Below are 72,089 nucleotides of genomic sequence, written 5' to 3'. Positions count from 1 at the left end.
AATAAAGCAGCATACTATGAAACATTTTTTAATTTCTATCAATTTGGCAAAAGACAATGTGTAGTGTTTGTTGGCTGAGTTAAAGGAAGGTTCAGACTCCTAATACCTGGATAGGAAATAAATAAATAATTGCCTTATATATACTAGAAGTGTCTTTAAAAGTCCAGGGAAATACTAAGTGCTAAATGGTAAAATATAATTCCAGATTGTCTAACTTCTGTTATGTAAGTAGTGTCACAGACTATGCTGCATACAGTCTGTACACATATCTTTTTTTTTTTACTAAGAAATGAGACAATACTGACTGTCTTTGTATGTTCTACAATATTTGACAATTTTAAGCTAAAATCAGTTGTCATTTCATAGTGCCTAAAGTCAGCATATATCATAATGCTCTCCTCTCTATTTCGCTATTTTTTCATTCTAAAACAAATATTTCTTAAAAGTTGTCAGACTCTGTTTTTGAACTGCTATTACAGTTTCCATGTGCCCATAGAGTGATTTTTATCTTCCTTTCACATGTTTGACTATAACAAGTTCTTCTTCAAACTTAAGGGTAGACCCATCGTCTTAGGTACTTTAATTTGCATATGGTCTTTTTCACACCAAGTTTTACATTTCTATGGAGTTGTTTGTGTCAAATTGTTTTTAACTCTTTACTATATTAAAACAGTTGATATATAACAATTTTCCTGGCCTTTAATGTTTCTATATATTTCATTCAAACTAAGTGATTTGGTTGAATATTTAATGTTACGTGTGGATTTACCTTTCTTGCTTGCAAAGTAATTTACATAAGAAATAGTATTAGTAAAATCAGCATTTCATTCCATGCATATGCTATTTTAAAACAAGCTTCTTACTTGATGGTCTGTACATTAGCAGTTAATTCTGATGTGCTATCCAAATAGTACTGAAAATAGTCTTGGGTATTTCACTGCCCCTATCCTCACCCCTCAATAGCTTCACCCTGATAGCTTAAGACAAGGATTTCTAGACTGGGCTTCAAGCATCCTTTTATGTGTGTGGCCTCTGAACAATGAGTATCATTGCTTCTTAAACATCATCTGTCAAGTCTTGCCAAAAGAGATGCAAAACGCTGACCAAGCTGAACAAACTCACATACCAATCGAACATTTTGTGCTGAATAAGAACTGGAGAATAAACTTTGGCTACAAATGCAATAATTCCTGCCAAACAGACCCAATTAACTATTGTTGCTCTGTGTGTTTGACATCTGGTCAAGACAATATCTGTTTGGTTCTGTCAGTGGTATATTTACTGTGACTGTACGCCATATTTGCTGTGCCAGAGAAATTTAGAGTCAGCATAAAAGAAAACTAATTGTATCATCATATTTTCATTAGTAAAATTATATATCTGTGATACGATTTATTTGAACTTATCAAATGCATTCAACTGTATTGAGTACTTAGATGCAACTTTCTGTAGTGTTATATCTTCTCTCCTTGTTTGTCTTCGATTCTTCATTAAGCTATCTTAACTTTTAATGTCACTTCTGCATCTTAATTTTCAATATTATGAAAGACCCACAAAGTGAGGACTCCCCCATGTTCTGACTCAGGAGAGGCAACACCCAAAATCACTCACAAGAAACAGTCTTGATGCAAACCACAAGAGGACTTTTTATTCCAGGCGCGTTCTGAGGCCCACAGTTCTACACCATGCAGGGATAGAGGACTGTGGACCCCGAGTAGCTGGGGAAGGGGTAATTTAAGGGGAAAAAACCCCACAATCCAAGGGAGTGGGGAGGGCATTATTGGAAAATACCAAAAATACCAGTTAAGAGACACAAGGAAGTGGAAAGTCACAAGGAAATATACCTGGTAATTGTGACGTTATTTCTCAAGACAGTTTCAATGAACCTCTAACAATAGCACATTTGCATAGTGGGTTCCAAGAATGATCAGGGTACCCTCCCTTTTTTTTTGAACAATCACTCCCTGAACCCAGGTATCTGTTTTATGATTAGCATGCCTTGGAGCATTGAGTCACAAAGGTCACATTCTTAAGCCTGGGCCTAAAGGCCTAGTCTTTTTGTTTTTATGTTACACTTCTTCATTTTTGAGCAACAAAATTGGCTATTGCCAGCTATAGATACTTTAATATTTGACTTCCTTATAGCAGCTACCATTGAGTATTTCCTTCCCATATATTTCTGTAATGTTTTTTACTCAAAAGTAAAAAGGATTTTCTCCTGTAGTTTCCATTTCCTTTCCTTTACAAGCAGCAACTGAAAGAAAGAAAACTAAATTCAAGACTTCAAAGTCCTAGCCAGAAAGTTTATTCAAGGTCCATGACTCATGAGGCTTGCTAGTTAGGAGGGTTTTTTGGGCTTAGAGCAAAGAACAAAGGCTGTAAAGTCATCCCAGAAACCAAATAGCCATAAAGATAGGGAAGACATACAAGAATGTCCGGACTGGCCCAGCGCCTCCCTATTTCCCACCCTTCTGACCTTAGTTAAATGTTAACCAGATGCTCTGCTCTTACCTCAATCTGCATGTACAGTCTGCTGATGTTTAAATGAACCAATCATGTGAAACCGCATAATTCCTCCCCTTAGCCCCAGACCCTTTTCTATAAAAATCCCTAGCTTTCAAGACTTGTGGTCAAATCCACTGTCTCCTCCATGAGATATGTTTTGACCCAGAGCTCCACCATTAAACTACCTCATGTATTTACATCAAGATGGTCTGTTCATGATTCTTTGGGTGCACACCAAATCGGGAATTGAGTGGGGGTTTCCCCAATAGGTTCTTTCACAACCATATGGAAACATTTACTTAAAAATCTGTACTATGTCAGTATCTTTTTGATTTGAGATAAATATTTCTTATATTTTCCTGAGAAAATTTATTTTTAAGTTTAGAAGATTGTTGTTTGAGAAACCTGATCTCAAACTTGCTATGTTTCCAAGCTGACCTTAATATCCTGATCCTTCTGTTTTTATCTCCTGATTTCTGAGGTGAGGGATGTGTGCCAGCTGTATGACTCTTTTTTGATTAATCACAAAGTATGTATGAACTTCAAGTCTTTCTCACAGCTCTTAATATGACTTTTATTCCCTTTTTGTTGTTGTTTATTTTTTGAGAATTTCAAAATTGAAAGTAATGTGTTTTGATCAAATAAAAAATTTAAAGCAATTCCATTGAATTAATAATTAAAATAGGATTCTAGATGTATAAATACTTTTCTAATATGTGAGAAATGGTACAATGTCGTTTATAATATAACTGAAATGCATGTCATTGTGTTATATTAAGTATTATATTGCAAGTTAAAACATATTTTTACCAATGACAAGCTTTGGCTTGGAACGGGGATCCTGTAGAAAGGTTGTTTGGGAGTGGCACAAAGAAAGACTCAAATCAATGCTGGGGTAGAAGCTGGCATTGTGTTCTGTTCCAGAATGTTCTCTAGAGATCTCCAGACAGCTTATCCAGATAGCTCAGCTCTAGCAAATCAAAGTCCAGTTGTTTATTTGCATATCAATTCAATCATCCACCCAAAGTTCCCTTTTGATAATCCATGAAATTTTATGACCTTAGTTGTTTGACTCTTAGAGAAGAACAACATGTACTTTTTTGTTTGTTTGTTGTTAACCTAGCAAATGAATTCAGAGATCTGCTTGCCTTTGCAAGCACAAATAATAAGCTAGCAGGGTGGTATCTCAGTCTGAGATCACCATTCTAACCACTCCTCAGCCAGACCTTGCTCTTCCTCAGGCTAACCTTGAACTCAGGAATCTGCCCGCTTTTTAAGCACAAACAATATACTTAGCTTCATGGGATCTGGCCCTGTAATCACCACTCGCTAAACCTCTTTATCTCCTTCTTTAATATCTTTCTTACAAGTTGGATCATAGTACACCTGCCTCCTTTCTTTTAAGTTCCTGAAGCCCCCCATAAAATTCACATTGCATCCTTATATTTTGCATAGTCGAGAAATCTTTTTTTTTTTTTTACATATTTTTAATCTTATGATTTTAGAGTTATTTTCTGCAGTCCTAAGAGCTGGCCTGAAAGTTACAGCATTTATGGCTTTTGCTAAGGACAGATACACACCCTCACCTCCTCAATTCATGCTGCTTTTAATTATCATGGAGTCATTAACATTGGCATAGAGAACATTCCCCAATAAACTTGGAACAAGAATATTCCCTGAAAGAGGAACATGAAATTAACTATGTACATTATTAACAAAGAAACCAACACTAGTAGAGGCCCATGCCCTGCTGGCTCTGCTCTAGGGGCAGGAGTCATACTACATCATCACGACCATGCAGGACTGAGCATATTTCTAATTTCAACATATTATAATTAATATTTAATGATATAGCTACTTTGTACTGTTCTTACTACTGGCTATTAAATTTTTCTTAATTATTAGTTTTATTGTTGCTTAATTGAAAATCATTATTTTCAGTGTTAAATGCCTTAATTTTTGCTTTTAAAGTTTTAAGTATCTAGTAATCTTTAACCTTATTTATTATTAAAATTTTAATTTTTACTTGTTAGATAATATGAATTATTGTTTTGAGATTATAATATAATTACATTTATCCCTTCCCCAGTCTCTTCTCAAACCTTCTCATATAACCCTCCCTCATCTGCTTCAAATTAAAATTCCTGCCCTTTTCCCCTAATTATTAGTGTATGCATATGTATATATGCATATAAATGATCTATCCAGTCCTAATACTGTCTTACTTGTTTGTATATTTTCAGGATTGATAATTTGTCAATGGATAAATAACTGGTGGGATCTTCCTTTAGGAAAACTATTGTTCTGTTCCAAGTTTTCATCAATTGCATATAGATTTTTGTGTAAGGTTGTGTCTGCCTGGGCTTTTCTAGCTCACTGTGTCATGTTCATTCTGCATCATGTAAGCCTCCAAAAGAGAGAAGCAACCAGCATTCTTACCCAGCTATGATGTTTATGAACCACATCAACAGCCAATTTGGCACAATAATGCTAAGGATGAACTGGTAGCATTCATAGTTTGGTAGTTCCCAACAGAGCTCAACAAAGAACATATGCATGATACTGGAAATGTGCTTAATTACCCAGTTCTAGTAAAGTTATTGTTACTGCAGAAGAATCTCCAACTATCAATCTATTAATCCGACATATCTGTAACAATAATTTACAGGTATTTGTAAATTAGAATACTAGTGTATTCATGTAACAACAATTTACAAGTATTTGTAAATTAGGATATTAGTGTATTCATCACCTCTCATTAATGAAATTTCTCTATGCAACAGATGGAGACAGTCATAGAAAACAAGTTAAAATGTGGATCTATGGAACCTAGTGCCAATAAATCTACAAAATGCTGCCATGGTTAGTGCTCATGGAACAATGCAAAGGAAGACACACACACACACACACACACACATATATATATATATATATGTATGTATATATATATATTCCATTATATATACATATATATAATTCCATATTATATATATATTGTAATGTATATTGAAATATATATTGTATATTACAATATATTATAACATATATTGTAATATACAATTGTAGTACATTGTAATATATATTGTAATTGTATATATATATATATATTCCATTATATATACATATATATACAATTCCATATTATATATATATATATATATATATATATATATATATACACAATTCCATTATATAGAGATATATACAATTCCATATATATATATATATATATATATATATACACACACACACACACAAAACTCCATTATATATAGATATATACAATTCCAATGCACACACACAAATATAGAGTTTGCTGTAATATTATGTCTTATAGTAATATAAGAAACTATACCTTAAAATTTAAATTGTAAATTTAAATTGATATATTGAAACTTAGCTCTGCTTTTTCCTTGTATTTTTGTTTTTGTTTTGTTTTGTTTTCAGTATAGCTTTTTCTATGTGGAACATATAATTATTTTTCAAAATTTTTAACATTACTTTTTTTGGTAAGGCTTGACATGAGGTACATGCATGCCTTAGGCTATATGTAGCATTTTAGGACAGATTCATGGAATCAATTCTTTCTTTCTTTTTTTTTAAATTTTTTAATTGGGTATATATTTCATATACATTTCCAATGCTATCCAAAAGTCCCCCACATGCTCCCCCACCCACTCCCCCAACCACCCACTCCCACTTCTTGGCCCTGTCCTTCCCCTGTACTGAGGCATATAAAGTTTGTATGACCAATGGGCCTCTCTTTCCACTGATGGCTGACTAGGCCATCTTCTGATACATATGCAGCTAGAGACACAAGCTCCAGGGGGTACTGGTTAGTTCATATTGTTGTTCTGTGAGGAGCCGCCCTCACATTCACCATTACAAGATGGTGCTGACATCCTGTGTTCTAAGTAGTAAACAAGTAATCTGAGCATGTGCCGGGGTAGTTTTCCACTCCATGTGCTCTGCCTTCCCTGTGACGACAACTTGGCGGATGGGCTGCAGCCAATCAGGGAGCGACACATCCGAGACTGAGGATAATTCTCCTTAAAAGGGACGGGGTTTTGCCATTCAGGGTCTTCACTCTGTAAGCTGATGCTCTCCCTCTCAAGACACATTAAAGCTTTACTGCAGAAGAATCCTGTGTGCCCTGTTAATCCTGCTGGCGGGAGGTAGCGCGGGACATCATCTGGTGCTGAAAACCCGGGATAGACTTCAACATCCTTAGCACCTAACAAGACCCCTTGGATACAAGGAGGATTCAGAACTGCAGGGAGGTAAGTTAGGAGAGGCATGTCTGTTTCTGAACGGTTCAGCCTGATCTTTGCTGTGATGTTTGTCGTCCTCGTCCTGATTCTCTTAGTCATCTGTTTCCACGGTGGTTTTTGTTGACCCAGTCGGTGTCTGTAAGTCCTAGGTATATGAGCGGCAACACCCTCTGGGACTCCACCATAAACCTCCTGTAGATAAAGGAATGGTGTGTGGGCCTCATTGTGTGTAAGTCGCTGCCCATAAGACAGACGCAGATAAGCCGCAGGCATGGTGTGTTTACTTTCATTTTCTCGGCGGTTGTAAGACTGACATAGATAAGCTGCAGTCGCTATGGGATCATCACAATCAGTCATTCCTACACTTGAGGCCGTTCTAGGGCGATGTGGCATAAAAATTGGAACCAAGATCCTAAGAAGTTTTGTGAAGGAAGTGGACAGAGTGGGGTTCCCTTACTATTGCATCATGGAACAAATTAGGGAAAGACCTTGATCGCCACCAAGCGGACAGAGACTTGAGACTGGGGACTAAGGTCTTGCGCGCGCTCAACTGGCCAGGAAGAACGACGCTGCTACAGGATCCTTCTGCACACATTTATTCAGTCCTGTTTCTTCTTTCTCCATATATCTCCCTTGTTTATATCTCCCTTGTTTATATCTCTCCCTTGTTTTTATATCTCCCCTGTTTTTATATCTCCCTTGTTTATATCTCCCTTGTTTATATATCGCCTTGTTTTTATATCTCCCTTGTTTTTATATCTCCCCCGAACCCTGGGCCTCTCACTCTTTTATACTCTCAGTTCCCATCCACGCACAGCAGGCCACGCCACCTCACCAGGCACGCAGCTTCAGCTAATCAGGGCAGCAGGGGCATATCTCCATCAAATTGGATTCACCTGTATCCTGGTACACCTGTGCAGCTCTCAAGATGTTTGTGTCTTATATGAGGAAGTCAGGTGCAAGTCATATGACTTAGCTGCAGTCCCTGGTGCCTTTGGGACTGCCGCCACACCCGCTCCCCACACTAAGGCCATATGGAAACTTGTTAAGAACTGCTTAGAGGATGAAAATTGTAAGGAGGCCGTGAGTGAGAGACAGGTCACTCTCGAGAGAGTTCAGGACAGCATGTCAGAAACCGAACGCAGTGAGAGGTTGGGCGCATGCAAGAAAAAGATTGTCCCAAGGAAGGAAAGGAAGGAGAAGCACCCTCCCAGTAAGGGAGCGTCAAACCCAAAGGAGCCTGATGTCCCTCTTGACCCAATAAAAAAAGGGGGGAGTGGACTTTATCCTTTGGAGGAGCTAGAAGCACTGAACCTCGACAGTTTGGACAGCTCCAGTCATGATACTTCTGATAAAGAAACTCTTGATTCAGAAGAGGAGGCTGAGTTAGATAAGGAATCGGCTAGGTAAGAAGAAGAAAGATATCACCCTGACTAGAGGAGAGTAAACAGAAGGCCGCACCTCACAACATAATAGTGGGAGATTTCAACACTTCACTCTCATGAATGGACAGTTCCTGGAAAGAGAAACTAAACCGAGACACATTGAAACTAATAGAAGTTATGATAAAAATGGATTTAGCAGATATCTAGAGAACATTATATCATAAAACAAAAGGGTATACCTTAGTTTCACCACATCATGGCACCTTCTCCAAAACTGACCATACATACAAATGTTCAAAAAACAGGCCTCAACAGATACAAAAATATTGAAATTGTACCATGCATCCTATCAGATCACCACAAACTAAGGCTTCAAAAACAACATAAATAATAGAAAGTCGACATTCACGTGGAAGCTGAAGAACACTCTATTCAATGATACCTTGGTCAAGGAAGAATTAAAAAATAGATTAAAGATATTTTAGAGTTTAATAAAAATTAAACCACATACCCAAACTTATAGAACACAAAGAAAGCATTCCTACAAGTAAAACTCATAGCTCTGAGTGTCTCCAAAAAGAAAATAAAGAGAGAATACACTAGCAGCTTGACAGTACACCTAAAAGTTCTAGAACAAAAGGAAGCAAATTAACCCAAGAGGAGTAGAAAGCAGGAAATAATTAAACTCAGGACTGAAATCAACCAAGTGGAAACAAAAAGAACTATTCAAATAATCAACCAAACCAGGAGCTGGTTCTTTGAGAAAATCAACAGGATAGATAAACCATTAGCCAGACTAAATATAAGGAACAAGGACAGTATCCTAATTTAAAAAAAATCAGAAATGAAAAGAGAGACATAACAACAGAAAATGAGGAAATCCAAAACATCATCAGATCCTACTACAAAAGGCTATAATCACCAATACTGGAAAACCTGGATGAAATGGACAAATTTCTAGACAGATACCAGGTACCAAAGTTAAATCAGGATCAGATTAATGACATAAACAATCCTATATCCACTAAAGAAATAGAAGCAGTCATTGATAGTCTCCCAACCAAAAAAAAGCCCAGGATGAGATAGGTTTCATGTAGAGTTCTATTAGACATTCAAAGAATACCTATTTCCAATTATTGTCAAGCTATTTCACAAAACAGAAATAGAAGGTACTCTACCCAATTCATTCTATGAAGCCACAATTACTCTGATATCTAAACCACACAAAGACCCAACAAAGAAAGAGAATTTCAGACCAATTTCCCTTATGAATATCAATGAAAAAATAGTCAATAAAATACTTGCTAACCGAATCCAAGAACACATCAAAACAATCATCCATCATGAGCAACTAGGCTTCATCCCAGCGATGCAGGGAAATTTTAATATACAGAAATACACCAACATAATCTACTATATAAACAAACTCAAAGACAAAAAACACATGATCATCTCATTAGATGCTGAGAAAGCATATGACAAAATCCAACACACATTCATGATAAAAGTCTTAGGAAAATCAATAATTCAAGGCCAATACCGAAACATAACAAAAAAATATAAAGCAAAACAGTTGCCAACATCAAACTAAATGGAGAAAAACTTGAAGCAATCCCACTAAATCAGGGACTAAATAAGGCTGCCCACTTTCTCACTACCTATTGAATATAGTACTCGAAATCCTAGGCAGAGCAATTAGACAACAAACGGAAATCAAGGGGATACAAATTGGAATGGAAGAAGTCAAAATAACACTATTTGCAGATGATATGATATTATATATGAGTGACCCTAAAACTTCCACCAGAGAACCCCTAAACCTGATAAACAACTTCAGTAAAGTAGCTGGATATAAAATTAACTCAAACAAGTCAATGGCCTTTCTCTACACAAAAGATAAGTTGGCTGACAAAGAAATTAAGGAAACAACACCTTCACATTAGTCACACATAATATTAAATACCTTGGTGTGACTCCAATTAAGGAAGTGAAAGGTATTTATGATAAGAACATCAAGTTTCTGAAAAAAGAAATCAAAGATCTCAGAAGATGGAAAGATCACCCATCCTCACGGCTTGACAGGAATCATGTAGTCATGATGGACTCCAAAAGCAATCTGCAGATTCAATGAAATCCCCATCAAAATTCTAACTCAAATCCTCACAGAGTTGGAAAGGGCAATTTGAAAATTCATCTGGAATAACAAAAAACCTAAGATAGCCAAAACTATTCAAATGATAAAGAATCCCTGATAGAATCACCAGGCCTGGCCTCAAGCTGTACTATAGAGCAATTGTCATAAAAACTGCATGGTACTTGTTCACCTAGAGACAGGTAGACCAATGGAATAGAATTGAAGACTCAGAAATGAACCAACACACCTATAGTCACTTGATCTTTGATAAGGGAGCCAAAATCATTCAGTGGAAAAAAGACAGCATTTTCAACAAATGGTGATGGCACAACTGGTGATTATCATGTAGAACAATGCAAATGGATCTATGCTTATCTCCTTATACAAAGCTCAAGTCTAAGTGGATTAAGGAACCCCACATTAAACCGGAGACACTGAAACTTATAGAGGAGAATGTAGGGAATAGCTTTGAAGATATGGGCACAGGTGAAAAATTCCTGAACAGAGAAGCAATGGCTTGTGCTGTAAAATCAAGAATCCACAAATGGGACCTCATAAAATTGCAAAGCTTCTGTAAGGCAAAAGACACTGTCAATAAGACAAAAAGGCCACCAACAGATTGGGGAAGCATCTTTACAAATCCTAAATCAGATAGGGGACTAATATCCAATATATATTTATAACTCAAGAAGATGGACTCCAGAAAATGAAATAACCCTATCAAAAATGGGGTACAGAACTAAACAAAGAGTTCTCAACTGAGGATTACTGAAGGGCTGAGAAGCACCTGAAAAAAATGTTCAACATCCTTAATCATCAGGGAAATGTACATCAAAACTATCCTGAGAGTCAGCCTCATACTAGTCAGAATGTCTAAGATAAAAAATTTAGGTGATAGTTGATGCTGGCGAGGATTTGGAGAAAGAGAAACACTTCTCTATTGTTGGTGGGATTGCAAGCTGGCACAACCACTCTGAAAATCAGTCTGGTGGTTCCTCAGAAATTTTGACATAGTACTACCAAAAGATCCAGCAATACATCTTCTGGACATATACCTAGAAGATGTTCCAACTTGTAATAAGGACACATGCTCCACTATGTTCATAGCAGCCTTATTTATAACAGCTAGAATTTGGAAAGAACCCAGATGTCCCTCAACAGAGGAATGGATACAGAAAATATGGTATATTTACAGCAACTAAAAACAATTAATTCATTAAATTCTTAGGCACATGAATGGATCTGGAGGATACTATCCTAAGTGAGGTAACTCAATCACAAAAAAAAAAAAAAAACAAAAAACAAAAAACAAAAAACCACATGATATGCACTCACTGATAAGCAGATATTAACCCAGAAACTTAGATTATCCAAGATACAATTTGCAAAACACATGAAACTCAAGAAGAAGGAAGATCAAAGTGTGGATACTTCATTCTATCTTAGAATGGGGAACAAAATACCCATGAAAGGAGTTACACAGACAACGTTCAGAGCTGAGATGGAAGGAAGGTCCATCCAGAGACTGCCCCACCAGGGGATCCATCCCATAATCAACTACCAAATGCAGACACTATTGCACATGCTATAAAGATTTTGCTTACAGGACCTTGATATAGCTCTCTCTTTGAGGCTATGCCAGTGACTGGCAAATATAGAAGTGGATGCTCACAATCAGCTATTGGATGGAACACAGGACCCCCAATGGAGGAGCTAGAGAAAGTACCCTAGGAGCTAAAGGTTTCTGCAACCCTATTGGAGGAATTACAATATGAACTAACCAGTACCCCCAGACCTGTGTCTCTAATTGCATATGTAGCAGAGGATGCCCTAGTTGGCCATCAATGGGAGGAGAGGCCCTTGGTGTTGAGAAGATCACATTCCTCAGTACAGGGGAATGCTAGGGCCAGGATGCAGGAGTCATTGTTTTGGGGAGCAGGGATATAGGGGGTTTTGTGGATAGCATTAGAAATGTAAATGAAGAAAATATATAATAAAATTTTTTTTAAAAATTAGATAATTCATTTTAATTTAGATTTTCTTATTTCTTCAAGGTTATGGTCAACTTGACAATATTTAATCATCTATTCTTAATCATCACTAATTCTTTTCCAAGATATTCCTGAACATTGTCAAACTTGTTTGAGTTAATATTTACTATTTCTAAAGGAGCTTGAATTCTATTACAATTTTGAAAAGACGGGAAGAAAATATAAAGAAAGTGAATTGAAAGTATCTTAGTTTATTTTTTATTGTTTTGATTGGAAACCATGACAACTTATAAAAGAAGGAGTAATTGTGCTTACAATTTCAGATTGCTAGAGTCCATTTGCAGAGCATGACACAGAGGCAGGAACATCTGGTAACTCACATCTTTCTCAAGTAAGGAGGTACATATTTTTTTTTTTTTTGAAATACAAAGTTGACTCTCTCCAGTGAGACATATTCTCTACCTAGAAGACATCAACATCTCATAATCCTTTAGAAAAAGTTCCATCAACTGAGAACCAAGAATCCAAATATAAGATCCTCCATAAAATGGCCTCCATCAGCTCTTATGAAGTGGCAGCTATGGTCATGTTCAAAGATGTGTCTCATCAAGGAAAAGGTTTGAAATTTCAGATGCTCAAGCCAGGCCCCGTGTCATTCTTACTTCCTGCTACCTGCTAATCCAGATGTAGAGCTCCCAGGTACCTACCTCTCCAATACCATATCTCCCTACTTCCATGGATCCTATCATGATGATAATGGACTTTACCTTGAATTATAAGCCTGCTCTGGTTAAATGTATTCCATTATAAGAATTTCTGTGGTCATGATGGTTCTTGTCAGCAAGAGAATCTTAACTAAGACAGAAGGCCACAAAAGTGAAGGGTAAATTGTGTATCTTTTTTTTTTTCCTGTTTACTGCAGAGTATGAAATTATACTACCTTCAGGTGAGGGTTCAGTGGTAAGGAAATAGGTAAAGATGACATCGATTTATGGATTATCCTACAGGGCCTGCAATTGGTAATGTGTCAAGTGCTTAGTATGATAATATATTTAATGTACACGTTGAGTGTATTCTTTTCACCATTACCAGCATTAATGCACATGATTCACTGATAATTTAAATAAGTCTTCTGACAAATATATATTCTAGAACAGTATGTCAACATGCCATAACCCAACTTTTAGCTAAGGTACCAGCCTTTCTTTTAAGCTGTTAGATTACCATTACAAAAAAGAAAAAATATCTATTGGTTTTAGGAACCCACTAAAAGATATTGCTCTTTTGAAATGCAGTGTTTTTATTATATAGGCTAAAGCCTGTCCTCTTTCAGGTATAATTGAGGTATATAGTAGTGAAGGGAGTGAAGGGTTTATTGTTATTTATTATGTATTATCCAAATTTTAACCATTAATCTTTGGGATTTTTAGGCTGCATGATTGCTTAGTCCTCTCTTTGTCATTAGCAGAATTTTTATGAGAAGACATAAACTAGATGAAGTTATTAAAATTCCATGGAAAATCTACAGGTAAACATGACAAAATATTCTTATGGAAACATCTATTCCTCACAAGTTCTCAGCCAGATTAAGTGGATAATTATCTAGTGGACTCATATTCCATGTATAAGCACACTGACTGCTTATATAATTTATTTGACATACAGCAATTCACCATCTGTTTGTTTTCAACATAAATTTATTTTTTCCTCATACATATTTTTTGGAAAATTTTGATCATACAGTATATTCTGATCATAGTTTCCCTCCACTGACTCATCGCTAATACTTTCCACTTGCCTCTCCACCTACTTGACAGCCTTTCATTCACTTTCTCTTCATAAAGGCAAATAACAACAAGAAGACAAACAAGTCAGAATTTAAAAATAGCAAAGGGAAAAAAGAATCACACATACCACATAAATATACACTAGAACTAATGCATATAAGCAAAACAACAAACAAAAAAATGTCCAAGCAAAGCAATATGAGACAAAATGTATACATGAATACTCTTGAGTTTGCTTTGTGTTAACCATCTACTGGTATGCATGGGACATATGCTTTAGTATGGCTAATTTACACACTGACGTTCCATTGGAAAAAAATATGTCTTTGCTTTGCATGTGGATATCAATTGCACATAGTTTCTTGGTTAGAGAACTCAGATGCACTTACTCCTCTAAGAACTAGGACCTCCATCTGGATTGAAACCGTGGGTGCTACCATAGTCTCTGAATTCATATGTGCATCAGTCCTATTGGATCTGAAAGGCATTGTTTCCATGGAATCATCTGTCCACTTTGACTCTTACAGTCTTTCTGCCTCTTAGTCCATATAGTATCATCACCCTTGAGAGAATCCGTTTGATGAAGACATCTCATTTAGTACTAAGTAAAGTGGAAACTTGACGGTTCTTTGGGAAGTCAGTTGTGTTGGATGGTATTTTGCTGTGGCAAACAGGCAAAGAAATATTTCACTGAAGCACAGGTGCAAGGATGTTCTGCTACAACAAGCACATGAAAGAACATATGATGAAGCATCCTTCCATAAGGACACACATATATTTGAGCTTTTACATTGGGTAGTTGAGCTCCACTTTTAGGGACTTCATAGAGAGAATGGCACCAATAACTTCTGGAGGGGTGCTGGTGCTTCTTAAAATTATGTAGTAGAGTAAAATAACCTGTAAAATTCTTAAAAAATAAAAAATATTAAATAATGATGTTAGTATTTTGCTCAATTGAAGTGTTTTTGTTTGAAACAAAATTACATGACTTACATTGGTACTCTCCTTGGAAACCCTATCTCTCAAGTTATTAGCCTATTATTCTTTGATTTTATATATATATATGTATGTATATGGGCATATATGTGTATATACAACCATCTGAGTCTATTTATTGTTTGTGTTTAAATGGTTTGAAGTTTGACCACTCTGCATTGTATAACCAAGAGGAGTCTCATCCCTGAGAGTGGTTAATTCTCCTTTGCTTAGTAGTTCGTGGTGGTTTGAGTAAGAATGGTTCCTTTAGGTTTGTATATTTGAAAGCTTAGAGAATGGCTCTATTTGAAAGAGCTATCAGGTGTGTCATTGTTGGAGGGTGTGTCTCACTTGAGTGAGCTTTGAGGTTTAAAAAGCTGAAGCCAAGCCAATGGCTGTCTTTCCCTACTCTATGGGTCCAGATGTAGAATACTTAGTTCTTTCTCTAATACAATGTTTGGCTGCATGATGCCATACTTCCAACAATGTTGACAATGGCCTAAATCTCTATCACTGTAAGCAAACCTCAATTAAATGCTTTCCTCTATAAAAGTTACTGTGGTCATGGTGTTTCATCCCAGCAGTAGAACACTGACTAAGACAGAGTTAATAGTTGCTTATAGATTTTGTCTACAATTTTTTTTATCTCCCATGTTGCCTTTCATTTTTATGTCAGAAATTTTTAGATTATGAAGGGAGTACGTGTCTACCAATACATGGAGATTTGGTTATAGTCCCTAAAATTTATTTTAATTTTTTTTTTATTTTAGTGTTAATACTTTAGGTGTAAATGATTCCATTTTTGCAAAGGATTATTTCTCGTGACTTTGCTGGCTTCACTAAACCCCTTCAACTGCCAGTGTGATTTAATACTAAAAATTTCAGGAAGCATTGTGCAACAAACTTAGCATTTCACTTACTTGTTCTTCATTTTGTAGGCTACCTCCATTAATGTATGTTGTCCTGTTGCCAAGATCAGGATCTTCATTCTGCCAGTCAGAAAAATAATCACCTGCTCTTTGGAGATGTGTGCAATTTATTCTGCAGCATCAATGAGTTATTGTTTATCAAAAATGGTAACTTTGTTTCCTAAGATAGTTTGATACAAATCAGAGAACTCTCCATTCATAGTCTTACAACATTTGTTCATTTATTGGCTCTTTTCAGGAGCATTGATTTCTACATTCTGTCTAGAGATTCATAGCTAAAATTTATGAAAATGATAGTTTTGTAGAAACTTAAGTCTTATTGAGTTCTAGGTCTTTCTGATTCTAAATTTTTCAATGGAATAGTATTACAGCTGGAATCTAGCAGTCTATTTTAGGCAAAAATAAAGTAGAAAAGCTATAGATGACTGAAATCTGAAGAAAATCTCAACTATACTCAAAAATGATATACTATAATTATTTTTAATAAAACCTACTCCTTTACCTAGGTGATTATTCTGTGTTATTTTTTATCACATGTATATCTTAAAGTATTAGTCAAATTTATTACCAAGTACATATAGAATTATGATTTAGTACTTTCATTTACCAAAAATTAGTACAACACTTTTTTATAGTGATTGAATAACTGGAAACACTCAAGAAATATTCTATTGTTAGAAATTTGTAGGTCTTGTTGACTTTATGGTATATGTGAAAGTGGACTATCATCAAAATGAGCTTAATACTCTAATGCTCAAAATGAAGTATGAACATTAGTGATACAGAATGAAAATATAGTTGGAAATGTGGTAAATATAGAATTATTCATTGAGAAACCTGCATAAGTGTACTTATTTTATGGTACCTCTCAAAACTAGTTTAAGTGCTGGACTGATGACTCAATTGTGAAGACACATACTGAGGAAACAGGAATGGCTCCCAACATCAACATCGTAAGTGACAACGATCCCAAACTTCAGTTCCACTCCAAGTATAGTTCCAATAGGTATAGCCTATTCTCTCTGACCTATTATGAGCAACCAACACCAATTTGTTGCATACACATATATGAAAAAAATATACTCTTACTTATAAAATAGCTGGGTATGGTGGTACACACTTGAAATTCTAAAATTTGGGAAGTATATTTCTATGAGATAAAGGTCAGTTTTAACTTTAAATCAGCCAAGGATACACAGCAAGAATCTGTCTCAATAAATAAATCAATAATCAATAAATCAATCAGTCAATAAATGTATATATTAAAGAAAAGTTAATTCAAATTTTAATCTAACATTGCATGTATTACTTTTATAAAACAACATCTAAATAGATTGGAATGGAGAAATTATATAAGAAAATGTTTAAAAGAAAGCAACTTATAGTTTGAATGAATAAAAATAATGATAATACTTACAGGAAAACAAATGCCAACAAATACAAAAATTTTTCTTTTTAAAAAAAATACAGTATTTGACCTTTGCTCACAGATCACAATACAATTGTATGGACTCCAAATATTCTTAAGTTGATTAAAACATCATCCTGTTGTCATTCCTCTAAGCATTGTATGTTCCATAAGTGTATAGTAACTGTAATGCCATTTTAATTACAATCTATGTAAAATCAAATGGAACATTTAAATATAGATAGATTAATACTAGCTATGCAGCACTATTTTGCATTGAAATTTAATAATGATTACATAGTCTTCCACTTTTCTTATGGCTTAAATAATAATCAGGATATTGAGAAAACATTGGTCATATCACCCTATATTTTTATTTTATTTGGAAAAAAATCCAAGTAACATCTTAAGATTACAAATAAAGAAAATGTTTCCATTTTAATTATAACTTGATAATTTCAAATAACATTTGCCCTTTCAAAATTAGAACTTATTGGGCAATGAAATATGTAATCTAACCTCATATATTATCACATACCAAGACTTACATATTAAAGCCAATAAATCAAATTGCTGTGGATTGGCCTCAGTCAGCCCCTCAACCCACAGGAGAATCAGGATCCCAGTACAGGTGGGCAGGGAGTCAGTGAAAAGTGACAAACAGATGCTAACACAAAGGAGTATTAATCTGAATGTAATTTCTCAACATGAGCATCAGACTTATATTAAGGTTATCCAAGTTATAATAAAGTTACCTGATGCAAAAGGATTTTAACAACAAAACAGAGGAATGCAGAAATAAAAGCTAACAGGAACCAACTGGGGTAAATATCAATGTTAACAACTGAGCTCAAAAGCAGCCCCACCTAAGGTCAGCTTATTCTTAGCAGCCAGGGGCAAGGGCTTCATGCCATTGCCATAGTTCCAATTATAGTCTATTGTATAGTTCACTTCCCCTTAGGCCATTGTAAATTCCTGTGTCCGGGAGTGACTTGGCTGTTGTTCTAAGTATACTTTGCAGACTAGCCCTGAGATTTCTAGTTCTATACAAGTAAATCGTAATATCTGATCTTTCTCTGTCTCTCTGTCAACACTTGAGGCTTTTAATCTGAATGAGTAACATTCTTACAAAGATTAAAGCCTAAGTTTGGCTCAATAATTTCCTGGGATATTAGAACACTGCTGGAGACTAATCTCACTTAGCTATATGTTAAAATCAATCCTTACAGGCACTTTTAATAAAACAATATTGAAGGAAAGCACACTGATCCATTCACTGACAAAAGCAAGGACAGATTGGGAACATTTCGTTTTACAGGATGCCAAGGTTCCAGGAGAATAAGTTTCTGTGAACTTTTTGACTCAGGACTGCATCCAAGCTTTTGGGCCTGTCAGGCAGTCACTACTGGAGTGGGTGTGGCATCAAAAAAATTAATGATCCACTTATGTGTTTGCAGCCCCCGGCCTAGTCTCACAAGAGACAGCTATATCAGGGTCCTTTCAGCAAACGCTTGCTAATGTATGCAATGGTGTCATCATTTGGAGGCTAATTATGGGATGGATCCCTGGATATGACAGTCTCTAGATGGTCCATCCTTTTGTCTCAGAACCAAACTTTTTCTTTGTAACTCGTTCCATGGGTGATTGTTTCCAATTCTAAGAAGGGGCAAAGTGTCCACATTTTGGTCTTCGTTCTTCTTAAGTTTCATGTGTTTTGCAAATTGTATCTTATATCTCGGGTATACTAAGTTTCTGGGCTAATATCAACTTATCAGTGAGTACATATCATTTGAGCTCTTTTGTGATTGTGTTACCTCACTCAGGATGATCACAGTCAGCTATTGGCTGGATCACAGGGTCCCCAATGGAGGAGCTAGAGAAAGTATCCAAGGAGCTAAAGAGATCTGCAACCCTGTTCGTGCAACAACACTATGAACTAACCAGTACCCTGGAGCTCTTGACTCTAGCTGCATACGTATCAAAAGATGGCCTAGTCAGCCATCATTGGAAAGAGAGGCCCATTGGACAGGCAAACTTTATATGCCCCAGTACAGGGGAATGCCAGGGCCAAAAAGTGGGAATGGGTGGGTAGGGGAGGGGGGGGGGAGGGAATGGGGGACTTTTGGGATAGCATTGGAAATGTAATTGAGGAAAATACGTAATAAAAATATTTTAAAAAATAATGATTTTTATATTTCTTATACTTAATTTTTTTAATTAGGTAATTTCCTCATTTACAAAGGTTCCCCATATGCACCACCCCAATCCCCTACCCACCCACTCCCCCTTTTTAGCCCTGGCATTCCCCTGTACTGGGGCATATAAAGTTTGCAAGTCCAATAGGCCTCTCTTTGCAGTGATGGCCGACTAGGCCATCTTTTGATACATATGCAGCTAAAGACAAGAGCTCCCAGGTACTGGTTAGTTCATATTGTTGTTCCACCTATAGGGTTGCAGTTCCCTTTAGCTCCTTGGGTAATTTCTCTAGCTCCTCCATTAGGGGCCGTGTGACCCATCCAATAGCTGACTGTGATCATCCACTTCTGTGTTTGCTAGGCCCCAGCATAGTCTCACAAGAGAGAGCTATAACTGGGTCCTTTCAGCAAAATCTTGCTAGTGTATGCAATGGTGTCAGCATTTGGAAGCTGATTATGGGATGGATCTCTGCATATGGCAATCACTAGATGGTCCATCCTTTCGTCACAGCTCCAAATTTTGTCTCTGTAACTCCTTCTATGGGTGTTTTGTTCCCATTTCTAAGAAAGGGTAAAGTGTCCACACTTTGGTCTTCGTTCTTCTTGAATTTCATGTGTTTGGCAAGTTGTATCTTATATCTTGGGTATCCTAAGTTTCTGGGCTATTTTCCACTTATCAGTGAGTACATATTGTGCGAGTTCCTTTGTGATTTGGTTACTTCACTCAGGATGATACCCTCCAGGTCCATCCATTTGCCTAAAAATTTCATAAATTCATTTTTTAATAGCTGAGTAGTATTCCATTGTGTAAATGTACCACATTTTCTGTATCCATTCCTCTGTTGAGGGGCATCTGGGTTCTTTCCAGCTTCTGGCTATTATAAACAAGGCTGCTATGAACATTGTGGAGCATGTGTTCTTCTTACCGGTTGGGATCTTCTGGATATATGCCCAGGAGAGGTATTGTGGGATCCTCTGGTAATACTATGTCCAATTTTCTGAAGAACCACCAGACTGATTTCCAGGTTGGTTGTACAAGCTTACAATCCCACCAACAATGGAGGAGTGTTCCCCTTTTGTTGAAAATGATGTCTTTTTTCCACTGGATGGTTTTAGCTCCCTTGTCAAAGATCAAGTGACCATAGGTGTGTGGGTTCATCTCTGGGTCTTCAATTCTGTTCCATTGGTCTACTTGTCTGTCACTATACCAGTACCATGTAGTTTTGATCACAATTGCTCTGTAGTACAGTTTTAGGTCAGGCATGGTGATTCCACCAGAGATTCTTTTATTCTTGAGAAGAGTTTTTGCTATCCTCGGTTTTTTGTTATTCCAGATGAATCTGCCGATTGCCCTTTCTAATTCTTTGAAGAATTGAGTTGGAATTTTGATGGGGATTGCATTGAATCTGTAGATTGCTTTTGGCAAGATAGCCATTTTTACAATGTTGATCCTGCCAATCCATGAGCATGGGAGATCTTTCCATCTTCTGAGATCTTCTTTAATTTCTTTCTTTAGAGACTTGAAGTTCTTATCATACAGATCTTTCACTTCCTTAGTTAGAGTCACGCCAAGATATTTTATATTATTTGTGACTATTGAGAAAGGTGTTGTTTCCCTAATTTCTTTCTCAGCCTGTTTATCCTTTGTATACAGAAAGGCAATTGACTTGTGTGAGTTAATTTTATATCCAGCTACTTCATTGAAGCTGTTTATCAGGCTTAGGAGTTCTCTGGTGTAATTTTTAGGGTCACTTATATATACTATCATATCATCTGCAAAAAGTGATATTTTGACTTCTTCCTTTCCAATTTGTATCCCCTTGATCTCCTTTTGTTGTCTAATTGCTCTGGCTAGGACTTCAAGTACAATGTTGAATAGGTAGGGCGAGAGTGGACAGCCTTGTTTAGTCCCTGATTTTAGTGGGATTGCTTCCAGCTTTTCACCATTTACTTTGATATTGGCTATTGTTTTGCTGTAGATTGCTTTTATCATGTTTAGGTATGGGCCTTGAATTCCTGATGTTTCCAAGACTTTTATCATGAATGGGTGTTGGATTTTGTCAAATCCTTTCTCAGCATCTAAGGAGATGATCATGTGGTTTTTGTCTTTGAGTTTGTTTATATACTATATTACGTTGATGGATTTCCGTATATTAAACCATCCCTGCATCCCTGGGATGAAACCTACTGGGTCAGGATGGATGATTGTTTTGATGTGTTCTTGGATTCGGTTAGCAAGAACTTTATTGAGGATTTTTGCATCGATATTCATAAGGGAAATTGGTCTGAAGTTCTCTATCTTTGTTGGGTCTTTTTGTGGTTTAGGTATCAAGTAATTGTGGCTTCATAGAATGAGTTGGGTAGAGTACCTTCCATTTCTATTTTGTGGAATAGTTTGTGAAGAACTGGAATTAGGTCTTCTTTGAAGGTCTGATAGAACTCTGCACTAAACCCATCAGGGCCCGGGCTTTTTTTGGCTAGGAGACTATTAATAACTGCTTCTATTTCTTTAGGGGATATGGGACTGTTTAGATGGTCAACTTGATCCTGATTCAACTTTGGTTCCTGGTATCTGTCCAGAAATTTGTCCATTTCGTCCAGGTTTTCCAGTTTTGTTGATTATAGCCTTTTGTAGAAGGATCTGATTTTGTTTTGGATTTCTTCAGGATCTGTTGTTAGGTCTCCCTTTTCATTTCTGATTTTGTTAATTAGGATTTTGTCCCTGTGCCCTCTAGTGAGTCTAGCTAAGGGTTTATCTATCGTGTTTATTTTCTCAAAGAACCAACTCCTCGTTTGGTTAATTCTTTGAATAGTTCTTCTTGTTTCCACTTGGTTGATTTCACCCCTGAGTTTGATTATTTCCTGCCTTCTACTCCTCTTGGGTGAATTTGCTTCCTTTTCTTCTAGAGGTTTTAGGTGTGTTGTCAAGCTGCTAGTATGTGCTGTCTCCCGTTTCTTCTTGGAGGCACTCAGCGCTATGAGTTTCCCTCTTAGGAATGCTTTCATTGTGTCACATAAGTTTGGGTATGTTGTGGCTTCATTTTCATTAAACTCCAAAAAGTCCTTAATTTCTTTCTTTATTCCTTCCTTAACCAAGGTATCATTGAGCAGAGTGTTGTTCAGATTCCACGTGAATGTTGGCTTTCTATTATTTATTTTGTTATTGAAGATCAGCCTTAGTCCATGGTGATCTGATAGGATGCATGGGACAATTTCAATATTTTTGCATATGTTGAGGCTTGTTTTGTGACCAATTATGTGGTCAATTTTAGAGAAGGTACCATGAGGTGCTGAGAAGAAGGTATATCCTTTGGTTTTAGGATAAAATGTTCTGTAGATATCTGTTAAGTCCATTTGTTTCATCACTTCTGTTAGTTTCACTGTGTCCCTGTTTAGTTTCTGTTTCCATGGTGAAAGTGGTGTGTTGAAGTCTCCCACTATTATTGTGTGAGGTGCAATGTGTGCTTTGAGCTTTACTAAAGATTCTTTAATGAATGTGGCTGCCCTTGTATTTGGAGCATAGATATTCAGAATTGAGAGTTCCTCTTGGAGAATTTTACCTTTGATGAGTATGAAGTGCCCCTCCTTGTCTTTTTTGATGACTTTGGGTTGGAAGTCAATCTTATCAGATATTAGGATGGCTACTCCAGCTTGTATCTTCATACCATTTGCTTGGAAAATTGTTTTCCAGCCTTTTATTCTGAGGTAGTGTCTATCTTTTTCTCTGAGATGAGTTTCCTGTAAGCAGCAAAATGTTGGGTCTTGTTTGTGTAGCCAGTTTGTTAGTCTATGTCTTTTTATTGGGGAGTTGACACCATTGATATTAAGAGATATTAAGGAAAGGTAATTGTTGCTTCCTGTTATTTTTGTTGTTAAAGTTGGCATTCTGTTCTTGTGGCTGTCTTCTTTTAGTTTTGTTGAGGGATGATCTTCTTGTTTTTTCTAGGGCGTGGTTCCTGTCCTTGTATTGGTTTTTTTCTGTTATTAACCTTTGAAGGGCTGGATTCGTGGAGAGATAATGTGTGAATTTGGTTTTGTCGTGGAATACTTTGGTTTCTCCATCTATGGTAATTGAGATTTTGGCTGGGTATAGTAGCCTGGGCTGGAATTTGTGTTCTCTTAGTGTCTGTATAACATCTGTCCAGGCTCTTCTGGCTTTCATAGTCTCTGGTGAAAAATCTGGTGTAATTCTGATAGGCTTGTCTTTATATGTTACTTGACCTTTTTCCCTTACTGCTTTTAGTATTCTATCTTTATTTAGTGCATTTGATGTTCTGATTATTATGTGTCGGGAGGAATTTCTTTTCTGGTCCAGTCTATTTGGAGTTCTGTAGGTTTCTTGTATGTTCGTGGGCATCTCTTTCTTTAGATTTGGGAAGTTTTCTTCAATAATTTCGTTGAAGATGTTTGCTGGTCCTTTGAGTTGAAAATCTTCATTCTCATCCTCCTATTATCTGTAGGTTTGGTCTTCTCATTGTGTCCTGGATTTCCTGGATGTTTTGAGTTAGGATCTTTTTGCATTTTCCATTTTCTTTGATTGTTGTGCCGATGTTCTCTATGGAATCTTCTGCACCTAAGATTCTCTCTTCCATCTCTTTATTCTGTTGCTGATGCTGGCATCTATGGTTCCAGATTTCTTTCCTAGGGTTTCTATCTCCAGCCTTGCCTCACTTTGGGTTTTCTTTATTGTATCTACTTCCCTTTTTAGGTCTAGTATGGTTTTGTTCATTTCTATCACCTATTTGGATGTGTTTTCCTCTTTTTCTATAAGGACTTCTACCTGTTTGGTTGTGTTTTCCTGTTTTTCTTTAAGGACTTGTAACTCTTTAGCAGTGTTCTCCTGTATTTCTTTAAGTGAGTTATTAAATTCCTTCTTTATGTCCTCTACCATCATCATGAGATATGCTTTTAAATCCAGGTCTACCTTTTCAGGTGTGTTAGGGTGCCCTGGACTGGGCGAAGTGGGCGTTCTGGGTTCTGATGATGGTGAGTGGTCCTGGTTTCTGTTAGTAGGATTCTTACGTTTACCTTTCGCCATCTGGTAATCTCTGGAGTTAGTTGTTATAGTTGTCTTTGTTTAGAGATTGTTCCTCTGTTGATTTTGTTACCCTCTATCAGCAGACATGGGGGACTAGCTCTCTCCTCTGAGTTTCAGTGGTCATAGCAGTCTCTGCAGGCAAGCTCTCCTCTTTCAGGGAAGGTGCACAGTTATCTGGTGTTTGGACCTCCTCCTGGCTGAAGATGAAGGCCCAAAAGAGGATCTTTCCCAGAAGCTGTGTTGCTTTGGCCAGGAAGGTGGCCAGTTGTCTGGAGCAGAAGATGGCGCCGCCTCAGAAGCTCTGTAGCTCTCGCCTGTGCCAGAAACGGCTGGCCTCTGTATTCCACACCCTCACCTGTGCAGCCTGCCCTCCGCGGAGTCCCAGAGCCACGGAGGCTCCTGCCAGGGCCTGAGGCACAAACCTCTTGGGCCGGGCGGACCCCTGTGCTCTCACCAGGAAGGTGGCCGGTTGTCTGGAGCCGAAGATGGCGCCGCCTCCCAGTGTTCTCCTCCTTATACTTAATTATAACCAAAACATTTGAAGAGGATTTCTTTTCTGAACTCACAAATTTGCCCTCTCTTCCAAACTTTCTGTTCCAGATGCCAGTATTTTCAAGTAATAGTTGTAAAATACCTTCAAAATAGTTACTGATCTCATAGATTATTCAGTTCAATATAAATCTAGAAATATTTCAAAATGATATGTCTTAATATAAAGTGTTTTCTGTTTTCTAACTCAGATTCCTGGAATGCATTTTTAATTATTATAATTAATTTATAATCATTTTAAGTTATTCTGACATATTTGGGACTCGATCGATGAAATATTTTTATTACCTTTTATTGAGGATATGACTAAGAATATCTTTAACAGGCTTAAGGCCATTTTCATGCTTTTCAAATGACCTTAAACAAAACATCTATTTAAGGGTTTTGTTTTGATACTTAATTTTTAGTGTATATGAAATAGATAATTTTGTTCTGACTAGGGTGCTTCAAAATTTAATATTGGGAGAAATAGGTAAAACAAAATTGGAGATATTTTTAAATTAAGCTGTCTAAGTAGAGGGCAGATGTTACTTAAGAAATCAAGCCCTGCAAAATTCTATGTCTACATGTCTCTGTCTAACATACAGCAGGTAATCTTGTCATCTGTCAGGTTCATGTTCTCAGAAGCTGGTTAAGTGAAATGTCATACTCCTGGAAAAACATATTCATGCTCAGTGTTCTGAACTGTGTTTGTAAATTATTGACCAGAAACATAATGTTCCTCTTCTTATAACTGGCTTTTGTTGTTAATTTCAAGACTACTAGACTCTGTCCTAGTCAGCATAGTTCATATATTTGTAGTTCTGTATAAATATATTCTTTATCACATATTATTAAAAGCAATTTTTAAGATAACTTAATCATAAAGCTTGATATTATATCTGCTTGACATTTCTACTTTTAAAAATATGGCCTCTTAGTATCTTTTTATTAACACTCATGGACTAGTGGCTTGTGGTATGTTGTAATTAATGCCTTTACATTTTAATATTAACTTTCCACATGCATTTGTCTTAAAATTTAACTCTCTGAAACACATTTTTTGAAGTCATGTTAATAATTAATTTTAAAACATTTAACTATTCTTCTTAGCAAATAGGATCATCAATGGCTTATTTATTATTGTCTTGAAGAAATAAAAATATTACTTTAGACACACAACATTTCTAATAACTAAATCTGTTTTTAGTTCTCATTTTAGATTTGGACAAGAGTGCAGTTTTCATGTACTTTAAAGAATTCTATTACCTCAGTTGTCAGTTTCTCACATTTTCTTTTTTTGTTTAATTTTATTTTATTAGATATTTTCTTCATTTACATTTCAAATGCTATCCTGAAAGTTCCCTATACACTCCCCCCACCTTGCACCCTACCCGCACACTCGTGCTTCTTGACTCTGGCATTCCCCTGTACTGAGGAATATAAAGTTTACAAGACCAAGAGGACTCTCTTCCCAATGATGGCCAACTAGGCCATCTTCTGATACATATGCAGCTAGAGAAATAAGCTCTGGGGGTACTGGTTAGTTCATATTGTTGTTCTACCTATAGGGTTGCAGACCCCCTCAGCTCCTTGGGTACTTTCTCTAGCTCCTACATTGGGGGCCCTGTGTTCCATCCTAGAGATGACTGTGAGCATCCACTTCTGTATTTGCCAGACACTGGCATAATCTTATACCAGACAGCTATATCAGGGTCCAGGCTTGCAAATTTTATGATGGCAGTATTTACTGCAGTTTATATGGTATAAATTCTTCAGTTGCTAAAGAAAAATTGCACTAAAGAAACTAAACACACAAGGGAGATTTTATTTAAGATGCTTGCAAGAGAGTACAAAGACAGAATTTAATTCCATTGCAACAAAATGATAGAAGGTTTTCAGCCTTAGGTCAAGGTAATGGAAAATTACTGGAGAAAAATGCGAATGAGTATACACAGTGTAAGAAGACAATGAGGATTTACTAATTGTCCCTAACATTTTACATAGACTGGGGAGTTGTAATACAGTCTCTACAGATGACTGTGTTTCAACAAGATGACCTCTGTGTCCTAGAAAAAGACATTTTGGGATTGCAGTTTTGGCACAAGGCTGGGAGATTTATATTTTGAAGATGCAGAGTTAGAATTTGAAATTGCAAAGTTTCTAAGGCAAATCTTCAAAGAAAAGAACGTTTGGATCTATATGCAGGAAAAGAATCACCTTGGGGTACAGTAAATCTGCAGGGATATATAAGAGTATGATCATAGTGTACACAGAAATAGTAAAAATTAATTTCTAAAAAGATATAAATAATTTACCTTAATCTTTACTCCAGTAAGCTCACAGCATACTATCCTGTCACCATGGCCTTAGCAGTAGCCCACAAATACTACACTATCTCTAGCCTTAGCTCAGCTAGATGTTAGAATTTGAAATGTACATGATGTCTTAGTTAGGGTTTTACTGCTGTGAGCAGACACTATGACCAAACCAAGTTTTATAATGGACAACATTTAATTGGGGCTGGCTTACAGGTTCAGAAGAGTAGTCCATTATCATCAAGGTGGGAATATCCCATCTGCCTACATTCAGCCAGGCAAGGTGAAGGAGGAGCTGAGAGTTCTATGTCTTCATCTGGAGACTGTTAGCAGAATACTGGCTTCCAGCAGCTAGGATAAGGGTCTTAAAGCCTACACTGACAGTGATACACCTACTCCAACAATACCACACCTACTTCAACAGGGATACATCTTCTAATATTGCCACCCCATGGGCCAAGCATATATGTGCATATGGCTTTTTCTACTTAACCTAGTCTGGTACACAATGTGTCACTGAGCAACTCCTCAGAAATTGGAGACTATAATTGCATTTTATGTTTCTTATTCATCCAACTGTCAACTGAACAAAAACAAACATATTGCTTTTGAAGATCTGTGGCAAGCAGTTCAAGTTGCAATCTGCAATATTACATAATTTTCCAATAATTCAAAAGCCGAGAATAGCCCAAGAAATGTTATCCTTGAGCTATTTATGTCTTTGGCAAAAAAAAAAAAAAAAAAAAAGTTCATGAAATACAATTACCTATTCTCTACATTTTTACATAGAAAATGAAGTCAGTTTCTAAATTAATGTCTCTAGGCAGTATATTCTAAATTACCTCAAGTGGGTCATTTTGGGATCTTAGAGAAGACTATTAAGCTCTGGGCTACCCAACCATAATTACATATTAGTCCTTACTTCTTTTCTTTTTAAGTATACATTTTATTCATTCGTTCCATCACCTGAGAACTACTATATTGTACAAATACATTGTTGTACAAAAAAAAAATCACGAACTGTTACAAAATAAAAAAGTACAAACTGCATTACTTAATAAATACACTAAAAGTAGTTAAAGTGGCAATAGTATCAGGCCTTACTTGAATCGAAGTCTGCTATTTGTTGATGGCAGAATGGTGATTCTATACTCTGGTGTTTATAGAGTAGATTGCCTGGTGGTCTTGATTGTGTTCTTTTTATTCATCAACTTAGGAAAGGCATTTATGAAATTTTGTGAGCATTTGCCTTTTGGAAGAATTTAAAATGACAGATTAAGACAATAGCCTCCTGCATTATACAGCTTTTTGGTTTCAACCACTACTTCTAGCAGGAGGCTATTGTCTTAACCTGTCATTTTAAATTCTTCCAAAAGGCAAAATAGACTTCACTTTATAGTATATAAAAATATAAACAGCCTGTATGGTTTCCTGGGTCAGTGTTTCCAACAACAACAACAACAAAAAAAACCTGTGTTGCCAGTCCTTAGTACTAATAGCAAAATATAAGTCTATGAGATGGATTCCATGAGAAACTCAGGCGATGCTCAAATCCCTCCTCCAGGGTACTGAGTTAGGAACTCTATGTTTAAACAACCAGTTTTATAAGGGAGAATGTTATGATATTTAACTATAACTATCTCAAAATCATTTTTAAAAACATACTTTGGAAAATACATGTAGCTATAAGTATGCAATGTTCTAATCTGCAATAATATTTTAAAGTAACATTTTAAAGTGCTGAAACTAATTGTACTTCTTTTGCCTTAAGGGTAGAGATCTAGCTTAAAAAAAAATTAACAGAAAAAAATATTAACAAGAAAATACTATGGGGGCATTTGTGTGTATGTGTGAGATATATATATATATATATGTATATATATATATATGTGTGTGTGTGTGTGTGTGTGTGTGTGTGTAGTGGATATTCCTGATTGTCATTTTGACTATATTTGGAGTGAACCACAGTCCAGAAATAGAAGGCTTGCCAGTGAACCAGATTTTGAGGCTAGAAGACACATGTTTCTGACCTGGATCTCGGCATGGAGATCTGGAAGCATAGTGGCCATAAAAAGCTTAGGCCCAGGCAAAGGAGTACACATCTTTAAACTCAGGAGACTGAGACAAATAGATTTCTAAGTTAAAGTCAGCCTGGGACAAAGCAAGTCCCAGATCCAGTTTGCTGGTACGCACCTTTAATCTGGGCCACACCTTCTACTGGAAACATATATAAGGACATTGGAAGAAGGAAAATTGGCTCTTCATTGCCTATGTGCCTTGTGGGACTGAGCAACTGCTAGATCCTTGGACTCTCACTCACAGCTGCTGCTGACCATTGTTGGAGAGTTGGACTATAGACTGTAAGTGATCAACAAATTGCCTTACTATATAGAGACTACCCATAAGTTCTTTGATTCTAGATAAAACATTACTGATACAGTGTGCATGTATGGATGTGAATGAAATGGATTCTAGAGGTAAATTTTATATGTCTTCCTCCATTACTCTTAGTTTTTGAGACAGATTCTCTCACTAAACACAAAGCTTACTGGTTCGGGTAAGCTCGCCAGGCCAAGGATTTATCTGTCTCTTCATCTTTAATTTGAGATAAAAAATGTATACTGCCTTGCTTAGTTTTTGTTTGCATACTAGAGATATAAAATCAAATCCCTCTGCTTTTCCTACAAGTACTGTATCAATTAAGCCACTTCTCTAGCCCACCCAATTAAATATTAACCACAACCATGGTGAAGTGAAGCAAATATATATGTATGCATTATGAACATGTATATGTGAGCATAGATAAAGTTTAGGAAACACATATATTATAAATGATTTATGGTTTTTATAGATGAAACTTTACTCTGTGGTACTCTAGAAGGATGGTTTGCTACTTAATTTAGAAATGCAAATTATTGACGTTTCTTCTCTAGGGGATTATAAGAATGACCATAGATTTGCCATTCCTATTCCCTTACCACTGAGATGGACAAAATTATTTATGCTTTCCTGCAATTATTTGGCCAAGAGTGGAGCACTATAAAATGTAAAATGGCCCCAAATGTAAGACAGACACTTATTGAGAGTGATCATTTTAATGCTTATTTTCTCTTCACTTTCTATAGCTTTGCTTCAATTTAGCCAAGATAGTGGGGACTACAAATAATTGACTCTTCATTGATAGTGTCTACATGGTGTTGTATGGCAGTTGGTCTGGGGACTTTAGGACCAGGAACCTCTTTTTCTGCTGCATTATTCTCATTCTTGGTGTGCTGGCAGATGTGTGTAGATGGTAGATTCTTGAAGATGATGGACTTCAACCGCATGTGCTGAAACACAACTGCTGCTTCAGAAAGTTGTTCTAGCTATATCTGTTTCAAAGACTTTCCCTGAAGTTTTGTGACATCTAGTTACAGACATTCCTATCTAAGCCAGAGGGAATATTTCTTTTGGTGTTCCATCAGAAGAACTAAAACTAGTGCCAGCCTGACCATTCATTTCTATAAAAGGTTGTATTTTGAGTAGAACCTTGCCATTTAGCTCTACAGATTCAAGCTATTTGAATCATTTATGGATTACCCTTTCTGTCTTGTCTTTCTGAAGTTTGAGCACTAATCTGTTTCTCTCGAGGTACTTTTTTCTCACCAACTTTTCATTATTGACATTGATAGAGAAAGTTTAAATAGAAATGTGATCAGGAAATGGTGATAGAAGCTGTAGACTGTCAACAGTGGCAAAAGCAGCAGAACCTAAAATATCCTTGTAAGCATAGTTAAGTGTAGCAATAGCTGTGCTACCAGCACCAGCAGCTAAAGAGTTATAGGTAGTAGTAATACACAAAAATGATGGCAGACAGAGAAACGAAATCATACTGCCTTTGATCTAGAAAAGACTTAAGGTCCAAGGATCTATATGTACACCTTACACCTAGGAGTTAATGCTGTGGATAGCCCTGGGGTTGCTTGTATTTTGATGTTAATTCTGCTCTCCTGGGAGGGGTTGTGAATGAGGAATGAGTCATGTACTTAGGTGAGTTCTTGTGAACCATGCCCTAATGAATAAAGGAGTCAATCACTGGGCGAGTAGATGGAACTTCCAGGTTGAACAGAGGAAGAGAGGAGAGGAAGAAGGAGAGAGTTAGGTCCTTTTGGATGGGGATAGCGTGAGGACAAGATGTAGCTACAAGTATCTCCAGGTTTCAATGGCAGATCCATCAGGATTTGTCACCTGAAGATTTAGATTTAGTAAGGTTTAAAAGATTAGGATTTTAATTGCTGCTCTCAATGATTGAGTTACTGTAGTTTCTGAAATAAGTTTGTGTTGTATTTTCCTTCACACGGTGGCTCATCCAGGCTCAAGAGAGAAAGCTACAGCAGCAAAATGTGGGTTTGCCTGAGGTGCACCACAAAGGCCATGGGGGATATGAAGCATGGGGTGACATGCCAGTGGGAACCTAGTGGGCTGGGTGGAGAGATTTTGGAGCTCTGAGTCAGTCTCCATGAGATAAAAACAAGTCCGACATCGCCTGCCAAAGCATGGCCAGCCAGGCCACTGGGACAGAAAGTTGCAAAGGACAAATCAGCAACCTACAGTTTGGAAAAATCTTCAATAACCCCATATCTGATAGAGGGCTAATATCCAAAATACATAAAGAACTCAGGAAGCTAGCCTCCAAAAAAAAATACCAAGCAACCCAATCAAAAATGGTATATAAATATAAACAAAGAATTCACAATAGAGGCATCTCACTTTGCTGAGAAACACTTAAAGAAATGTTCAAAGTCCTTAGTCATCAGGGAAATGAAAATCAAAACAACCCTAAGATTCTACCTTACACCAATCAGAATGGCTAAAATCAAAACTCAGGTGACAGCAGATGTTAGCAAGGATGTTTACAATGAGGAATACTCATCCACTGCTGATGGAATTGTAAAATGGTAGAGCCAATCTGGAAATCAATCTGGACATTCCTAAGAAAAATGAAAATAGATCTACCTAATGGCCCAGCTATACCAATTTTTGGCATATACTCAAAAGATATACCACCATACCATAGGGGCATATGTTCCACTATGTTCATAGTGGTATGATATGTGATATCTAGAAGCTAGAAATAACCAAGATGTCCCACAATGGAAGAATGGATACAGATAATATAGTTCTATTTACAATATGGAATACTATTCAGCTATTGAGAATGAGAACATCATGAGTTCTGCAGACAAATGGATAGAACTAAAAAATAGAGTCCTGAGTGCGCTAACTCAGACCAAAAGGACACACATGGCATATACTCACTAATAAGTGGATATTAGGCAAAAACTACAGAATACCCAGGATACAACTCGCAGACCTCAAGACGGTTAACAAGATGAAAGGTTCAAGTGAGGATGCCTCAATCCCATTTGGGAGGGATAAGAAAAAAATCACAGTAGGGAGAGGGAGGGGGGTAAATGGATGGAGGAGGGGACATGGAAGGAAAAAGAAGATTATGATCAGGTATGGAGGGGGGCAGGAGAGAATCCCTGAGAGCCAACAGAGTGACTGGAAATATGCAACCTTGGGGGGTAGTAGATAGGGGACCCTCTATAATGTACCAGAGACCTTGGAGTCGAAAGTCTCTCAGGACTCAAAGGGAGGGATTTTAGGTGAAAATCCCAACAGTGGGGAGAGGGAACTTGTAGAGTCCACCTCCAAGAGGAAGACGGATCTAGAGAATGGATGGGATTGCCATGCCACAGTCAAAAACTCAGAACCAGAGTTGATCCTGTCTAAAGGAACTACAGGGGCAAAAATGGAGCCGACTGAGAGAAAGGAGGTTCAGTGACAGGCACACATTGAAATTCTGCTTAAGGCTGTCCTCCAAGAGGTCCCAAAAAGGCAGCTGCCTGAGACAGATGCAGATATTTACACCGAACCACTGGACTGAAGTTGGGGACTCCTGTGGTTGAATTAGGGAAAGGCTGGAAGAAGTTGAGGAGGAGCATGACAGGATAGGAAGACCAACAGTCTCAACTGACTTGGACCCACAAGCCACTAACCAGGCATCATATACTAGCTGTTCTGTGACCCCTGACACATTAGAAACAATACATAATGGATTTAAAAACAATACATAAGTGAATGGATTAAGTATTTATATCTGATGGTGTTTTGTGTGTGCTTCTCTCTCTCAATTTCTCTCTCTCTCTCAATCTCTCTCTCTCTCTCTCTCTCTCTCTCTCTCTCTCTCTCTCTCTCTCTGTGTATGTGTGTGTGTGTGTATGTAACGTTCCTTGTTGCTATAACCAAATACCTGCCACTTAAGGCAACAGCAAAGTGCAGCAGGGATGTCTCTATCCCAGAACAAGACACAGAATGTGGACAGGAAGTAGAGCTACCAATATTCAATGCATATTCTGAATAACACTCCTCCCCCTAAAGTACTCCACTTTCACAAAACCAATCTACCAGAACATGACCAAATTTTCAAACACATTCCTCTATGGGGCCTATTCCTGTTCAAACAACAATATGAACTATGATTGGAATGTTGAGAATACCCTTGAAGAACACACTTTAGAGTGCAAATTACTTATAAAAGTTGAGATAAGAAAATAACTAAGTTGCAGAGCACACTTAATGGTAAACATTGGACATCTGGGAAGATGATAGATTTTTATGGACTGGAAAAAGTTCAATCTAGAGCACTTCCAGCAGACAAAATGACTTATATACTGATCTAGATGTTCAAAACGAAAGCTTACTGTTCTTAGCTACAGTTAGTTTTACCAATATTATGGATATCTGATGGCACAGATTTTAGACAACTAGACATCACAGTTATAATAAAGAGACTTATAAGGTACCCTAAGAATTTTGGACCTTTTAAAATTAAAAAGGCATAATTATTGAATGATGTGTATATCACATTAAAATTAAAAATCTAGAAGAGAACAGCTACATGTTTTGAACAATGAACAACTAAATGTTCATACCTGTTTCATAGATACCATAAGTTCATTGTGGTAGGATGAACAATGTAGTCTCAGAGATAATTAATCTTCATCCACCCAGTTGCTATGCCTGCCAGTTAAAACGCCTTGCATATGTTGCTGAATATTTTATAGTTAAGAGATGATTCTAGATGTGTCTTTTTGGCCAGATTGCAAGGTTCCTTGCAGCAAGAAGGAAAGAAGATCTAAGTTGCAAAAGCAGAACTGTGTTAAGAGAATCTGTGATACATGGTTGCAGTATAACCAGAGGAGTGTACTTTAAAGCTGACAAAGAGAAATAAATTCTACACTAAAGTTTCTAAAAGAAAAGCTGAAATGTTAGACTCTTTAAATTCTTGTCTTCTAGGACTTTGCAACAGTAAATTGACTCTGTTTAAATTCATTAAATTAGTAGATGTTTTGTTATAACACCATAACAACACCAGCAAAATAGCTTCACCAGTGATAAACTTAGAATTTGAAAAAAGATTTTGGAGCACAGCAGATCCTTCTCTTGATCCTTTTTTCAGTTAGATTTAAATAAGTTATTGATACCACATAATATTTAAAGTTCATTCAACTATAAAATGTATGAGTATATGAATAATTAAGTCTGAAGACATCATTATAATATAGCAAATGACAGGATTTTAAACTATACTGTGTAACTGCAGCTTAAGTATAACCAGTTTAAAATGACTAAATAAACTATTATTTCCAAAAAAGAAAAAAGAAAAAGAAAAAAGACAAAAGAAAAATGTCCTTCTATATTATGTAAGGGTTCTGAATTTGGCAACTGGTTAACATATCCTCTTAAAATATGTAATTATACATACACAAAAATGCTGAAAGCCAGAAGCTACTGAGACTGTGAACCAATCAGTATACATTTCAGATAACAGATTGTGAAATCATGGATAGAATCAAAAGTTTTCTGAAGTACTTCAATGCCTCATACACAGCCCCTTAAAGGGAAACAAACAATGTGAAAAACAACACTTTGAATTGAATTATTGAAGAAAAATTGAAACAAAGGATGTTTTGTGTTGTAAAAATATACATTCTATTACATGCTGAAAATAATTTTGTAGAGCATAGAACCATTAAAAAACAATTGCTTTATTAAATATTTAAGTTACACCTTAAAATAATTCAAAATATTCATACGACTATAACAATAATACAATCATTAGAATTACTGACATTCAAGGGGATAGTTATGTATTAAAGAACATGACTGTATATGTCACGTATGGCTGTTAGCACAAAATACATAGAAAATACTGTAATCCTGACAAAGCATAAGCCTTGATGTGAACTTAAAATGATTTTACAAGAAATATCATGTTCTAAATATTAAAGTTTTAAATACCAGCTAAATAAAAAAAATATCTTTACAGACAAGATCAAGGTACAAATGTTGAAATAAAAGGTTTATCCTGTATTATGTAGGCATCTTCTAAATGGTGTTTGTAAATAAATAAATCTGTCTTTATGAGTGAAACAAACTCAGTTATTTTGTACTCTAAAAACATATTTACAGTTTAAATAGGTAATCAGTATGTAGTGTGTAAATTATTATATTTAAAATTATTGTAATTTAAAATATCAACTTGTAAGATTGAGATAAGGAAAACATTGTACTTATGACCAATAACATTTTATAAACTAACTGAAACCTTCCCTCATTTCTGATAGACAATAGATGTTTCAAAATGTGGTTTTATAATTTTTATAAGATTATAATCGACTTCATTATATGCACAATAAGTCCACCTTCTAATTAAAAATATTCATGAGTGAATTTTTAACAACTCTATTTATAAGAGATTTCACTAGAAACTACTCTATGTTATCTCTCCTGCGAATGGAGAGATGCCTCTGCAGTTAAGAGCAATTGCTTCTCCTGCAAGAGCTCTCTTCTACTCCCAACACCCATATGGCAACTAAGAACTTTCTGTCACTCCAGTTTGAAGAGATCTGATTCCTCTTGTAGTATCCAGAAACACCACATACACACACAATGCCCAGATACATGTGTGGGCAAAACCACCAAAACACATATAATAAAGCATGAAAAACAAAATTTGTTAATCAGAGAGAATGAATTATGATATAATTCTATGCCATACACACACACACACACACACACACACACATATATATATATATATAAACATTATACACACACACACACACATATATACATATATATATATATGTATGTATATATATATATATATATATATATATATATAAACACACATATATTATACACACACACACATGCACTCATACAAAATTACAGATAACTATATCATGAGTGAACTATAGGTACATGGGATTCAAAATGCCTGTCTACAAAGGGCACATAAAATATATACTATTTATACAACCTTAAAACAGAACTTAAATAGAACAGAGAACATTGTCCTAGGAGAACACGTCTCTCATATGTTAATGAAATTATTAAATTCAACATTCTGTTAACTTAGAATTCGTATCCGTAATTTATGCTACAATATAATTTTGGGTCATTAATATAAACTTTATTTCTGTCTGTAAAGATTTACAACATAGTTTCAACAAAATATATATGTTAGAATGTTGATATATGCAGGTGATATTGATAATGGATCTAGAATTCAAAATTGAGATTCCCAACAGCTAGAGATGTACTTATCCAATGTTGTGAGCTGCTTGATACAGGTGCTCTGAACAGAAATTGGTACCCTAAATTAGCAAAATGAATGAGTCACTAATGGGTCTTCTCCCTAGCCCTGCTTTAAAAAGTAAGTTAGTTAATTTAGTTTTACATTTTTATTCAGTGCATGTGGGTTGTGCTTATGTGGAAGTCAGAGGAAAATTTGTGATTCCATTCTAGCGTATAGATTGTAGTGTCCAGGGATCAAGTGCAGTACTCCAGGACTAGCAGCAAGCACCTTTAATCACTGTGCCTTCCTTCCAACCCCATTTTATATTTAAATCACTAAAGAGTATGTACCAAAAATTAAACTATTTAAAGTTATATTAATGGTAACTACAGACAAGAGCAGTTCTACTTGGATAAAGCATAGCTCTCATTATTTACATGGTGTCCTGAAAATAATTTTAATTATGAACAAAGAAACAATTATACTTCAGTGAATTTCTAATTTTGCTTTCTGCAGTGGTTTGAATAAGAATGACACCTGTGGACTCATGTATTCCAGTGCTTGGTCATAAGGGAATGGCACTACTTGAGAGAAATTAGATGTGGCCTTGTACTAGTAGGTGAGGCCTTGTTGGAGGAAATGTGACCTTGTTGGTGAAAGACTGTCAGATCAGTGCCAATGTCTTATTCTTCCTGCTCCCTGTGAATTCAGTAATAGAATCCTCAGTGACTTCACCAGCACCTGTGTGTCTGCATGCCACCATGCTAACCCCCATAACGACAGTGGACTGTAAGCAAATCCCTCTTGAATGTTTTTCTTCACAGAGATAGAACACTGAAGAGAACACTTCCTCTGGTATTCTATCTGAAAACTTCTGCACTTCTCTTCCGGCCTTGCTCACAATTGTTAGCAACATGGATTGGACTTTAATCTACTTTTTTAATTTGTCTGAATTATCATACCACTCCTGGATCGTATCACGTGGCTCAAATTCACTGCAACTGCAGGAAGATGCCCTTGTGCAAGGTTCCATATTCTCATTTCAATTTAAGACCTAATTTTATAAGCTTTACCATCTAAAAATTTTGCTTTATAGTCTAAGTGTTTCAGGAAACTAGATATTATTATTTTATAGATTCATTTACAATGAAAAGGGATTTTTTTTCTTGTAAAAGCCTTCCATATTTCTGATGAATAGTCAAATTATACATGCCAGTCTTGGAAGGCAGCAAATGAGAACAATATTGAATGAATATGTGATTAGAGAAATATAAAATTAGCACTTTAATTTATTTGAGCTATAATGAGTAATATGTGGCTGGCTTTTTTTCCCATTTTAAATTCAGTGGCTCTTAACTTAATAAAATGAAATAAAAGCTGTATTTTTTTTTTATCTGCCATCAGGGTCTTTCTGTTATAGTCTATCAGTGAAGCACTAATGCTCTGACTCTGTGTAATGGCTTTCAGTACTCTTACTTTTAAAGCACCAATTGGTGATAATACTCTATCATAGCAGATCATGAAAACCAATTATTAAAGAAAAGAATTCACCATGCAAAATGCATAACTGGAGGTACTGGAAAAATAAAGAGAATTTTTTAAAAATGTAAATATTTTCATATTTTATTTGTCCAATGACATCTCTACAGTGAATATAAGTTAAAGTCTTTCTTCTACATCAATGCTAGGTTGTTTGGGTGGTTCAGTCAAAGAAGCAAGGCCTCTAGCTGGCTCACAATAGAACCAGATACTTCTTGGCCCAGACTTTGGAACTTTCCCAGTTCTGAGTTCATTAGTATTATCTTCAAAAACCTTGGGTGTCAGATCCTCATAGTAGTTGCCATTTATTTGAATCATTGCTGCATTTACAGATCCTTAAGTATTCACCTTCCATAACAGTGAATAGTTTTTCAGGTGTAGTGCATCTACCCTTTGTTCTAAGCATTCTCTGAAGGGTCTCCAGTATGCTTTCAGAATCTCAAACATGCAAAGATACTAGTACATACCTGAAACTGGCTTTTGATTATACATTGCATAAAAAGTTTTTACTTTACAGACTCTCATTGGAGGTAGTTCTAAAACTTCTGCCACCTTGTTCACAGCTGAGAGGAATAACCATCTATTCTGCCTTTGTGCTAGATCCAGGACAGGCAGCACAACAACTGCTTTATGCCCATCTGGGTAGTTTTTTTATTACTGCCTCCATTATCTTATACTTTCCTGGTGTAGAATAAAATGGAGTATCTAGGTAATTCTCAGGAGGATCTCAATGCACAAATAAGGCGACTCCAGCGTCATTTTTCACTGTTGTCTTATGTAAATGCCTCACATGTCTTCAGAACATGACTGACCACAATATTCTCCTATCCTGGGTCCTCAAGGCTGGTTCTGAATGTAAAGAAGATATTTTATAGTGAAGTAGTGTCTGGCTAGATCAATAGACAAGTAAATTTATTACATAATTTCAATTACAGTTTTTACAAACTTTACAAGAGAAGCCATAAACCGTTTTCAAAATACATTCTGAAATACTTAAACACCTATATAATTTTTCTTCTAACAAGTTTTGAAGATTGTATTGCTTGTATAATATTAGTCTATATGAACGAGTTTTTTAAAAGTATTTCTCTAATTATATTACAAAACAACTATTTCTGTTGTTTTTCAAAAAATATTATTGATTTTGTATTCTAAGTTAAAAGTATCTTATTATTTAAAATAAGAGTATAATTTTCTAAAAATGCTATTATTCAATTAGATGAATTTTGAGCTTAGCTAAATTGTATATATACAAATTAATCTTAACATAACTATATTTCCATTTATGATGTTAATAAACGTGGTACTTTTAAGCAAATACAATGTTAAATAAATTTAGTTTTTAGAACATATGAATATTATTAATGTTGTCAAGAATCCCAGTATGTTATATATTATGTTTATTGTAAGTTTTATCAAGAATTAGCATAAAAACTAACATTCATTGAATAGCCATTTAATGCACTATGCAATTTTAACATAAAGTATATGAGACTAATAGTAGTATTTTAAAAATAGATTGATCATTTACTTTCTGTAATCCTTATTTTAATGAAAGTGAACTAGATAGTCACATCTATCATTTACAGGGTCATGTTTCTTTAGAAAGTCCTAGAATATTCTTTGGCTTTCATATGTAGAAAATCAAGTGTTACCTCATCTCTTCATAATTTTATTGAAATTACTATACATATAAAATACTGGAGAGTTTAAATGTCCCCAATCCTGCATGGATTATATGCTTTAGAAACATTTTCCATAAATTGTCAATGTTGTACTTAAAAATAATCAGCTTACTACCTAAAAGTGATACAACACTTGTCTTCCATGGTACCCCTATAAAGGCTTCATAACTTGGGTTGAACACATTTCAAAGGTAAGTACTAAGTAATCAACTCCTTTCATTATCCTGGAATATATTCTTCTCATTTGAACATGGTATACTATTTATTTAAAATGTTTCTGGTAGGTTTTCAAGGTTATTTTCACTGGGGGCATTGTGATGTGATTTGTAACTTTTACTAGAGGTATAGTATCTTTCTGCTCTTCTTTTCTTTCTTTCTGTGCTTTGAATTCCACATCTGGAGTTAGTTGTAGAGTGCAATTTGAAACGGGAAACCAATCATTTATGCATTGTGGCTTGGTCCACACCTGGATCTTAAAGAAATTCAGGCCCAGTGTCAGGGTCTGGTGACTCCTTATCTGTCAGTACTCAGAGCTAAAGGATGACAAAGGAAGTTTCGGATGTGTGCCAAGGGTCTAGGAACCACCAATTGTCAGTGTCCCAAGCATATGGGTAGCAAAAGTTGGGTGGGATGTTTGTGGTTTACTTGTTGTTGCCAAGAATTGGGTGATATGCAGAAGATTAGACTATGTGTTTGGGATCTGTGCTCCAAGCTTTTTATCTAAGCATCTGAATCAGGTAATGTTTAAGCAAACTGTATTAATATCATATATTTTTAATTATTCTAGTGGTTATGTGACTAAGTTCAAATGATGTTTTTAACAGTGCTGTCCATAAATAAATATTTCATTAACCCTTAGATTGTTAACAAATAGTTCAGTATTTCTACCTGTTTTCTATCCTTCTTGGAGGTAAGTGATCAAAAATATCTATTAAATATAATTAACATAAGCATATACTTTTTAATTAAAGATGATTACTAAGTATGATACACAGATTCATGTATAAGTCCCAGTGACCACAGTACTACATATCAGTGTCCCATCCTTTATATAGGAGTATAGGCTGAACGTAATAATTTGTTTCTAATGAGCAAAACACGACAAAATGATTGGGTTGCAAAACACTGGGAATTCCACTCCCTTTGGCTGTTACTGAGGCCTTCTTACTTGCTCAGCTCTATGAAATGAACGTCCATGTTGTGATGGTTTGTACATGCTCATCTCAGGGGGTGGCACTATTAGAAGTAGGTGTGGTCATTTTGGATTAGCTGTGTCACTGTGGGTATAGGCTTTAAGACCCTTATCCTAGATGCCTGTAAGTCAATATTCTGCAAGTAGCCTTCAGATGAAGTTGTAGAACTCTCAGTTCCTCCTAAACCATGACTGCCCAGACACCACCATGCTCACTTCTTGATGTAATGTACTAAGTCTCTGAAACTGTAAGCAGCGCCAATTAAATGTTGTCCTTATAAGACTTACCTTGGTCATGTTATCTGTTCATAGAAGTGAAAGTCTAACAAAGACCCGCTTTTTAAGATGTTCTGTGGCAAGTCTGACACACAGAAAACAGGCAGAAGCAACCAGTCAGTGTGTAATTAGTGAGTCAGACTAACAATTTGAAAAAAGTCAGAGGCTACCATGAAAGGGCTATCAAAAAGAAGGATCTTTATAATTAAAATATTAGATTAACAACAGGCTCTGTGAGGGCCAAAAGTAGAACACTCAGAAAAGATACTGAACTCAGAGCTTTGGTCCATTTGCTTTGGGACATGACAGCAATTATGAGCTTAAGTCACTAAAATTAAGGATAATTTTTTTAATGCATGAGAATAAGTAACTAATACACTAGGGATTGTCATAGGAGTTATAAATTGGAAAGGGCATAAATTCATATTTATAAGTATTAAAATATGCTTCATGTACTTAGTGTGTTTATAAACAAACTCAACTCATTTTTAATGTTTTTTCTTTATTTTTGATAATTTCATATAGGAATACAATAAAGTATGATCACATCTACTTTTCATTTCCCAGTATTTCCAAATACCCATATGTACTCATCAATTCAACCCCATCTACTTCATACGTTCGTTTGTTTGAAAGCCCAATAAGTTGAATTATTGCCACTTAAATGCATATAGATGTGTTGCCATTCACTGGGTCGAGTCAACTTACGAGGGGTCACATTTTCTAAAAAGAATCATGACCACTCTTTCAGCAGCTATCCTATGACAAAAGTTACTCAATAAAGGGTGAGGGCTACAAATCATCAATCCCTTGTATGCTAGGAACTTTGGCATGTTTGATACTGGTCAGATATTCTGCTGGCAACAACTCTCACTATGGGTTCATGGTTATGATGATTATATCCAAAAGACAGTAATTTACATACCACTCCCATCCTTGTCTTATATCACTCTGTCTCTTTGGTGATATTCCCTTAGCTTCAGTGGTTAAAAGATAAATATAGATGTCCGATTTAGCTCTAAGCATTAGTCTATTTTTTTCCATTACCTTATATTTTATTTTTTCAAACAGAATTTTTTCTTTTTTTTATTAGATTTTTTTCATTTATATTTCAAATGCTATCCTGAAGGTCCCAAATACCCTCCCCCCGCATACCCTCCCCCTGCCTTGCTCCCCTACCCACACACTCCCACTTCTTTGCCCTGGTGTTCCCCTGCACTGGGACATATAAAGATTGCAAGAAAAGGGGTCTCTCTTCCTAATGATGGCTGACTAGGCCATCTTTAGATACATATGCAGCCAGAGACATGAGCTCTGGGGGTAGTGGTTAGTTCATATTGTTCTTCCACCTATAGGGTTGCAGACCCCTTCAGCTCCTTGGGTACTTAGTCTAGCGCCTCCATTGGAGCCCTCTGTTCTATCCAATGGATGACTGTGAGCATCCGGTTCTGTATTTGCCAGGCACTGACATACCCTCAAAATAGATAGCTTTATCTGGCTCCTTCCAGCATAATCTTTCTGGAATATGCAATAGTGTCTGCGTTTGATGGCTTATTATGGGAAGGATCCCTGGGTGGGCAGTCTCTGGATGGTCCATCATTTGGTATCTGTTCCAAACGTTGTCTCTTTAACTCCTTCCATAGGTATTTTGTTCCCTATTCTAAGGAGAAACTAAGTATCCACACGTTGATCTTCCTTCTTCTTGATTTTCTTGTGTTTGGCAAATTGTATCTTGGGTATTCTAAGTTTCTGGGCTATTATCCAGTTATCAGTGAGTGCATATCAAGTGAGTTATTTTTTGTGATTGGGTTACCTCACTCAGGATGATATTCTCCAGATACATCCACTAGCATAAGAATTTAATAGAATCATTGTTTTTAATAGTTGAGTAGTACTCCATTGTATAAATGTACCACATTTTCTGTATCCATTCTTCTGTTGGGGGACATCTGGGTTCTTTCCATCTTCTGGCAATTATAAATGAGGCTGCTATGAACATATTAGAGAATGTGTCATTACCAGTTGAAACACTTTCTGGGTTTAGGTCCAGGAAAGGTATTACAGGATCTTCCACTAGTACTATGTCCAAATTTGACGAACCACCAGACTGATTTCCAGGGTGGTTGTACCAGCTTGCAATCCGACCAACAATGGAGGAGTGTTCCTCTTTCTCCATATCCTTGTCAGCATCTGCTGTTACATGAATTTTTGATCTTAGCTATTCTGACTGCTGTGAGGCAGAATCTCAGGGTTGTTTTAATTTGCATTTCCCTGATGATTTAGGTATCATTGAGTAGAGGGTTGTTCAGTTTCCATGTGAATGTTCGCTTTCTATTATTTATGCTGTTATTGAAGATCAGCCTCAGTATATGGTGATGTTATAGGACGCATGAGATAATGTATATATATTTGTATCTGTTGAGGTCTGTTTTGTGACTGATTATATGGTCAGTTTTGTTGGAGGTACCATGGCATGCTGAGAAGAAGGTGTATCCTCTTGTTTTACAATAAAATGCTTTGTATATATCTGCTAAATCCATTTCTTTCTTTCTTTTTTTGATAATATTGATATTAAATGTTTGGCTTTTTTTTTAAATTAGGTATTTTCCTCGTTTACATTTACAATGATATCCCAAAAGTCCCCCATACTCACCCCCCCATTCCCCTACCCACCCACTCCCCCCTGTTTGGCCCTGGTATTCCCCCTATACTGGGGCATATAAAGTTTGCAAGTCCAATGGGACTCTTTGCAGTGATGGCTGACTAGGCCATCTTTTGATACATATGCAGCTAGAGACAAGAGCTCCGGGGTACTGGTTAGTTCTTATTGTTGTTCCACCTATAGGGTTGCTGTTCCCTTTAACTCCTTGGGTACTTTCTCTAGCTCCTCCATTGGGGGCCGTGTGACCCATCTAATAGCTGACTGTGGTCATCCACTTCTGTGTTTGCTAGGTCCCAGCATAGTCTCACAAGAGACATCTATATCTGGGTCCTTTCAGCAAAATCTTGCTAGTGTATGCAATGGTGTCAGCGTTTGGAGGCTGATTATGGGATGGATCCCTGGATATGGCAATCACTAGATGGTCCATCATTTAGTCACAGCTTCAAATTTTGTCTCTGTAACTCCGTCCATGGGTGTTTTGTGCCCATTTATAAGAAGGGGCAAAGTGTCCACATTTTGGTCTTCGTTCTTCTTAAGTTTCATGCATTTAGCAAATTGTATCTTATATCTTGGGTATCCTAAGTTTCTGGGCTAATATCCACTTATCAGTGAGTACATATTGTGCAAGTTCTTTTGTGATTGAGTTACCTCACTCAGGATGATGCCCTCCAGGTCCATCCATTTGCCTAGGAATTTCATAAATTTATTATTTTTAATAGCTGAGTAGTACTCCATTGTGTAAATGTACCACATTTTCTATATCCATTCCTCTGTTGAGGGGCATCTGGGTTCTTTCCAGCTTCTGGCTATTATAAATAAGGCTGCTATGAACATACTGGAGCATGTGTCCTTCTTACTGGTTGGGATATCTTCTGGATATATGCCCAGGAGAGGTATTGCGGGATCCTCTGGTAGTACTATGTCCAATTTTCTGAGGAACTGCCAGACTGATTTCCAGAGTGGTTGTACAAGCTTGCAATCCCACCAACAATGGAGGAGTGTGCCTCATTCTCCACATCCTCGCCAGCATCTGCTGTCACCTGAATTTTTGATCTTAGCCATTCTGAATGGAATGAAGTGGAATCTCAGGGTTGTTTTTTTTTTTTTTTTTTTTTTTTTTTTTTTTTTTTTTGCATTTCCCTGATGATTAACGATGTTGAACATTTTTTCAGGTGCTTCTCTACCATTCGGTATTCCTCAGGTGAGAATTCTTTGTTCAGCTCTGAGCCCCATTTTTTAATGGGGTTATTTGATTTTCTGGAGTTCACCTTTTTGAGTTCTTCATATATATTGAATATTAGTCCCCTATCCGATTTGGGATAGGTAAAGATCCTTTCCCAATCTGTTGGTGGTTTTTTTGCCTTATTGACGGTGTCTTTTGCTTTGCAGAAGCTTTGCAATTTTAAGAGGTCCCATTTATCGATTCTCGATCTTACAGCACAAGCCATTGCTGTTCTATTCAGGAATTTTCCCCCTGTACCCATATCTTTGAGGCTTTTCCCTACTTTTTCCTCTATAAGATTCAGTGTCTCTGGTTTTATGTGGAGTTTCTTAATCCACTTAGATTTCACCTTAGTACAAGGAGATAAAAATGGATCAATTCGCATTCTTCCACATGATAACCACCAGTTGTGTCAGCACCAGTTGTTGAAAATGCTGCTTTTTCCACTGGATGGTTTTAGCTCCCTTGTCAAAGATCAAGTGACCATAGGTGTGTGGGTTCATCTCTGGGTCTTCAATTCTGTTCCATTGGTCAACTTGTCTGTCACTATACCAGTACCATGCAGTTTTTATCACAATTGCTCTGTAGTACAGCTTTAGGTCCGGCATGGTGATTCCACCAGAGGACCTTTTATCCTTGAGAAGAGTTTTTGCTATCTTAGGTTTTTTGTTATTCCAGATGAATCTGCTGATTGCCCTTTCTAATTTGTTGAAGAATTGAGTTGGAATTTTGATGGGGATTGCATTGAATCTGTAGATTGCTTTTGGCAAGATAGCCATTTTAACTATATTGATCCTGCCAATCCATGAGCATGGGAGATCTTTCCATCTTCTGAAATCTTCTTTAATTTCTTTCTTCAGAGACTTGAAGTTCTTATCATACAGATCTTTCACTTCCTTAGTTATAGTCATGCCAAAGTATTTTATATTATTTGTGACTATTGAGAATGGTGTTGTTTCCCTAATTTCTTTCTCAGCCTGTTTATCTTTTGTGTACAGAAAGGCCATTGACTTGTTTGAGATAATTTTATATTTAGCTACTTCATTGAAGCTGTTTATCAGGCTTAGGAGTTCTCTGGTGTAATTTTTAGGGTCACTTATATATACTATCATATCATCTGCAAAAAGTGATATTTTGACTTCTTCCTTTCCAATTTGTATCCCCTTGATCTTCTTGTGTTGTCGAATTGCTCTGGCTAATACTTCAAGTACTATGTTGAAAAGGTAGGGAGAAAGTGGGCAGCATTGTCTAGTCCCTGATTTTAGTGGGATTGCTTCCAGCTTCTCTCCATTTACTTTGATGTTGGCTACTGGTGTGCTCTAGATTGCTTTTATCATGTTTAGTTATGGGCCTTGAATTCCTGATCTTTCCAAGACTTTTATCATGAATGGGTGTTGGATTTTGTCAAATGCTTTCTCAGCATCTAACAAGATGATCATGTGGTTTTTGTCTTTGAGTTTGTTTATATACTATATTACGTTGATGGATTTCCATATATTGAACCATCCCTGCATCCCTGGGATGAAACCTACTTGGTCAGGATTGATGATTGTTTTGATGTGTTCTTGGATTCGGTTAGCAAGAACTTTATTGAGGATTTTTGCATCGATATTAATAAGGGAAATTGGTTTGAAGTTCTCTATCTTTGTTGGCTCATTTTGTGGTTTAGGTATCAGAGTAATTGTGGCTTCATAGAATGAGTTGGGTAGAGTACCTTCTGTTTCTATTTTGTGGAATAGTTTGTGAAGAACTGGGATTAGATCTTCTTTGAAGGTCTGATAGAACTCTGCACTAAACCCATCTGGTCCTGGGCTTTTTTTGGTTGGGAGACTATTCATGACTGCTTCTATTTCTTTAGGGGATATAGGACTCTTTAGATCATTAACCTGATCTTCATTTAACATTGGTACCTGGTATCTGTCTAGAAACTTGTCCATTTCATCCAGGTTTTCCAGTTTTGTTGAGTATAGCCTTTTGTAGAAGGATCTGATGGTGTTTTGGATTTCTTCAGAATCTGTTGTTATGTTTCCCTTTTCATTTCTGATTTTGTTAATTAGGATGCTTTCCCTGCACCCTCTAGTGATCTGGCTAATGGTTTATCTATCTTGTTGATTTTCTCAAAGAACCAGCTCCTTGTTTGGTTTATTCTTTGAATAGTTCTTGTTTCCACTTGGTTGATTTCACCCCTGAGTTTGTTTATTTCCTGCCTTCTACTCCTCTTGGGTGAATTTACTTCCTTTGTTCTAGAGCTTTTAGGTGTGTAGTCAAGCTGCTAATGTGTGCTCTCTCTAGTTTCTTTTTGGAAGCACTCAGAGCTATGAGTTTTTCTCTTAGAAATGCTTTCATTGTGCCCCCATCAGTTTGGGTATGTTGTGGCTTCATTTTCATTAAACTATAAAATGTCTGTAATTTCTTTCTTTATCCCTTCCTTTATCAAGGTATCATTGAGTAGAGTGTTGTTCAGTTTCCACGTGAATGTTGGCTTTCTATTATTTATTTTGTTATTGAAGATCAGCCTTAGTCCATGGTGATCTGATAGGATGCATGTATATGTTGAGGCTTGTTTTGTGACCAATTATGTGGTCAATTTTGGAAAAGGTACCATGAGGTGCTTAGAAAAAAGTATATCCTTTTGTTTTAGGATAAAATGTTATGTAGATATCTGTTAAGTCCATTTGTCTCATCACTTCTGTTAGTTTCAGTGTGTCCCTGTTTAGTTTCTGTTTCAATGATCTGTCCATTGGTGAAAGTGGTGTGTTGAAGTCTCCCACTATTATTGTGTGAGGTGCAATGTGTGCTTTGAGCTTTACTAAAGTTTCTTTAATGAATGTGGCTGCCCTTTTATTTGGAGCATTGAGAGTTCCTCTTGGAGGATTTTACCTTTGATGAGTACGAAGTGCCCCTCCTTGTCTTTTCTGATTACTTTGGGTTGGAAGTCGATTTTGTTAGATATTAGAATGGCTACTCCAGCTTGTTTCTTCATATCATTTGCTTGGAAAATTGTTTTCTAGCCTTTCATTCTGAGATATTGTCTATCTTTTTCTCTGAGATGAGTTTCCTGTAAGTAGCAAAATGTTGGGCCTTGTTTGCGTAGCCAGTTTGTTAGTCTATGTCTTTTAATTGGGGAGTTGAGACCATTGACATTAAGAGATATTAAGGAAAAGTAATTGTTGCTTCCTGTTATTTTTGTTGTTAAATTTGGCATTCTGTTCTTGTGGCAGTCTTCTTTTAGGTTTGTTGAGGGATTACCTTCTTGCTTTTTCTAGGGCGTGGTTCCCGTCCTTGTATTGTTTTGTTTTTGTTTTTTTTTTTTTTTGTTGTGTTTTTTTTTATTTTTTTATTTTTTTTATCCTTTGAAGGGCTGGATTCGTGGAGAGATAATGCGTGAATTTGGTTTTGTAGTGGAATACTTTGGTTTCTCCATCTATGGTAATTGAGAGTTTGGCTGGGTATAGCAGCCTGGGCTGGAATTTGTGATCTCTTTGTGTCTGTATAACATCTGTCCAGGCTCTTCTGGCTTTCATAGTCTCTGGTGAAAAATCTGGTGTAATTCTGATAGGCTTGCCTTTATATGTTATTTGACCTTTTTCCCTTTCTGCTTTTAGTATTCTATCTTTATTTAGTGCATTTGTTGTTCTGATTATTATGTGTCTGGAGGAATTTCTTTTCTGGTCCAGTCTATTTGGAGTTCTGTAGGCTTCTTGTATGTTCATGGGCATCTCTTTCTTTAGATTTGGGAAGTTTTCTTCAATAATTTTGTTGAAGATGTTTGCTGGTCCTTTGAGTTGAAAATCTTCATTCTCATCCACTCCTATTATCCGTAGGTTTGGTCTTCTCAATGTGTCCTGGATTTGCTGGATGTTTTGAGTTAGGATCCTTTTGCATTTTGTGTTGTGTCGATGTTCTCTATGGAATCATCTGCACCTGAGATTCTCTCTTCCATCTCTTGTATTCTGTTGTATTCTATGATTCTCTCTTCCATCTCTTGTATTCTGTTGTATTCTATGGTTCCAGATTTCTTTCCTAGGGTTTCTATCTCCAGTGTTGTCTCGCTTTGGGTTTTCTTTATTGTGTCTACTTCCCTTTTTAGGTCTTGGATGGTTTTATTCAATTCCATCTCCTGTTTGTTCGTGTTTTCTTGCAATTCTTTAAGGGATTTTTGTGCTTCCTCTTTAATGTCTTCTACCTGTTTAATTGTCTTTTCCTGCAATTCTTTAAGGGATTTTTGTGCTTCCTCTTTAATGTCTTCTACCTGTTTAGCATTTTTCTCCAGTATTTCTTTAAGTGCGTTATTTAAGTCCTTCTTGATGTCCTCTACCATCATTATGAGATATGCTTTTAAATCCAGGTCTAGCTTTTCGTGTGTGTTGGGGTGCTCTGGACTGGGCTAAGTGGGAGTGCTCAGTTCTGATGATTGTGAGTGGTCCTGGTTTCTGTTAGTAAGATTCTTACGTTTACCTTTCGCCATTTGGTAATCTCTGGAGTTAGTTGTTATAGTTGTCTCTGTTTAGAGATTGTTCCTCTGGTGAGTTTGTTACCCTCTATCTGCAGACCTGGGAGACTAGCTCTCTCCTCTGAGTTTCAGTGGTCAGAGCAGTCTCTGCAGGCAAGCTCTCCTCTTTCAGGGAAGGTGCACAGTTATCTGGCATTTGGACCTCCTCCCGGCCGAAGATGAAGGCCCAAAACAGGATCTTTCCCAGTAGCTGTGTTGCTTTGGCCTGTCACAGAAGCCGTTGTTTCAGTAGTCCACACTCTCACCTGTGTAGACTACTTTCCGCGGAGTCCTGAAACCAAGATGCCTCCCGCGGATCCTGAGGCAAAGGCCTCCCAGGCTGGGTGGACACCTGTCCTCTGGCCAGGAAGGTGGGCAGATGTCTGGAGCCTGAAAACGGCGCTGCCTCAGAAGCTCTGCTGCTCTCACGTGTCCCAGAAGCTGCTAGCCTCTGTATTCCACACTCTCACCTGTGCAGACTGTCCTCAGAGGAGCCTGGAACCAAGGTGGCTCCTGCGGAACCTGAGACAGAAGCCTCTGGGGCCGTGCAGACACCTGTCCTCTGCCCTGAAGGTGGCCGGTTGTCTGGAGCTGAAAATGGTGTCGCCTCAGTAGCTCTGCTGCTCTCGCGTGTCCCAGAAGCTGCTAGCCTCTGTAGTCCACACTCTCACCTGTGCAGACTGTCCTCAGAGGAGCCTGGAACCAAGGTGGCTCCTGCGGAACCTGAGACAGAAGCCTCTGGGGCCGTGCAGACACCTGTCCTCTGTCCTGAAGGTGGCCGGTTGTCTGGAGCTGAAAATGGTGCCGCCTCAGTAGCTCTGTGGCTCTCACCTGTCCCAGAAGCTGCTAGCCTCTGTAGTCCACACTCTCACCTGTGCAGACTGCCCTCCATGGAGTCCCGGAACCAAGCAATCCATTTGTTTCTTAACTTCTATTAGTTTCAATGTTTCTCTGTTTAGTTTAATATTCTATATTTATTTGGTGTATTTGTTGTTCTGATTATTATGTGTTGGAAGGAATTTCCTTTCTGCTCCAGTCTATTTGGAGTTCTGTGGGCTTTTTGTGTGTTCATGGTCCTCTCTTTCTTTAGGTTAGGGACGTTTTCTTCTATAATTTTGTTGAAGATATTTACTGGCCCTTTAATTTGAAAATCTTCATTCTCATCTACTCTTATTATCTGTAGGTTTGGTCTTCTCATTGTGTCTTGGTTTTCCTGGTTGTTTTGAGTTAGGATCTTTTTGCATTTTGCATTTTGCATTTTCTTTGATTGTTGTGTTCCTATTCTCTTTGGAATCTTCTGTATCTGAGATTTTCTCTACCATCTCTTGTATTCTGTTGCTGAAGCTTGCATCTATGGTTCCTGATTTCTTTCCTAGGGTTTCTATCTCCAGATTTGTCTCTTTGGGTTTTCTTTATTGTTTCTACTTCCACTTTTAGGTCTTGGATGGTTTTGTTCAATTCCTTCACTCTTTTGGTTTTGTTTTCCTGTAATTCTTTAAGGGTTTTTTTGTGTTTCCTCTTTAAGGGCTTCTACCTGTTTTGCTGTTTTCTCCTCTATTTTTTTAAGTGAGTTATTAATTTCCTTCTTAAAATCCTCTACCAGCATCATGAGATACGATTTAAATCTTAATCTTGATTTTCAGGTTTGTTGGTGTATCCAGGACTCACTGATGTGGGAGTTCTGGGTTTCGATCATGCTGCGTGGTCTTGGTTTTTGTTAATAAGAATCATATGTTTGCCTTTTGTTATCTGGTAATCTATGGTGTTAGTCGTTATAGCTGTCTCTGGGTGGAGCTTCTTCATCCTGTGATTCTGTTAGCCTCTGTCAGCCTTCCTGGGAGTCAAACACTCTCCTGAGTCTCAGTGGTCAGAGTACTCTCTGCTGGTCACCTCTCCTCTGAAGGGGAAGGATCGAAGAGGACTGGCGCTCAGATCTGCCTCCTGGCTGAAGATGAAGGCCCATACTGAGGCCTGTCACAGAAGCTATGCTGCTTCTGCAGTCTGTCTGCTCTCCTGCACAGACTGGTCTCTGAGTGAACCAGGATACAAGATGCCTCTCTCACCTGCTCTGGTGGCCAGAGCCCTCTCTTGATTCTACGCCTCTCCTGGTGAGGAAGGAGCTCAGGTGTCTGGAGGTTAGGTCTGCTTTGTGGCTGAAGATCTAGTCTCTAATTTTCAACACTTCGATAAGTTTTTTTTTTTTTTTAATCTCTCTACTAACTACTGCCCACTACGACGAAAAAAAATTAACCAGTGTGGTTAGCAAATTATGACTATAGTTATAAAATTAAATTTATACAAGGTATGGAAACCATATTAGTTTGTCAAAATAGCAATACTAGTGTATATTCTAGGGCCTTATGACCTCCATAGCCACTGAGATTTTTCTAGAATTGCAGTATTAAACATGAGATCCCTCTCTGTGGAGCAGGCATCAGTAGCAATCAGTATTGCAGTGCAATACTGATATTACACAAGTGCTAGCATCTTGCTAGCCAGATTTCTACTGCAGCATACAGTGTTTAGCATTGGATAAGACCACTGAGGTCTTTTCTCATATACTGGTCTGCATAACATGTTCTGGTGCTATGAAAATTAACAAAAAAATAATAAAATTAAAATTAAAAAAAGAGGACGGTTCCTAGTTACTTTGAGATTGATTCTTCACAGTCTTCAACAATAGTCTGTGATTTCTTCAGCTACGTGGTTTTGCAAATTTATATTGGGTGAATGAGAGAAATACCAATATCATAGGCTGTACTGTAAAATTTTTCCATGGCTGCTGTCTTAATCAGAGTTTCTATTCCTGCACAAACATCATGACCAAGAAGCAGTTGGAAAGGAAAGGTTTATTCGGCTTACACTTCCACATTGCTGTTCATCACTGAAAGAAGTCAGGACTGGAACTCAAGTAGGTCAGAGAGCAGGAGCTGATGCAGAGGCCATGGAGGGATGTTCTTTAATGGCTTGCTTCCTCTGGCTTGTTCAGCCTGCTCTCATATAGAACCCAAGTCTACCAGTCCAGAGATGGTCCCACCCACAAGGGGCCTTTCCCCCTTGATTACTAATTGAGAAAATGCCTTACAGCTGGATCTCATGGAGGCATTTCCTCAACTGAAGCTCCTTTCTCTGTGAAAACTCCAGCTGTGTCAAGTTAACATATAACTAGCCCATACAGTTGTTTTCCACTGAGTTAAATTTTATGATGATGATGATGTCTTTTTTTTAATTAGGTATTTTCCTCATTTACCTTTTCAATTCTGATGATGTCTTTTTTTACAGTCCAGTCATTTTCCCCCTCTCAGACTACCCTCCAACTACTCCTCATCCCATTCCTCCTCCCCTGTCTTCAAGAGGATGTGCACACCCCAACCTTACCCTCCCAGACCTCCCCCACTTCCTGGGACTACATCTCTCAAGGATTAGGTGTGTCTTTTCTCACTGAAGCCAGACCAGGAAGTCCTCTGTTGTATATGTGTTGCAGGCTATTGTATGCTGCTTGGTTGGTGTCTCAGTTTCTGAGATATCTTGGGAATCCAGGTTAGTTAAGACTTCTGCTCTTCCTATGAGGTTGCCCTCCTCCTCAGCTTCTTCCAGCCTTTCCTTAATTCAACCACAATGATCCCCAACTTCTGTCAATTTTTTGGATGTAAGTATCTCCATCTGACCCTTTCAGGTGCTTGTTGGGCCTATCTGAGGTCATCCATGCTAGCCATCCTCCTGTCTGTAAACATACCATAGCATCAGGAATAGTGTCAGGCTTTGGAGACTTCCTTTGAGCTGGATCCAAATTTGAGAACTTCCTTTCCCTCAATCTCTTCTTCATTTTGGTCCCTGCATTTCTTTTAGTCAGGAAAAATTCTGGGTCATAGTTTTTGACTGTGAGATGGCAACCCATTCTGTCATTTTTTGCCTTGTCTTCCTACTGGAGGTGGACTCTACTGGAGGTATGGGAGCTCCCTCTCCCCACTGTTGCACATCTAATCTAAGGTCCCTCCATTTGAGTCCTCAGAGTTTCTCACCTCCCAGGTCTCTAGTGCATTCTAGAGGGTGCCCCACACCCCATTTTCTACCTCTCAAGATTGCCTGTTTCTATTCTTTCTGCTGGCCATCAAGGCTACACTCTTACTACCTACTGCCCCTCCCTGCAATTCCTGATCAATGTTCCCCTTTGCCCTCCCTGTCCCCTCTCCCATCCAAGTCCCTCCTTCCCTCTGTTTCCTGTGATTGCTTTCTTCTCCCACTCAAGAGGGATTGGTGCATCCTCACTTGGGACTTCGACTTGTTAACCTGCTTGAATTCTATGGATTGTATCCTGGTATTCTACTTGAATTCTATGGATTGTATCCTGGTATTCTGTGCTTCTTCTTCTTCCTCTTCCTCTTCCTCTTCCTCTTCCTCTTCCTCTTCTTCTTTTCTTCTTCTTCTTCTTCTTCTTCTTCTTCTTCTTCTTCTTCTTCTTCTTCTTCTTGGCTAATATCTGTTTATTACTGAGTACAGACTATGCATGTCCTTTTGGGTCTGAGTTACCTAACTCAGTATAATATTTTCTACTTCCTTTCTTCTGCCTGCAAAACTCATGATGTCCTCTTTCTTAAGAGCTGAGTAGTATCCCGTTGTGTAAATGAACAGCATTTTCTGGATCTATTCTTCCACTATGGGACATCTGTGTTGTTTCCAGCTTCTGGCTATAACAAATCTGGTAGCTATGAAGAGAGTGGAACATGTGCTCTCACGGCATGGTGGGGCATCTTTTGGGTTTTGTTCTATAATCTATGATTTCTGTGTCCATCATGAATCCTTTTGTTTTATTTTTGTTTCTTGGTGTAATTTATTTTATTGAGATTATAATTGGAACATTCTCCCTTCCTGTCATCCTTCCTAAATCTCTTTCAAATACTCAGCCTCTTTTTAAAAATAATTATTTCATGCATGCAACTGTCTATCTGTCTGTCATCTACATCTATCTTTAATCTCTATCATTTACTATCTATCATCTATCTCATATTATTTATTTATATATTCTACACATATATAAACATACCTGTATTTACATATTCAAGGATGATAGCTGGCACTGGACAACTAATTGGTTTTTAAATCTACATGGGTTTAATGCAAGCAGAGTCTTTGAATTAAAGTTGGCCAGTAATTACAGAATACAGACAGATGTAAGATAGATGGAATAAATAACTTTAAATTTGGGTTCACTCTTGGTCAAATTAGCACAGGAGGAAGTGAAGTGTTTTTTTTTTTTTTCCTTAATGTAACATCAACAAATTTCATTGTTCTCTGTGTTTTTCTTTATGTGTCAATGGACACACACACACACACAGACACTCATAGACATACAAACAAACACACACACACATATACATATAATAAGCAATTTAAAAATTCTATGATTACAAATCATGATATCTATAATTAACAAGCAACACACATAGTCCATTTAAATAATTATAGTATACAAAAATTAAATCATGAGACTATATGTTATTGAGGTAAGTAAATATAGTTTTAAAAAACACCTATTTATATGTCCAGAGATGTTCTGGCATATAAGAATAAGGCAAGATTATTTACAGCTATTTTATTTTTTCCATAGTTTTCTTAAAAATGGGTTTGAAGGTAACAAGTTAAAACCATTAAAAGGCCATATAGCCACATATTATTAAACTATTATTTGATTTTTGTGAAGTTTTATGCCAGAAATACAGAATATGTTTTCAATTTTAATACAAAATGATTAGAAGCTTTTTCATTTTGTTTTGTTTAATTTCATACAATTTTCATTTAGCTTAAGATTTATAGTTATATTTCCTAGCCAATGACTAAGTAATCATTATTATCCACGTCATTAAACCCCATACAAGTAGTTCAAATCAATCTTTTATTCAATAAAAATTGAGATTCATAAGAAACTAATATTTTTTTCTTATTTCTTCATTTATGATTCTCTATAGGGCATGTGTGAACTTAGAATATTAATCTATTTAAATTTCGAGAAATCTGAGAATAGAGAAAAAACTATTAATTGCCCATAGTGTGATGAGGGTGTAGGATTTCTTTTCAGTAAAAAGTTTCCTAAGAGGATACATCTTCAAAAAATTATGATGACTGGTGAAATTCAAAGTTCTAAACTCTTGTATTTTCTTGCCACATTCCAGGAACATAAAGAGTAGCTTGAAGACATCTTAACAGAAGAATTGATTAAGTTTTTTTTATCATTATTGTCTCAAATACATTTAAAAGTTGAACAATTTAGAATTTATAGAACGATTTGCATCTCGAAGAACCTTCATCCTGTAATTTTTTTCGCGTTGTGATTTATATCCTAAGCTCTAAATAGAATTTCAGTTCTCACTTGGGTGTCCTTATGACATGATGACAGTTTTAAAGAAGAGCTGTGTAAAATTTCAAGTGATAAACTAAAATTCTTGAAGTTGTCAGAGCCTTCATCTACTTTTGGAGTCCCACTGCAACTATCATTCTAAACTCTCAGTATGTTTTGATCCTTATTAAGTTGGCAGATACTTCATACTCCCCTAACTTCTGTTCATTTCTGGTGCTGTTTCTACAGTATAGGCAGAAACATTTTCGTCAGTTGGTTTTAACTAAAATTTCAAAAAATATTTTTCTTCTTTTCGGGATTTAAACAAATACAAATCACTGTTCCAAATGCTGGCCATGTAGTACAAAGAAAAATATTCTTCATGCCTTTTTCTTCTCCATTTCCTTCAATGACTACAATTGGTTTCATAGTAAACTCAACATCAATTAATTTGCTCTGCAAACCTCTGCATGTTATGACCTTCATGTTCTGACTTGAGTGAGAATGAGCAATGACATAAAATTTCATTGGTACAACTTTCTGCCTGGTATACTCACCTCTCATGTACTGTGCAGCAACTCTGCTGGTTCCTTGCATGATTCCTTGCCGGGCCATGTGCATCACCTGACTTCCTCACTCATCTTATTGTTTCTAACACTCTCAACAACTCTTTTTTTTCTCATTAATTCTTAGATGACAATTTAGCAGTGTCAGTTATACAAACATCCAGTATTGATCTTAAAGGTATAATATGGTATAGTGATCCCTTTGTTTGGGAAAACTATAAAGTTTGATGATAAAGAACATTATATTGTATTTCTCCTAATTTCACCCCAATGTATTTTCAGGTATGTTTTGACTGATCTTTAAAATATCAATCTCTTAAGTCACCCTACTCATTTATGACACAAATAAAATTTATTTATATTTGGACCAAGACTTTTGTTTTTAGTATTTCCAATATTCATTACATATATACAATTTCTATTAAAAGAATATAAAGCCAGGCAGTGTTGGCACACAACTTTAATTTCAGCACTTTGGAGGCAGAGACAGGCAGATTTCTGAGTTTGAGGCCAGCCTGGTCTACAGAGTGAGTTCCAGGACAGCCGGGGCTACACAGAGAAACCCTGTCTTGAAAAACAAATATATATCCATCTGCACCCAGAGATGATCCTGTGCCACAGGACTCCACACCCAAATAGTGTTAGGAGAGAGCTAGTCTCCCAGGAGTGTAGATAAACCTGTGAGCAGATTTAATACCACCCCAGATGCTCAAAGGAACTCTTCTGGAACCCTTAGGACACAGAAACCTAGGAGCCTTCCACTTTCTGTGTGTGGCCAGAGCTGATCATGTGCCACAGCACTACATAAAGAAATAACCACCAGGAGAGAGCTGTTCTCCTGGTAGGGCCAACACACCTGCAAGCACAGATAAGACAACCACTTCTCTTCAATTTCCTGGCACAAGAGGGACCCTACCAGAGCCATCAGGACAAAGGAACCAAGGAACATCTGGGGACAAGATCCTTCTGGTTTCTTTCTGCACCTCAGAGTTGATGCTTTAGCACAGCTTTCCATACCTAAATTCCTACTGAAAAGAACTGTTCTCCCAGAAGTACTGACACAGAAGCTTGCAGGAGGGAAAAGCCACAGTCAGAGACAGCAAGACCAGTTAAAAACAGTGATAACCAGATAGCAAAAGACAAGGGCATGAAAATAAGCAACAGAAACTAAGGTTACTTGGCATCAGTAGAGACCAATTCTCCCACCACAGTGAGCCCTGGTTAACACAACACACCAGAGAGCAAGACTATGATTTAAAATCACATCTCGTGATGATGACAGAGAATTTTAAGAAGGACATCAGTAACTCCCTTAAAAAATACAGGAGAACACATGTAAACAGCTAGAAGCCCTTAAAAGGAAAACACAAAAATCCCTTAAAGAATTAGAAGAAAACACAACAAAATAGGTGAAGGAATTGAACAAAACCATCACGGAACTAAAACTGAAAATGTAAACAATAAAGAAATCACAAAGGGAGACAACCCTGGAGATAAAAAACCTAGGAAAGAAATCAGGAGTCATAGATGTAACAATCACCAACAGAATATAAGAGATAGAAGAGAGAATCTCAGATGCAGAAGGTACCAAGGAAAACATTGAAACAATAGTCAAAGAAAATGCAAAATGCAAAAAGCTAATAATCCAAAACATCCAGGAAATTCAGGACACAATAAGAAGACCAAACCTAAGGACAATAGGTATAGAAGGGGTGAAGATTCCAAACTTAAAGGCCCAGTAAATATCTTCAACAAAATTATAGAAGAAAAATTCCTTAATCTAAAGAAGAAAATGGCCATATACATACAAGAAGCCCTCAGAACCCATAATAAAACACATTGGCACAGGGAGAAAGTTCCTGAACAGAACACTAATGGCTTATGCTCTAAGATCAAGAATTGACAAATGGGACCGCATAAAATTACAGAGCTTTTGTAAGGCAAAGAACACGGTTAAAAGGACAAAATAGCAAGCAATAGATTGGTAAAAAAAAAAACTTTACCAATCCTACATCTGATAGAAGGGTAATATCTGATATATACAAAGTAATCAAGAAGTTAGATTCCAGAGAACGAAATAAGCCTATTAAAAACTAGGGAACAGAGCTAAACAGAGAATTCTCAACTGAGGAAACTCAAAGTGTTGAGAAGCAACTAAAAATATTTTCAACATTAGTCATCAGGGAAATGCAAACCAAAACAACCCTGAGATTCTACCTTACACCATTTAGAATGGCTAAGATAAAAATCTCAGGTGACAGCAGATGTTGGCAAGGATGTGGAGAAAGAGCAACACTACTCCATGGCTGATGGGATTGCAAGCTGGTACAACTACTGTGGAAATCAGTCCGGTGGTTCCTCAGAAAATTGGACATAGTATTACCTGAGAACCCAGCTATACCACTCTTGGGCATATACCCAGAAGCTGCTCTAACATGTAATAAAGACACATGTTCCACTATGTTCATAGCAACCATATTTATAATAGCCAGAAGCTGGAAACAACGTAGATGTCCCTCAACAGAAGAATGGATATAGAAATGTGGTACATTTGCACAATGGAGTACTATCCAGCTATTAAAAACAATGACTTCATTAAATTCACATGCAGATGAATGGAACTTGAGAATATCAACCTACGTGAGGTGACTTAGTCACAAAGGAACAAACATGGTATGTACTCACTGATAAGTGGATATAAGCCCAAAAGTTTGTAATACTCAAGATTCAGTTTATAGGCCATATGAAGCCTAAGAAGGAAGATCAAAATGTGGATGCTTCAGTGCTTTTTAGAATGGTTCAAACAAAATACTCACAGGAGGAAATATGAAGACAAAGTGTGGAACAGAGACTGAAGGAAAGGCCATCTAGAGACTCCCACCTGGGGATCCATCCCATATGCAACCACCAAACTAGACTTAATTATGGATGCCAGGAAGTGCTTGCTGATGGAAACCTGATATGGCTGTCTCCAGAGTGGCTCTGCCAGAGCCTGACAAATACAGAGGTGGAAGTTCACAACCAACCATTGGTCTCACCTTGGGGGTCCAAGATGGAGGAATTGAAGAAGGTATGGAAAGAGCTGAGCGGGTCTGCAACCCCATGGTGGGATCAAGAGTATTAACAGGCCAGACCCCCTGGAGTTTCTGGGGACTGGACCACCAATCAAAGAATATACATGAAGCAACCGATGGTGCTGGCTACATATGTGGCAGAGGATGGTCTTGTTGGACATCAGTGGGAGGAGAGGCCTTTGGGCAGGAGGGTGTTTGATGACCCATTTTAGAGAAATGCCAGAAAGGGAATGGGTGGGTGTGAGAGCACCCTTATAGAGGCAGAGGGAGGGGATGGTATATGGATGGGTTTCTGAAGGCAAGACCTGAAATGAGGAATATTTGAAATGTAAATAGAGAAAATATCCAATCCAAAGGGGAAGAAAAGGAATATAGGTATAGTATTCTACTAGGTTATAAAGTTATTCAGATAAACAATTTGCTAACTCTATCTCTTGGTAAGTTGTAACCCTCATACCACCTTCATACCACCTCAACACTATATTCACTAATATAACATATGTTTATTTTATATATTTGAAATTTTTATTAATTTCTTAGATAATGTTAAAAATATTGAAATGGAACCATATAGAAGATTTTAGAAAAATAATCTTATCTGTTACATTAAGAGATAATTTAACACTATATTTCATCAGTGTTGGATTCTGTTAAGTTCCAATGGAACCATTTCTTTTTAAACTGTGTATTCTAGAGCTGTATTAAAGATATTTTGAAAAGTAGATGAGAAAGTGGAGTATCAACACTGCCCAATCATTTCTGATTAATACTTTTAAAAAGAATACTATATATAATATATAGAGTTACACACACATATATGTATATAATTTTTAAATTATAACACATACATTCTCACCTTCTCTTTCCTCCCTCCATCTCCTCCCAGCAAGCCCCTTTCCCTTGCTCTCTCTATCACACTCATGGCCTTTTTCTCTTCAGTTGCTGTTACACATACCCACACACCTACACAGAGGTTCTATTTCTTGCTCTTTCTCTCTTTCCCACACATACAGAAACTCACAGTTCAACAGCTTTAAATTATCACATTTTGTCCTCTGGTACCACTTTCTGATATCAGTCTAGTAACCTGTTCCACAGGAGTTGGGAATTTCAGGTACTACTAGGTAAAGCCAATTCTTTGATCACAAATGAAATATGGTTGAATTTTATTGTTGTTAGATTTTTGTTTGTTTACTTTTTTATATATGTATATATATATATATATATATATATATATATATGTATGCACACATATATATGCATATATATGTATATATACACACAGACATATATATATACTGTGTGTGTGTGTATATATATATTCAATATATATATTGAACCTAAGGATTGCTGCTTGTAGACAAGCACATACACCACCCTCTATCAGTGACCAGTATACTGCTAGTATGTAAAATTGCTTTTCATTTCCATTTCTTGCTTTTGATTTGTTTTATGCTTGTTCATTCGTTTGCTTTTGAGGCAGGATCTTGGTAAACTTTAAATCTGGCTTTAACCTTGTGCTGTTTTGTTGTGGCTGCCTGAGAAAGTGGGATAATGGAAAGGTGGGTGTGCAAGTACAGAGGAGCAATCCCAATTTCTAAGAGTTGATTCATGAGTAATTAGCCCAAATCTTTCCCACTAATCAAACAAAATTGTTTTAACCTGATTTGCATTGGGATTATATCTTTACGTACAACCTCATATGTTTCCAAATTAAAATAAAAGTAGATATTGTGGCAATAAGTTGACTAGTTGGAGTTTGTCTATTTGCAGTACCAGCTTTGTCTCCAGGAAAGGCTAGCAAAATTTCCTTTAGAGTACAGGCACATAAAATGTTGTAAATTGGTTGTTTAGTTTTTTTTAAAATCTTACTCACATAGTATCAAAATAAACTGCTCCAGTAGTTTCTACCATTAATTAAAAATGTCAGCAATCCCTGGTGCTTGGTTCTTTCCTGGAATCATGCAATCAGCTTGTTCTTTGACTAGTACACTTATGTAATTGTTTTAGTTAAAAGCCAAAGGTTTATAGTGTAAACAATTAAATGGCATGAAGATGGATTGCCCTGAGCCCACATTCATGCCAATTGAAATGGTATCATTTGTAGCATGGCCAGAGGATTGCACAGCTCTGAGCCCTGGGAACACAATCCCCTCTTCATCCTTCGTAGACAAATTACCTGGCTCCTCAGAATATACTGTGTTCTATATACTATCTGGTGATTTTCATTTCCTGTGAAAGCATGATGAATGCTTTATGTATTAATTCTCACTCCTTCTAGTAAATGCAGTGCATAGCCATTAATTAAAATGTGACCACTCAAGTCTTTAAAGCACACCTTTAACCAAACTGGCATCTGTAACCTTTGCCTCATTTCTCATTGTTAAAGAAGGTAGCAAGAAGTATAATTAACCTTTATGTCAATACATGTACAGAAGTTTTTGGTCTTTTACAATTTACCAAATAAACACACATTCTCACACACATACCCTGCAAAAGAAAATGCTGATATTGTGTGAAAATAATAGGAAAATATATGTTTTAAATTTTGAATACAGTATATGTTTTATTGACTGTTGTGTATTTAAAACGTAATTTTTTGTGCCAAGCATATTTTCAAATATATAAAAAACAGTTACTTTTATAAAAATTTTATAAAAATTTATAAAAATTGAGTCAATTTAATGGTATTTAAAGGTATATATATTTCAAATATAAAGGTATATATATTTCAAATGGAAAAAAAATTTAAAATATTATAGAAAGTTTGAGTCCGAAAATACAAAATTGAAAAATTGCTTATGTGTGTAATTTGTTTTTCAGGTCTAGAATCAGCAATCAACTCTTTCCTTGTAATTTGAACAATGTTTTCACACACATCATTCATATGTTAATAATATATTTGTTCCATATGTTTCTATGACACTGGAATTCCTATTGGTTTATAGGGTAGAATTGACTTTGTTTTAAAGTGTTTCACTTTTTGCTTCTTTTTTATTTTGAAACAGGCTCTTATTAAATTGCAGAAGTTAGCTCCACATTTGCAATAAACCTGCCTTCATCTTCCAACAACTTGGAATGATGGGCTTTTCTTATTACATCTGTATTTAAAGACTTTTATATCAAAAATATTATCCATGTCATTCAGACAAATAATAGCAATCAACTTTTTAATTGCTGACAACCAAATACTATTTAACACCAAAGAATTGAAAAACAGGTTTTGGTTCTTTGACACTCATTCCAGCATCAAATTTTGTCTTGTACATATGACAGATAATGACAACAGGGAATTTTGACCCAGGAATTCTAAAACTTTTCTTAAATTTTTGGTATAAGCAGCTAAATTTTTTTTTTCTTTTTTTTTTTTTTCTTTTTTTTTTATTAGGTATTTAGCTCATTTACATTTCCAATGCTATACCAAAAGTCCCCCTTACCCACCCACCCCCACTCCCCTACCCACCCACTCCCCCCCTTTGGCCCTGGCGTTCCCCTGTACCGGGGCACACAAAGTCTGCGTGTCCAATGGGCCTCTCTTTCCAGTGATGGCCGACTAGGCCATCTTTTGATACATATGCAGCTAGAGTCAAGAGCTCAGGGGTACTGGTTAGTTCATAATGTTGTTCCACCTATAGGGTTGAAGATCCCTTTAGCTCCTTGGGTACTTTCTCTAGCTCCTCCATTGGGAGCCCTGTGATCCATCCATTAGCTGACTGTGAGCATCCACTTCTGTGTTTGCTAGCTAAATTATTTTAATAATACAATAGGTAATTAGGTAAAGTGAATATCTGACAAAGGGAGTTTTAAATCAACTATAATATTTTATTTTAAAATAAAAATAGCCTGAATCTGAATGGGATTTTAGATTGCTCCTAAATTTACCCATGAATTATTGACCTGTACTGATTTTTATAGGTTGGATTCCTGTGGACTGTAGGGGAGAAATACTAAGTACTTTCTATCAAGGAAGCAAATCATTTATGTAAATTACCTACTAATTAAGATAATAATTATATGACTCATTTTGGATAGTTCTAAAATGCTCATGCACTACAGCTGATTATATAACCATGTCTTGGAGTATGTCTGCATTTGGAGTTTTCACTTCCCTCAGTGGGTCAAGTCCAGGTAGGAGATATATCAATAATTAATATCACAGACTTTATGTGACTTTTTATACAGATTTTATTGTTATGTTAAATAAATAATAATCTAGTTCTATTTTTGCATCATTGAGGAAGAATAGTGACTTTTTAAAATGTTTCTATGTCATTTTACCAATTTTCTGCCAGTACTCAAGAATCTGAAAACTCCAATTGTGACTTTGACATAAAGTAGCCACCAATATAGGGAGGTATACATTCATTTCCAAATGAAATAATGGTTGTTAGGGAATGAGTTGAAGAGTGTAAGTATGTATACAGAGCTTTTCTCTTTGCTTCTTACTAGAGACATTTTCATTTTCTTACAATCTTTCTTTTTTTTTTTTTTTTGGACTGCTCTCATCATCATCACCATCTCAAAACCATTTTCATAGTACTGAGCATGCTTCAAAATTGACATCCAAAAATCCTCAGGATCATAGCAATGATTATATGAAATCATAGGGCATCAGAAGGTTTGGTAAATTTAAACAATAAAGACGGTTAAAGCATGGAGACAATCTACACAAAACCCCAAACCAGATAACATTATTAAATAGTACAGACACACTCTCTCTCTCTCTCTCTCTCTCTCTCTCTCTCTCTCTGTGTGTGTGTGTGTGTGTGTGTGTGTGTGTGTATGTTTGCATAAATTTTCATTCCAGAAATAAAATATATGGATGCCAGTATAAAGTAGAGCTTTCATATACATCTACAGTGCACTAATTTTGGGAATAAACCTAATTTTGATCTCACAGGGAGAAGAAAAGCACAGGAAACATACCATTTGTTTTCCTCTTTTCCTCCATATGTCTCTTTCTTTGACCAAATTTATCTCTTCTTTTCCTGTTTTAAAAGCGAAACTGCTGTGAGAAAATATGACATTTAATATGCCCAAAATGTAATAAAAAATAGGTGCAAACATTTCAAAGTAATAGATTCCATGAGATGCAGATTAGAATTCAGCAACCTAATAGCATGCTTATTTGGAATAGAGTACATTACACATTACAATGTGTTTGATTTCAAAACTGCATCAGATGTTTCTGAATTTCTGTCTGACTAGATCATGATGAATCTTGATCTTAGTAAAAATTAAATAACTGACTCTCTTATGATTAGAGAAAAACAGGGCACAGGATGATATGGAAAAACTTAGTGTATACACTTGACTCAGCAGAGAGTAGCATAAAAATGTCTGTCTCTAGGTTTCTATGTGTTCATACAAGTATTGAGTATATATGTTCATGTGCATGTATATACATGTATGTAGGTTTAATTCAGTGATTTGCAACTTGCTAAATAGACTAGCTTTGCTAGCTAGTGAAGCCAGGGAGTCTGCTTATACCTGCCATCCCAAGGTTGGAATGATAAATATGGATTCTATGATTTCTAATGTGAATTTAAAGATTGAACTCAGGTACTTACTCTTTCAAAGCAAGTGCTTTATAGCCTAGCTCTATCCTGAGGCTTTCATTAATCTTTAATGATATTATAGCATTTCTTGTTTTGATTTTAAGATAAGTTAAAGGCCAACACTGTTACTCTTAGAATATTAAAAAGTTGGATAGGAATTAAATCCTCTTTCCCCTTGTGTTATTTATTTTTAATTATATTGTAGCATTAGAGAAATGTGTACTCACTTTCTGAAGATTTTCCAAACTGTTAGTAAACAAATAGATCAAGTAACAGAAATTTTTAAAGTTATCTGAATTTTGCCGTTAGATATAGGATAAGAGTTGTGGTTTCTTCAGTGGCATAAGATTACTTTAGGGAGTCTTAAAAATCCACACAAAAATGATGGGCCATGGCCAAAAGTAATTCTTTTGTCCTTTAAATTATTCATCTTAGATATCAACAAAGGGATAGAGATCTGACTAACATGGAAAGAGATCTCCATTTTTATTGCTTTTAACTCATTTATTTCATTTGTGAACCTGACCAAAAAGGGCATAGGGTGGTGGTAGATTAGTGTGTCCTTACCTCACAGACCTCCTTGTCTCACAGGACGACAGTTCTAAACAGGGACACAGGTGAGACACCCGACCCAACCCCACACCATTTGGGACTCCACAGAGCCCAGCAGATTTGCAATCTGCCCCACCCTGACAGAGCCCCAACTCCCTTTAAGTCTAGAACTCCAACTGCACTCTCATAAGTTGTGCATGTTCACTCCCCCAATTCACAGCCTAGCCTCTATCCTATGAGGACTGCTGTAACCAGAGACACAAGAGAGACATGGCACCAAGATCCTAACCAGCTGGGACTCCACAGAGCCCAGCAGATATGAGCTCTGTCCTGTAATGTCAGAGCTCCATATTCCTCCTGATTCATACCTCTACTTGCACCCCCCCAACTCTGTTCCTCTCCCAGGAGTCCCATTCTAAAGAGGGGCAGAGGAGGCCACTCTAACTGGAGACAAAGCACTGCCTACTCTGCAGGAGACAGGCTCTACCCCATGACACACAGATCCACAGGCCTACATGAATGCCTGCTACAATCCAGAACACACATGTCAGTTAACACCAGAGGCAACAATACAGCAAAAGGCAAGCACAAGAACAGAATTCAATGAAGTATGGCACCACCACAACACATCTGCTACTACAGCAAAGCCTTAGATGACATAACACAGCCAAAGAGCAAGATTCTGGCCTTAAATATTATCTCATGAATATAATATAGGCTGTTAAAGAAAATATAAATAATTCCCCTAAAGAAATACAAGAAAACACAGTCAAATATGTAGAAGGCCTTAAAGAGGAAGGAGAATACGCCAAACAGGTGAAGAAATTGATCAAAATGGTCCCAGACCTAAAAATGGAAATGAAAACAATAAAGAAATTACAAATGGAGGCAACTCTGGAGATAGAAAACTTGGGAAAGAGGTCAGGAACTACCAACAAAAAACTTGGGAAAGAGGTCAGGAACTACCAACAAAAACATCACCAACAAAATCACCAAGGAATCAGGAGAGAAAATAAGCCATAGATAATACCACAGAACATATGGATACATTCATTAAAGAAAATGCCAAGTGTATGAAGTGCCTAACCCAAAACATTCAGGAAATTTGAGACATAATGAAAATACCAAACCTAAGAATAATATGAGTAAAAGAGGGAAAAGATTTCCAGCTCAAAGTGGCAGAAAATACCTTCCCTAAGCTAATGAAATAAATGCACATAAAAGTACAAGCAGCCTATATAACACAAAATATATTGGACCAGAAAAGAAAATACTCCTGTCATATGATAATCAAAACACTAAATCTACAGATTAAAGAAATAATGGTAAAAGCTGTAAAGGGAAAAGGCCAAGTAAAAACAAAGGCAGATCTACTAAAATTGCACTTGACTTCTCAACAGTTATTCTAAAAACAAGACAAAGAATCAAGAAAACCAAAACTTTGTTATTTGTGCAAAACAGCAAGATAGATAATCCTTTAGCTAAACTAACTAAAGGGCACAGAGACAGTATACACTTTAACAAATAAATGAAAAATGAATCACAACAATAGAAACTGGGAAAATTAAAAACACACACACACACACACACACACACACATCAGGTGCTACTACAAAAGCCTATACCCAACAAAACCGGAAAATGTAGAAGAAAAGGATGATTTTTTTCTACACAGATACTGCATTCCAAAGTTAAATCAAGATAAACTAAACAGTCCTATAACGCCCCAGGAAATAGCAGTCATTGAAATGTTCCAACAGAGAAATGTACAGGCCCAGATGATTTTAATGGAGAATTCTACCAGACCTTCAAGGAAAAGCTAGTACAATTAACCCTCCAATTATTTCACAGAATAGAAACAGAAGTAACACTCCCAAATTATTCTAGGAGGCCACAGTTACCCTGATATTTAAACCACACAAAGATACCCCAGCCCCCCAAAAAAGAACTTCAGACCAATTTCCCTTATGAACATTGATACAAATATTCTCCAAAAAAATTCTCACAAACTTAATCTAAGAACACATCAAAAACATAGTTAACCACAATCAAGTAGGTTTCATCCCTGGGATGCTGGGATGATTCAATATTTGAAAATCCATCCATGCAATCCACCATATAAATAACTCAAAAAATCACATGATCTCATTGCATGCTGAAAAAGTGTTCCACAATAGCCAACACCATTTCATGTATAAATGTCTTGAAGAGATTAGGAATTCAAGGCACATATCTAAGCATAATAAAAGCAATAAACAGTACATACCTAACATCAAATTAAATGGAGAGAAACTTGAGGCAGTCACATGAAAATCAGGGACAAGACAATGCTGCCCACACTCTACATAATTAATACAGTACTTGAAGTTCTAGTTAGAGAAAGGAGACAGAAAAAGAAGTTCAAATGAACACAGATTAGAAAGGAATAAGTCAACGTGTCACTATTCATGTATGATATGATACTACACATATCTGACCCCCAAATTTCTACCAGAAATTCATCAAAGTGGCTGGATATAAAGAAATAAGAAATACATAAGAAATGCTTTATACAAATGATAAGTGAGTTGAGAAAGAAATTAGGAAAGCAATACCCTTCACAATAGCAACAAATAATATAAAATATCTTGGTGTAACTCTAACCAAGCAAGTGAAAGGTCTTTCTGACGAGAACTTCAAGTCCCTGAAGAAATATATAAAAGAAAACATCAGAAGATAGAAAGACTTCCCATACTTATGGATCAGGAGGATTAACATAGTGTAAATGGCCATGTTACCAAAAACAATGTATAGATTCAATGCCGTTTCCATCACATTTCCAACATATTATTTTAACTGACATGGAAAGAAAAATTCTTAACTTTATATGGAAAAATAAAAGGTCCAATATAGCGAAAACAAAGCTGAACAATAATTGAACTTCAAAAGGAATAACCATCTCTGACATCAAGCTTAACTATAGAGCATCCTCTATCAAAATTACAAATTATTGGTGCTTATCTAACTGCTGAACTGTATGTAGAAGAATATAAATTGTTTCATATTTATCATCCAGTGAACGCTCAAGTCCATGTCGATCAAAGATCTCAGCATAAAACCAGATACACGGATTCTAGTAGAAAACAAAGGGGGAATAACCTTGAATGCAATGGGATAGGAGAAAATTTCCTGAACATACCACCAATGGCTCATGTCTAAAATCAACGAATGATAACTGGGACCTCTTGAATCTGAAAGATGGAGTATCACATAGCTAAAAAGCACTTAAAAATATTCAATATTCTTAGTCCTCATGGAAATACAAATCAAAAGGAACTCAAGATTCTACCTTATATCAATCACAATGGCTAAGATCAAAATCTCAAGGGACAGAACAATCTGCCATGATATGGAGAATGAGTAACACTCCTCCATTGCTGGATGGATTTCACACTTGTACAACAACTCTGAAAATCAATCTGCTGTTTCTCAGAAAACTGAAAACAGTTCTGCCTGAAGACCCAGCTATACTGTTTCTGGGCATATACCCAAAAGATATTCCACCATACAACAAAGATATGTGCTCTACTATGATAATAGTAGCTTTGTTTGTAATAATCAGAAACGGGAAGAATCTAGATGTCTTGCAACTGAAGAATAGATATAGAAAATGTGGTTCATTTATACAGTGAAATACCAAGTGTTATTCAGCTATTAAACATAAGAACAACATGAAATTTTCAGGCAAATGAATAGAATGAGAAAATATTATCCTGTGTGAGGTAACTCAGACCCAAAAGGACATGCATGTTATATACTCACTGATAAATGGTTATTAGAAAAATATAAAATACATATAATAAACTCCACAGACAGTAGAAGTAGAAGAGAGGCTTACATCCCAGTTATTATATCTCACTTATTAGGGGAAACAAAACAATCATGGGACAAAAAGGAATTGAGGAACCTAGGTGGAAAATGGGAGGAGCAAGAGAAAAGGACACCAGGATCAGGTATGTGTGTGTGATTGGGGGGGGGGGGGTCAGGAGAGATGCACAGAGAGCCAAAAGAATAAATGGAAACGTGCAGTTGCCAGTGGTGGGGACTAAGAAGACTCTTTACAATGTTCCAAAGTCCTGTGATGGAGGAGATATACAGAACTCAATATGGGTGACTTTAGCTGAAATGCCCAATAGTGGGTATATGGAACCTGAAAAGGCCACCTTCAGTAGACACACAAGACTCCATGTGGAGGGTTGAGGAAATAAACCTACCTACAAAAAGTCTAGACTGAAAATAATCTAAGAGAAAAGCGGGGACAAAAATGGAGCAGAGACTAAAGGAATGGCCAACCAGTGACTGGCCCAACATGAGATCAATTTTGTGGGCAGCACCTATCTCTGATGCTATTATATATTCTATGTAGGGTTTGCAGACAGGAGCCTAGCATAGCAGTTCTCACAGCCAAGAATTGGAGAGATCAGTATGGATTCCTACAGAATAGTTAGCTGAAAGATTAAAGTGACGAAACACGTCCAACCAAAAGACGCAAAGTGCTGCCTAATTCTGTAGAGTCCGATAACACAGGGTGGGGGGACACTTGTGTGGGGTTCACCATCTCAGAATCAAAGAGGAGAGGATATGGGGGAGGAATAACTCCTGGAGGGTGAACTGGGAAGTGAGGTAACATTTGGGATATAAATAAATACAATAATTTTGGATATCTTTGGTCTTCCAAAGACCAGTCTGCACAGGAGAACATGCAGGCCTCAGGAGCAACAGATATTCTTGGACAGGGTCCCTATGAGCCTTCATCTTCAGCCAGGGGGCAAAGCTCAGCTCCAAACCTCTGTGTAGCTTCCTTGCAAGAGGTGAGCTTCCATGCAGAGAGTGCTCTGACGACTGGGACTCACAGTCAGGAGACAGTTGGACTCACAGGAGTGCTGACAGAGGCTAACAGAATAACAGGAGGAACAAGCTGCAGCCAGAGACAGCTAGAATATCTAACATCAGACATTACCAGATGGCAAAAGGCAAACATAAGAATCTTACCAACAGAAACTAAGGCCATGCCCTTCCAGTCGGCGCCAGCACCGAGTCACCTAGGGCAAGGAGTCAGCGGACCCCCACACAGTTCCTAGAGGACTCTCCATGTGATCTTAGGATCACTGGTGAGCAGAACACAACATCAGTTCCAATCAATCCAATCAAGTGGGACCTGAGACAGCAGTAGGGAAGCAGAAAACCGACCTGACCAGGGGCACAAGTTCCTACCTGTCTGTGTCAGCACCAGGTCAACTAGGGCGCTGAGTCCTCAGACACCCCCACAGTCCCCAGGGGACTGTCCATACAATCTTAGGGTCACTGGTGAGTGGAACACAACATCAGTTCCAATCCAATTGTGACAGCAGGAACAAAAACACCAGAGCCCTTGCTGACCAGAGGCTTGGGTTCCTTTTGATCAGTCCTGGTTTACCTTGGTTTTGAACAGGCCAGAAAGGTCCATGGTCCTTAAAGTAGACACCACTTCCAGGCATTGTAACACGCCCAGGATTTTAGGACAACAGGATCCTAGGATAACAGGAGCTTGGACACACCAGTATTTCAGGGTCTCAGAGGAGCTTGATTGCAAAGAACTCTGACACACCCAGAATCTCAGGTTCACAGGAACCCACAATCAAAGGATCACAGAGAAAGCTAGACTCTGATGAGTCCTGAATCAACTGGGATTACATATATGGAGGGCAGCAAACACTTGAGATAATCACATGCCAGGAAGGAAGCTTAAAAACAGAAGCAAAAGAAACCAAGATTACTTGGCATCATCAGAAACAAACTCTTCAACCATAGCAAGTCCTGGATTCAC

General features: G+C 36.9%; 1 pseudogene; it reads right to left on the bottom strand.

The window, feature by feature from the left end:
- Positions 38,662–39,429, bottom strand: Gm2429 (predicted gene 2429; annotated as a pseudogene).

The sequence above is a fragment of the Mus musculus genome, chromosome 3 (genome assembly GCF_000001635.26).
Source record: "Mus musculus strain C57BL/6J chromosome 3, GRCm38.p6 C57BL/6J".
NCBI classification, from domain to species: Eukaryota; Metazoa; Chordata; class Mammalia; order Rodentia; family Muridae; genus Mus; species Mus musculus.
Note: the sequence above shows the minus strand (reverse complement) of the source record. Positions and strands in the feature narration are given on the sequence as shown.